Consider the following 72,089-nt stretch of genomic DNA (forward strand, 5'->3'; position numbering starts at 1 on the left):
AGTTCTGGACCTCCATTGTTTTCTGGATTCATCATGTAATATGCCTCAGAATCTTTTGACCCCCTAATCCTCTCAAAGCTTGCTCTCATATACATCAACTCCCCTTCACCACCACCACCACCACCACCACCGTCCTCTGGCAACACTCCGGCGCCCATGGTAATCGGTCCAACAGAATTGAACACTTTCCATTCATCCGGCCCACAATCACGCCTCATTGCATAGCCACATTTCTTGCCATTACAGTATGTCCTCCATAGAGGCTCATCCAGCAGCTTGAAACCCTTCTTCCCAATCTTTTTATCGCATTCCAAGGCAATCCGAACCAACCCTGATGCCATTTCTCGAACCAAGAAGCTAGTAAGGGTGGCTAGCTCAACCAGAAAAGCCGGCGTCATGTTGGGTTCCTCTTGGAACCCAACATGGACATGGCCACTTTGGTACCCGAAAAGGGTACCCACTATTCTGGTTGTTTTGCCTAAACCAGGTTTAGAATTGTATCGGCTCTCCGACCGGAGCTTAGAAACAGACATGAATGTATGTTTCTTTCTCCTGGGTGCCGTTTGGGGCACCGGGAGGCTAAGATGGCGGTCAAGATTCATGTCGTCAGCTTCGGTAACAGCGCAACCGAGTGATGATGATCGGAAATGGCGGGTTTCATCTTCACCTTCACCTTCATCTTTGTTCTTCCATTTGAAGTATCTTCTTGAGAATGAAAAAGAAGATTCTTGAGGGTTTTTGGCAGACATGATTGACCTCATCTTCAGAAACAATGGTTAATCAAAGATGGAAATATTGTGAAAAGGTTGTCGTTGTTTTCTTCATTTTTAAAGGGCTTGTGGCTCTGACTGACAGACTCAAAAGTTGAAAGTAGTGACAAAAGATGGTGAGCAGTCCCACCTAACAATTGGGAATAGAGGTGCACAAATCGGTTTTTTTTAAAAAACCGGTTCGGTTATTAACCGGACCGGTTTTTTTCGTCCAGGAAAAAAACCGGTTCGGTTAATAACCGGACCGGTTAATAACCGGTTTTTGTGTATGAAAACCATAACCGGTCAAACCGGTTAGGACCGGTTTAGGAACCGGTTAGAACCGGTTAATAAACCGGTTTTTTTATTAACCGGTTTTTTAATAACCGGTCTAACCGGTTAACCGGTTTTTTTTTTTTTTTTTTAAATAACCATTATTTTTTCACAGTATAAACAAACCGGTAACTACAAGGCAAACCGGTAACTACAAGGCAAAACGGACTGACTCCATTCTTTGCTTTCGTTGTTAGGGTTCTTTGCTTGGAAGATTAAAAACACATAACTTTCATTTATAGCTTTTACATTAAAAATACAAACATTAAATCGTTATCGCATATTCGTAACTCAAAAATACAAACATTAAAGAATGCTTAGACACGATTACATTAACAACTTGCTGTTTCTTACTCATTATTTTCCTCGCTACCCGACCCCGAGCTATTCCTTAGGTAATCGTCGTACGCGGCTTCTTCATCGGTCCTTGGTTGAGTGTGTCCTTGATTGACCTCGTCTTCATACAAGCCCGCCTCATAGTCCATTTCCCCCTCGAGTGAGCGTTGATGTTGTGCCCTATCTAAAGAGTCCAAGTAATCCTTGTAGCAAATAGACATCTCTACAGCTGGTGGAGTGAGTTGAGTCCTCCTAATCGATATAACCCTGCCAGAAACAGAAAAAGCATACTCCGAAGCTACCGTGGAAGCTTGGACCGTTAGTAAATCTTTGGCCATGGCGGCGAGGATCGGAAACTCATCCTCCTTACCTCTCCACCAAGCCCGCAAATCAAGACTTCTAAATTCATCTGGAGTCATGTGTTTCACAAAGTTGGTACCACCATACCTTCCAAGTTCACTACTTGGGGTGTTTACCTTTTGACGTTTACCGGCGTCTTCCCAAATCATGTAGTACATCCCCATTTCAAGGTCGGTTTGGGATTGGGATTGGGCAACAGCTCTTAACGAGTCATGAATTTGGGAAGTCGACCCGTATTTTGTAAGGTAAACATCATACATGTTAGACAAGGTGGTGTTGAAAGCATTCTTTAAAGTTTGGTTATAATAGGGGTTTTGATCGTCGTTTAACTCTAGCTCATCACAAATTTTTTCTATTAAAGCGTCAACACCACCAACATTTATGCAAGGGTTTAACGCAGCAGCACATGTCAAAACAGCGGGTAGTTGTTGAAAATATTTTCTAAATTTTTCTTTCATTTTTACACCCATATCAAAATAAGGTGCACCCCTACAATGAAGTTCACTCAACTTTGTGCACATGACAGCAATTTTTGGTAAAGCAATGGGGCTTGTTGGATAGTAAACCCCGGATAAACTAGTTGTGCAAGATTTAAAAATTTGAAGGACCTCCGTAACGATCTCAATCAATAACCAGTTTCTAGGATCGTACGGTGCACATTTACCCCTACTTGACATTATTTGATGAAACGCAATTAGTGATTCTTTTTGTTGGATGGCTTTCTCAAACATATCACAAGTCGAGTTCCATCTTGTTGGACAATCCCAATTGGGCCCTAACCATTGACAATTAGCTTCATCACAAAATTTTTTGTATCTTGAAAACGTTTTATTGTTGCTAAAAACATCTCGTAACATTCTTTTAAAATTGTTTCTTTGCGTTTCGATCACGTTTAACCCATCTTGCACGGCCAAGTTGATAATATGTGCAATGCATCGGCTATGAAAAAACGCTCCATCACAAATAGGTTTATACTTTAATTTTAAATGGCCAACCGCGGCCGTATTGTTGGACGCGTTATCAAACGAAATTGAAAAGATTTTATGTTCAATCTTGTATTGTCGAATGACTTTATCCAAGAGTTTAAAAATATTTCTACCCGTGTGCGGGTAATCAAACAATTGAAACGCAACGGTTCGTTTCATCATTTGCCACGACTCGGGGTCAACCCAATGAGCCGTCACACAAATGTATGAGTCGGGCGAACCATTAGGTACCGACCACACATCCGTTGTTAAGTTTACATCAGTTTGTAAGTTTGAAAAGTATGAAATTAGTTCGGATTTAGCGTTTTTCCAAGCTTTAAGACAATCTCTTCTAAGGGTCGAACGACTTACGTGTTAGTAGCGTGGTTGAACATACTTTTGCATCATCTCCGTGAATTGAGGGTTGTCGAAGTGGTTGAAAGGAAGTGTATTTTGAATCACAAAGTTTGAAAACTGTTGACGTACCGCTTCAAGGTCGTACGTAAACACCGTTCCTTGATTCGTCATCTCCGGCTGCGAACTACTTCCCGATTCGTCCTTCAAGGCCTTGCAAAAGGGCCTTTGTACATGCGCTTTTAAAGAGGAGTTTGCATCTTTGCCATAAAACTTCAAACAATGTTTGCATCGAGCTTTTTGGCTACCGTTAGACATTTCGCATAGGTCGAAATGTTGCCAAACATCTTGGTTTCGTTTCGTGGGGATGACCCGAACGACCGTTTCTCCCGTGTTCGAGGCACCCATGTTGACGGATGAAGCAGCACTTTGGGAGGCCATGATAATCGACTACGAAATAAGAGCGTATGGAGTGGTAATGTGGTATAATTGAGCGTGAGATAACAAAATAATCGCGTATGTAATAAACGTTTAGAGCATTTGGAGTTGTATAATCGAGTGTGATCTAACCAATACCCAACCTAAGCTATATATAGATGTTTGTGGGGGGTAAAATGGGGAAAAAAAACGGTCAAAAAATAAAAAAAACGGCTATATGGCCGTTACTCAACGGGAAAAAAACCGGTTTTTAACCGGTTAACCGGTTTTTTTTATAACGGTCAAAAACCGGTTTATAAAAAAACCGGTTAACCGGTTTTTTTTAATAACCGGTTATTAAAAAAACCGGTTTTTTAATAACCGGTTATTAAAAAAAACCGGTTTTTTTTATAACCGGTTATAAAACCGGTTTTGGCTCCAAATTGTGTAACCGATATATAAACCGCCGGTTTGTAAACCGGTCAAACCGGTTTACAAAAAACCGGTTTTCTTAAAAACCGGTTTCCGGTTTAAACCGGCAAACCGGTTCGAGGACCGGTTTTTTTGACCACCTCTAATTGGGAAGACTTTTGTTGTTTGAAAATGGATTAAACATAAATTATTAGGGTTGTGTGATTATTATAGTAAAATAAGATATAAAATTAATGAAGTACGTCTGTAAAATTATGACTTCTGGAGATTATGTAAATCCAGATTAGTTTGTTCGGCGCACATGTAATACTATGAATGATTAGTTGAACAAAATCAGATTTATTGTATTTAAACACTTAAACTAATTGTCAATAACTTAAATATTATTAGTTTTAGAATACATGTAAAAACCTACTTATATTCAAATAGTTAATTCTATATAGACTTTTCAACAAATGGAGAATTGCACGCCTAGGTACTTCCTACGGAGTGACCTAATGGCAAAATGCCACCATCATATGGCCCAACCTAGTCGTACGGAGCCTTTAAGCGCCTCCAAGTTGTCTCCAGTTCGGAGGAAAACTCACCCACCTGAACATCACTTGTGGTAAAAAAACGGGCGCCCTCAAGATCGAACTGATCTCAGGATCGAGCTGATTTTTGTCTTCCTTCGTTGAGTCATCCATATTCCCTCTAAAATGTTGTTTGTGAGGATTTAACCTTAATCTTCATTAAAAAAACTCATTCTTCCTATACATCGCATTGAAAAAGATAGTCAAAGAGACTCCTAAGGTGACAAGGTTTTATGTAACGACCACGTTTGAGAATTATTAAATAAAATGAAATAAGTTATTATTTAATTAAATGTCGTGTGTTGTTATCTAATTCGATTAAATAATAATAGTATGAAAGGATAAGCATAGGGTGGTTATGGATCCAAGAAATGATTATGGGCTTAAAGCCTATGGGCCTAGATAATTTAAATAACTAAACCTTTCCTAAAACCCTAATTATCCTCATTTCATCACCTCCATCATCAGGCACACGTACACTTCACCCATCTGTGCACAAACAATTCTTCCATCTTAGATCTAGGGTTGACAAGTAGATTTCTATCCACCTAAGAAGAATTCATCTAGGAATTTCAAGTTGTTCAAGATCCATTCTAGACCAAATAATGTATGTTATATGTTTAAAGTTAATCTTTTTCATTCATCTTCATCCTATTCTTGTTTTTTATGAAACAATAATAAACCACTGGATCTTGTAAGTTAAAAACGAAACAAAGCAATATGCTCGACTTTAATAAACTTCGTCAAAACCAAGAAAGAGAGTTGGATTTTGGTTTAAATAAGTTGATTATATATATATATATTGTTAGGTCCCGTTTTGTATGTTTTAGTCTTTTGTATTGGTTCGGTTATGTATTTGGGGACAATTGGTCATTTTGTATGTATTGGGTCACGGTCCATTGTAAAGAAGCCCATTGGGCCATTGTGAATATAAATCATGCTTCTCATGCATGCCTCCCTATAAATAGGGAGCATGCCATGAGAGAAATAACCTTTTGCCAAAAACTCATTACACACTTTCTTTCCTTCTCTCGGCTCTCTCTCTCTTTCTACTCTCAACCGAAAATAATCTCTAGATCCGAGACCTCTTGGTTGCTTAGTGTGATTTCCGCTAGCACTAAGTTAGGTTGATCCAAAGACGTTGTTAGATCCACCCGCTAGGGATCTACAGTTGGTATTAGAGCTTCGGCTCACTAGTTGAGGGTTTTTGGATCACAACCATGGGTTATGATCTTGAGAAGAAGAAAACAAGTGTTCTTGCAAGAAAAGTTCACAAACACCACAAAAACAAGAAAAATACAAAAATAATCGGCAAAATCTTCATAAAAGTTTTAGAAAGTGTTCTTGGTGAAGATAGCAAGTGTTCAAGTTCTAGATCTAAAAGGTTTTAGGCTTAAAAGTGATAAGCTTTGGTGTTACAAGTTGTTTGAAAAGTATTAAAATTATCAAGTTAAAATTTTCGCTTCTCGTGGCATCAAAATCAGTGTATCAACCTTTGACCCAGTACTGACAGGTTAGGTGGAACAGATCCCAAGGAAGATTGCTTCTAGAAGCTTAAGAGTTTTTCGCTTCTCATAGGAGCAATTTCGCTTCGCTTGAAACAATTTCGCTTCGCTTGAAACTTTTCGCTTCGCTTGGAAACTTTTTCGCTTCGCATAGACTTTTTCGCTTCGCTTCACTTTTCACATTTCGCTTCACATAGAAATTTTTCGCTTCGCATTACTGTTCATCAGAAATCTTTTTCGTTTCGCTTAGCTGAACTTTTTCGCTTCGCTTGGTTTCACTTTTTCGCTTCGCTTGAAAAGGTGTTTCGCGCGAAAAACTTATCTGTGTTGAATTTTTAGGCTGTTTAAAGTTTGCTAAGTGTTTGAGACTTCTAAAATCATGACAAGCACGGATTCTGAACTATTGAAGGGGTACTTGTTGTTGGAAAACCAAGTGGGAACACCTACAAAGCCACCAAAATATATGACCTTGGATGATAACTTTGCAGATTTCAAATGGAGATTTATGAATTATATCTCATTGACTGAGACTGATTTGATGAGATGCTTTGAACAAGGTCCTCATGTTCCCGTGAATCGCACTGATGCTGGAGAACAACTTAAGGCTCCAGAAAACTATGATCAAGCAGACAGGGACCTGTTGGCACAAGATAAGAAAGCCTATCTCATATTGACTGTTTGCCTTTCAAATGAAATCACTGAAACTCTTCGTGAACACACAAGTGCCAAGGGTCTGTGGAAAGCACTTGTTGAAAAATTTGAGGGCAATGCCGAAATTAGGGAAAACAAGAAGGCCCTTTTAAAGGAAGAGTTCAATATGTTTAATCATCGTCAAGGTGAAGCTATTTTGGAGTTGGTAAAGAGATTTGAGAAGTTGATGGTAAGAATTAGGGCTGCAAGTGTCAAGATTGCAAATGCTTAGGTCAACCACAAGTTGATGAATTCATTGCTATACAGCTGGAGTACCAATACTCACAATCAAGAGAACTACCAATCTAAATATGATGTCAAACACTGACTTGATATCCACTATCAAGTCATTTGAAATGGATGAGCCGATGAGAATGAAAAATCATCTAAGTTCTCTGAATCAAGCTGGAGTGAGTTCTGCTTCCTCGATGCCAACTGCTTTCATAAGCAAAGCTCAACAAAATGTGTATCCCGTGACCACTCCCAAGTACTCCCCAAGTGTACCTTCACAACCAACAGCATTCATCTCAACAACTAATCAATCAGATTCTTCCAATACAAGTTCGTTTCAAAAGGCGGTCGACAGTGCAGTTGCCCAAGCCTTAAAAGCTCAAGGGATTTCCTCATCTTCAAAACCTCAACCAAGCAAACCTTCAAGTTTCTGTGAAGCACTACCCATGTTGAATGACTCCAACATCGCAATAGTCACGCTTTTCTGTCAAGTCATGAAGAGTTGATGCAAGGAAATCTATTGCCACCATAGTTTGAAGCTGGAAATTTAAGAGATATCAATCAAAAGGATCTTTAAAAGATGGATATCAAGTACCAGATGGCAATGGCGGTGCAAAGAGCTACTAACTTCATGAAGACGTACGGGAAGGATAGCTTCAATGATTCATACAGGAAAAGGATCGGGTTCGATAAGTCAAAGCTGCGCTGCTACAATTGTGGTGAGATGGGTCATTTCTCCCAAGAATGCACGAATCCATCAAAACCTGTAAATGATATTCGTGTGACTGAGGTGACAGAGAAAGAGAACAGCAAGGTTGCAGGAAAAAGGCATGAGGTGCAGAAACCAAGCAGCTCATCACAAAGAATTGGAGGTCATCCACACAAGGGCAACTCAAGCTCAAACTTAAAGGCCCTTGTCTCCCAATCGGAGGTCCAAGTTGGTGTGTATTGGGATGATCAATTTCAAGAGCTGTAGAATCCTCTCAACATGGCTGGCATGGCTCTCACAAACAATGAAGCTTCTTCATCTACTGCTGCAAGTCCTGATGCGTCACCATCTGATGAGGTAAAAAGAAATCTTTGCTCTTAAGCTTGCATAAATAAAGTTACATATTATAGATATCTTCAGGATGAAGTTTTGAAAGAAAACGCAAAACTTCGTCAACTAAATGCTGAATATGTAAAGGCTGACAAGATATATGTTGAAAAGATTAAAACACATCACGATAATGTTGCAAATCTTAAACTTAAAATCTTTCAAGGAGAGCACAATGTCATCTATTATAAGGACATTGTAAATAAATTAAAAGATGAAATTGAAAAGTTGAAACTTGATCTTTCTGATAAACGAGAAAAAGAAAAACAAGTTGAAAAATTTGAAGCATCATCTGAATAATTAGATGATCTCATCAGAGCTTAGTGAAGTACTAAAGTTAAATCGGGACTAGGTTGCGATTATTTAGCGGTGCCTCCACCAATGAATGATAATTACACTTGCCTACCCCATTTTAGCTATAATACTTCTCCTAGTATTGGTAAACTACCAAAACCAGTGAAATTTGTTTCAGCTGCATCTCCATCAACAGCTCAAATTTCATCATCTGATAATTCTAACGTCAACATGTCTTGTGTAGCAGGTGATGTAAGTGGTGGGAAGGATAATCAGGGTTGTAAACCAAAAGGAGAGTTAGAACCACGTTTTGAATCCTGTGTGGGTCTAACAAAATCAATTAACAATCATGTTTGTAACAAAGTGTGTGAATCAATGATAGGAAGTTTAATGTCTAGATCAAAGGATGTATTTTGTGAATCATCAAGTGATGACAGTTGTATAAATGTTTGCAATAAAAGTGAATGTTCCTCTTCTGATTTAGAATATGAAACTGTATTTGATGAAACCGTCGAAGTCAAGGTTAATGAACAGACTAGTCAAAACTGCTCATCAACTGATAATAAAATTGAGAACTTAATAAAAGAGAAAATTAGCTTTGAAAATGAAAAACCAAGCACTTCATGTAAATATGTGCCACCCAAGAAAACTTCATTTTCTCAAAATACAAATTATAACAATAGTTCTCAATATTATGATAAATTTGATAGTGACTTTTACTACTCTCGACAGAAACCTAGGCAGTCAAATTATTTTGCAACTCATCATTCAAATGCTTACAATTATCAGTCAGATAGAGGTCACCAACATGTTAACCAAACAACATCACCTCATCCCACATATCTCAGTGAGCTAGATGTCTATAAATGCAACCAAAGAAAATGTTATTTCATTTGTGGAAATCCTTCTCATCTTGCAAGACATTGCAAAAACTGGCACAAACAACAAAGAGACTTCAACACCAGTGAGACGAATTTAAGGTCCAAAAGAACCGAAAAAACCAAGAAACCATTTTGGCTAACACAAAGAGAAAGAAAGCGGTTAGTTAAGGGCTCTGAAGCTGAAAAGCCCAAGAGCCCTTCAAAGGTTTTCTCAAAGGCTAATCAAGAAGATTTTGTGGTTAAGTCTAAACCAAAACGAAGGCAATCCAGAAAACTTTTCCAAAACCAAGGAAACCATAATTCAAGTTCCTCGAGGGATTGTTCTTCAGATTCTGACTCACCAAAGGATTATATTTTCAGAAATCATAAAATTAAACTTGGTGATTTTGTGTTTAACCTTCCCGAGACAAGAGTGTCTCGGGAAACCCTCCACTAACTGGTTCTTCGTGTGTGCAGGGACAGCCTGGACGGCCTGTCAACAGTATTTGGTACTTAGACTGTGGCTGCACCCGACACATGACAGGAGACGAGTCGCTGTTGTTCGATATCAAACCATTCAACGCTGGTCACGTTTCTTTTGCCGGTGACATTGGAGGAGAGATAACGAAACAAAGGAAGGTCTCGAATGGCACTTTGACATTCGATGAAGTCAATCTGGTGGAACAGCTCAACCACAACCTGCTCAGCGTCTCTCAAATCTGTGATAAGAAATTTTCAACCCTATTTACTGAAAATGAATGTCTCATTCTGAAACCAGGTTTTAAAGTCCCTGAAGAATGGATTATGATGCGTACTCTGAGGCACAACGATGCCTACATTCTGGACATGAGAAGCAATTATTCCATGCGGTCTGCTTCTTGCTTGATGTCCAAGGCCTCGGAGAACGATTCATCCTTATGGCATCGACGGTTGGGTCACGTCAACTTTAAGAACTTGAACAAGTTGGTTAAAGGTGACCATGTGAGGGCTTTGCCAGTAAAATCTTTTCACTGTGCTGAAAAATGTTTATCTTGCTCTAAATGCAAACAGCACAAACTCACTTATAGGCCCAAGCTTGTCAATTCCATAAATTCCACTCTTTAGTTTTTGCACATGGATCTTTTCAGTTCAATTCAACCAATGGCAATAGGTCGAAAAACCTATTGTCTGGTTATTACTGATGACTTTTCACGTTTCAGTTGGACATTTTCATTTAAGGCACAAGGACGAGATGTCACATTTTCTGCTCAGGTTTATCGTGTTGGTTGAGAATCAAACTAATAAGAAGGTGAAATGTATCAGAAGTGACAATGGCATAGAATTCTGCAACAAGGTGGTCAATGAATTCTGTCAAAACAAGGGAATTGTTCATCAACTCAGTGAACCTTACACTCCCGAACAAAATGGGGTGGCTGAGAGAAGAAACCATGCCTTGGTGGAAGCCGCTAGAACAATGCTCTCATATTCCAAACTACCATTGATTTTCTATGGTGAAGCTATTAACGCTGTTTGCTTTACCCAGAATCCTGTGCTTCTGAACAAAAGACTGAACAAGACTCCATATGAAGTCTTCTATGGAACGAAGCCAAGGGTAAATTTCTTTAGAACGTTTGGATGTCCCTGTACCATACTCCAAACAAATGTTGGAACAACCTCCAAGTTTGCTGAAAAGGCGGATGAGTGCTACTTTGTTGGTTATTCTGCTGATAAAAGTGCTTATCGTGTGTATAACAAGAAATCAAGAGTAATCTTGGAGTGCTTCAACATTGATTGGCAAGAGTTAAACCCTACTAATGCACACAATGGTCCAGACTGGATGTTTGATTATGAAAGATTGTTCAAGCAATTTCGTGGAATGTACATGACACTAGTTGTACCAAAGGTTTCCCGTGTTATTTCTCCACTTGTTCATCCAGATGATGATCAGTCTATCCTGATGCATGTTGTTTTGAAAGATCTTGGACATGTTGACATAGCTGCTGCTGCACCTATACTTAATGTACAACCAATGGCTAACCAACAATCTCGGTTGGTGATAAGCAGCCCTCTGCCGACACCACTGAAATGCCAGTTGTTGAAGACACGACTGATTCAGATTCTGATTCATATATGTAAGCCGACAACAATCAAAATGTTCAAGTTGATCAAGCAGAACCACCCCTTGCAGAACCAAGTGTGGTGGAATCGGTCCCCACACCTTCCTCAGAAGAAGACAATCAAGGTCCTGCAATGAAGAATGATGCATCAAGTGTACAGGTTGAACCAAGTCCGAATGAAACTTCTGATAACACCAACACAACGTCTATTCCAGCTGTTGCTGTTCCATTCTATGACAACCTATGGGAAGGTCCCATTGCTACAGAACATTTGGTTGAACCACAAGAAGATGGAACTAATCCTCAACCGAATGTTTTTGTCCCTGTGACCATTGTCTTCCATCCCATAGAGAGCCTGACCATCCAACTTGAGGCCACACCAGTCAAGCATGTCGACCAAATTCTACAGCTACCAATTCATCGTCGACATCTGACTGAGAACATCATCAGAGATCCGTCCGCTGGCATCCAAACACGCAGTACTTCCGGTAACATTAACAGATGTCTTTTTGCTTGTTTTATTTCACAGGTGGAACCCAAGTACTACAAATTCGCATTGAAAGACAACTCCTGGGTAGAGGCCATGTAAGAAGAGCTGTTACAGTTTAAGAAGCTGAATGTTTGGAGGCTAGTAAAGAAACCAGAAAATAAAAGGCCAATTGGAACGAAATGGGTGTTCCAAAACAAAAAGGATGACAAGGGGGTGATCATTAGAAATAAAGCCTGGCAACGTGAAGGTCTTGATTACGATGAAGTCTATGCACCGGTGGCCAGACTGGAAGTAATTCGTATCTTTCTGGCATACGCCTCGTACATGAACTTCAAAGTGTATCAAATGGACGTGAAGACTGCTTTCTTATACGGAAAAGTAAAAGAAGAGATCTATGTCAGTCAACCTCCAGGTTTTGAGGATCCAACTCATCCTAATTATGTTTACCGTCTTGACAAAGCACTATATGGTCTTCACCAAGCACCTCGTGCATGGTATGCCACACTGCAGATCATTTAGTGAAAAATGGTTACAAGAGAGGAATCATCGATCAAACACTCTTTGTCAAGAAGGTCAACAGTGATTTGATTCTGGTTCAAGTATATGTCGATGACATTATCTTCGGGTCCACGAATGAGGATCTGTGCAAGGAGTTCTCTGAGGTTATCCAACAGCGATTTAAGATGAGTTCCTTAGGGGAGATGACTTTCTTCCTGGGCTTACAAGTTGAGCAAAAGAAGGAAGGGACTTTGATTCACCAAGAAAAGTACGTTCAAGACATTGTTCAGAAATTTGGTTTCAAGGACTCATCATCATTCATTACACCAATCGCAACGCGACCTGTTCTAGCTCTTGATCCATCGGGAAAACCAGTCGATCAACACCTTTACAGGTCAATGATTGGTTCCCTGATGTATCTCACTGCAAGCAGACCAGACATCATGTTCCTTGTTTGTCAGTGTGCCAGATATCAGTCAGACCCGAGAGAATCCCACATGACAGCTGTCAAGCGTATTTTCAGATACTTGAAGGGTAGACCACGTTTGGGTCTTTGGTATCCAAAGGAATCTCCCTTGGAACTTCATGCTTACACTGACAGTGATTATGGGGGATGCAACTTGGACAAAAAGTCTACATCTGGTGGAATTTTAACTTCTGCTTTATTTCTTCATTTATTTTCGACTCAAGCCTTGGACTTTCTACATTTGTAGTCATACAAGATCTGATTATTAAGGCCCTGAGTCTTCTGCTTTGTTTTATTTTCTTTCTTTTGTTCAAGCCTTGGACTTTCTCTGCGCGATAATATGGTATTATCCGACCTGATTGTTATGGCCTGAACTTCTGCTTTATTTTAATCTTTCTAGATCGAGTCAAGTGTGCAAAGCACAAAGTGTCATGTGTACAGTGTACAATAAGTCAAGTTTGTAAATAAGAGTACTGTGATCAACTAAGAAAGGTTTAAGTCAAGTTGAGGTGATATGTTAACACAAAGTAAACCCGAGATATGATGGAATCAGTAATATGTCTAATTAAGTGGGAACCACATAAGCACCGTGCCTAAGTGTACTTTAAACATATCATTTTAGCATCAAAACACTTGTCAAGTTAAAAAGGAGGACAATATCTACTGTCAATGATGAACTTGTGTCATAATAATTTCAAAATGGAAACGCGATCTAGGGCTTTGCAAATCAATATGATTCCATGTCGTGATCGTTCTTTGTAAATTAACTAAAGAAAAGATCTATGTAAATTAATTCAATATTGTTGTTTTTTTTGTAACTTTATAATTGTTTTATATTTTCTTTATTTTATATTTATTTTTTTTTTGTTTTCTAAAATATTAAGTATCTACATAGTTTAATATTTTAAGTTTTATTCCTAATTTTATTTTATTTTATTCATTTATTTATTTTATTTTGTTTTATTTTTAATCTTAATTTCAATTTTATTTTTGCCTCTATTTTAAGTGTCTTCTTTTAGTGTGTTTTGTTTTGACAAAAGAGATCGATCGTGCAAACGTTATCGCTTACAGACCAACAAAAGAAAATTTTGCAAAACAACCAAGTGCTTGGATTCGATGGGTAAATGTTTTTCATGGATTGAAAATTGAAATTATTTTAAAAACCGAGGACTGAGAGTGTATTTTCGGTGAATACTCGCGATGTTTTGACCTTATCGCGAGATAGGCTGACCCTATATATAATGGAAAGCTAAAATATATTTCACTATTCACCAAACACTTTTATCTTTTACTCTCTCTTCTCTCTCATCTTCAAACATTCAAACCCTAAAATTTCTTCAATTCTTCAACAATCCGGCCGTCATTATCAAACATGCCGTTGAATCCAGATTATCCACCCTCGGTATAACATCAGAACACCATCAATCCTTTCATCTTTATGTTTCTGGGTTCACCAAGATTGAGGTGATGGTTCATATGAATCGTCGACTTGATCTAGAATAGATCTTCTTATATATGGTGTTGATATTTGGATCATGAACTGTTATTTGGACTAGATCTTGTTTATCATCATTGTTAATTAGTTATAGTTTTAATTTGTAAAGTTTATAGATTTAGGGGTAACTGTTGTGTTCAAAGATTCAATTGACCAGGAAAACCAAAGGGTTTTTGGTTCAAACTTTCCAGAAACCTAATTCAAGGCTGGGCGACTTCAATGGATGGAGAAGGAAACAAAAATTTGATAAGTGGGATTTTATCGCATAATAGGTTTTTCACTTCGCATGCCCATGCGAAGCGAAATGATTTCTGTTTCGCTTCTGTTTCGCTTCGCATGCCCATGCGAAGCGAAACTATTCTCCATGCGAAATTTTTCATGCGAAAAACTCACACTTGGTGAATTTTGGACAAATGTCAGTTACTGACCTGTTTTGAAAATTTGAACTGTTTGGATACTTAGACTGTTTTGAATTTAAAAATTGTGTATATTAGACTAGGTAACATATATAATATACATAATTAATTAAATTATGTAACATGTATATACTTAAGGATTTTATATATGTGTAAATCATATTTACTTTGTTTATTTTAATTTTTAATGATGATTCTCATGATCTTATGATATGATTTCAGGGTCACAATTTGTTTTGTGCTCTCGAGTTACCAAAGGCCAAGAAGGATAAAGTTTTCACCTCTATGGTCAAGGGGCTCAAGCAATCACCCCTTGCACACGCTTTATCTGCTGACCCAGCCATTTACTACAAGTGGGTCTTGGACTTCTGGGCGTTTGCCAAGGTTGCAGATGATTCTTTATCGTTTACAACAACAGTTGCAAGAAAGGAATTGACTATTACTGAAGATGACATTAGAAGGGTGTTAAAGATTGATGACCAGCCCGATTACAAGTTTGAGAGGGGTGATAGAAAGAAACTGATTGAATTTGTTGCTCAGATGGGATACGATACCGAGTGGAAAAGCCTTGAGAAGAAGCATCTCCCACCATACTGGAGATTTCTCTTCCACATAGTGATTCATTGCTTTGCTGATATACGTGGAGGGCTTGATAGCATGAGTGTAGACTGGGTCCGGATCATGTATGCTTTAACTGCTTAAGAAAAATTCAACTATTCTCGAAGAATATTCCTGTGCATGTTGGGGAATATTAGGAGTGGAGCCACATGGCTTTTGTATCCGAGATTCATACAGATGCTCCTGGATGATTTAATCCCAGATGTTCCAAGGCCAGGATCAAAGAAAGCAAAAGACAAGAAATCTCATCCTGAGCCATATCATGTAAATGAGATCAAGTTGTCGATCTTTGGTGTGCTTCTCAGCACCAAAGGAAGGGGGCATCAGTATCAAGGACCAAGGCCGGGTCCTAAATTTGGATTGCTTGAGGAAGTAGAGCCTGCTAGGAATGAGGCATCTGATGATAGTGAAGAGGAGGATGAGCCAGAGGTCGGGGCAGAACAAGATTCCAGTGATGAGCCGGCCGAAGATCGAACAAAGGCCAAGCACGACTTAAAGAGGAAAGTGGCTGAAAAGGGCAAAGTGATAGAACTTGAAGAGGAAGAAGAAGACCAGCTGCCCTTGAAGCGCTTGAGGAAACTTGGGGACTCCCAGAAGTCAACTATGTTTTTTGTCAAGTCTCCCTCACAAGACAAACCATCCGACCAACCAAAAATCACCAAAGAGGCCCTGGCCCTGGCCCAAGCCCTCAAGACACTAGATGTAACCAAGATACAAATCCCTGCCGACAAGACACCAAAAACCAGAAAGAAAACCAAAGCCAAGAAAACCAAGACCCTACTCCATGACTCACCAGAATCCTCACCTGAACCTTCACCAACAGACCAACCTATTTCAACATTCCTACCCCAACTACCATCCTTACCACACTCACCACCACAACAACAAACCCAACCCGAACCTTCTCAAGTATCAACACCACCTACCCAACCGACCTCATCCATATTCACCTCATCAGTTTTCAGCTCACCAATACAAACAACAAGCTTATGGAGCAAAACCGTCATTACCCCAACCCAAACCTTCACACCATCTATAACACAACCAACACCACCCACCACTACAACTTCACCAATCATTACCCAAGCCATCACCTTACCTTTGCCGACAACCTCACCACCCATCATGTCCACCACCCCACCATCAACCATTATCTCACCAAAACCCATTTCCCGAGGGATGTCTTCGACACCTCCAGTATACGCCGATCCTATCCTCTATAGGATCGTCGCACTGGAGGAATCCAACGCTAAGAGGGTAGAAAGAGAAATTGTGCTCCTCAAGTTCATTAAGGAGATGAAACAAAAGGCGTTGGAGGATGAGGAAGAAAAGGCGGCTCTGAGGGAAAGGATAAGGGTGTTGGAAGAGCATAAGGAGGCAAGTGATGCTCTTGCTGAAAATCAAAGATTGTTGACAAACACCTTCCATACACGAATCCAGAATCTACAAGCGTTAATGAATCGTGAGGCCTCTGAAAACGCTAATCTGAGAGCAGATCACACAAGACTTGGAGATAGGCTGACTACACTTGAAAGAGACTTACCAAGTGCTAGTGCTCTCAGATCTAGTGTAAGCAAGAAGATCGAAGATGCAAAGAGAAGGTGGGATGTTGAAAAGGAAGCTACAAACTCAAGAGTTGCAAATTTGGAAAATCAGCTTGCTTCCTCCGCCTCTCTCGATACGCTCAGAGCATAAATGGAGGCCATACAAGAAAAGATCAAGGAACAAGATCGTCTGAATGAGCTACAGCTCAAGACGAATGAAGACATGGTGAGTAAGTACCAGGCGGCCTTAGACCTCATGGGCATTCAAGAAGATGAATTTCATGGTCTAGAGGATAGGCTTGACGCAGTGTTTGGGACTTGGAGAAGGTCTGGTGAGACTTCTCAAGTCGGTGGTTCACAGCCTACCGCAGGTCCATCTGTGACCATGCGAGGAGTTCAGGCTATAGTATCTGAAGGAGAGGCAACTGTTGGTCGGTTAGTACAACAGGGCGGCCAGTCTAGCGGTGTTGGTGGTGGATATGATGGTGATGTTGATGGTGATGAGGAAGATGATGATGAGGAAGAAGATGATGACTATGATGAAGTTCATGATAGCTTTGATGAAGATGACGATAATGATGATGAAGGTGGAGGAGGTGGAGATGGAGGGACCGGGGCAGCAGGAGGTGGAGGTGGAGATAACACTCAATCACCTCCACCAGCTCAACATGACGTTCAAGACCCTGCTGCTCACGACTCGGCTGGCAAAGTCAGGGAACACGACACACAGATTACTGATATGTATAAAGATTTATTTCCTTATGACTTTGCAGGTGCTATGGATGACTTTATTGAAGTAGGAATGAACTTGGAGCAACTTATTGATCAGAATATAGAGGCGAGGGTTGAAGATAACTACATCAACTACTCACCCAACCCAGACACTCCTCCTGCTAAAGTTCAAGCTTCAGAAAATCCAGCTACTGATCCCGTCTTCAATCCATCATGACGAGACACAGGAACCACCAAAGAAGAAAAGAAAGACGCACATTGTGTCAAGTCGTGCGTGTGCCCGTGTGCTCAACTATCCTTATCATGACGATTCATTCATTGTCTACGCGAAGTATGATAAGCGAAACAACTATTGGGCCATTAGGAGATACAGCGGAGATCTGATCTTTCTCAACCACCATGAGCTAAAATCGCTACCAGAGCTAATTATCTCCGACAAGCTCTAGGCCATGGTGCATTTGGGAGTACGTTAGAAAGCTGGGTCCCAGACTATCTCCATCGTCAATCAAAGGTTGACTACAAAGATTTCGAGCCAAACAAGGGTCGAAAATACAAGAACCTAAAGGAGATAGACCCAACTACCGGAGAGCCACGCACTATGTGGAGATACAGGGCGCCGAAAGACTGTCACGAGATTTATCATGGCGAGCCCTGTCTTCCCAACACTCTCCGAGACTTCATAGATTGGGAGTTTGACAATAAAACCGGTGAGGCCGTCATACACTGCCGTGATATGCATGAGATTCGAGTGTTTGACGAGCATGAGCTTATGGGTCTACACATTGAGGATGTGAAGAAGCTCTACAACAAGCCACTGAGGACCGTCGAGGACTTGGGACGTCAAAACACCGACCTGATAGTTGAAGCCTTCAACAAGTTCGTACGCAGACTTATTGAACTTCCACTAACAGATGAAGAACTTCTCGTCTACGACACCGATGGGTTCCAATACTAAAGACTAGAGGGAGATTGTTAGGTCCCGTTTTGTATGTTTTAGGCCGGAATCAAAAGGAGCCGACTCAAAGTGAGTGACTGGACAGTGGGAGACTCTGCTTGATTCGATGGGAGGTAATGGCTCGACTCCAGCCAAGTCGACTGGAGATAAACGACCCGACTCAACGAGTCGACTAGTTATAGGGTGGGGTCGGCTCGATTATGAGGCAACGGGAAACATGGTGAGGCTCGACCCGAATGTACTTAAATGGAACTTGGAACCCGGTGCGAATGAGACCATAAACTCAACTCGAAACCCGACTCGTTAAGTAACCATAACTTATAGAATTTAGTTTCGTAACTTGTAAAGATCGGTCTCGCTAAACTTACAAGTTCAGGTTCGTTAAAGTCATAAGTTCGTTAAGGAATCGTTAACTTAAAATTCCAGGTTCGAAGCTCATAGAAAAATCTTAACTTGTAAGTACGGTTTCGTTAACCGATAAAGATCAGTTTCGTCAGATTATAAGTTCGATTTGTTAAGAGTCGTTAAACTAATAAAGTTCGGTTTCGTTGACTTAGGCACATAAAAGATATTTAAAAATAGAGAATAATACGTGTAATTATTAAACAATTAGCCGAGCTCAGTTGAAGAAGGGCATTACGATTAACTTGAAGAGGAACCGACTGCAGGTGAGTTCTAGCCCCTTTCTCTATAACGTTTTTCGGGTCTGTGTGCGTACTCCTATGTGTTAGTTAATACACTTACCTTAAGTGGTAAGTGTATGATACGTGAATGTTTACGAATTAAATGTTATTAGTAGAGTAAGAATATGTATGTTATCGTATGAATATATGTATTTATATATATATATGAAAGGTATATAAAGTATGCACGAATGTATGGTCGATTGACGAGACATGTATGGTTGTATGGTTATTCGAGACAGAGGGACTAGACTCTAATAATATTTGAGACAAAAGGGACCAGACCCTAATAATATCTGAGACAGAAGGGACCAGACCCTAATAATATCTGTGACAGAAGGAACCGGGCCCTAATAATATCTGAGATGGTAGAAATAGAATAGCATATGGTATACCATAGGAAATTATGAAAGAAAGTATGTAAGTATGCATGAAAGAAATATATATTAGTAAGAAAAGTATGAAATACGTATCTTCGGACACGTATAAGTGAGAATATAAATGTAATGTATGTTAACTGATTAACTAGAACTCACTCAGCGTAGCTGACTTTTAGTATGCATGCAGGTGAATAGAATGAGACAGGTTACTTGAGATGGGACACGTGGCAATAAAGTGAAGACTGTCATCGAAAGAAAGAAGATTCACGTGTTGTTTATGTTTATCATTAAGACGTATGTTATGTTGTTTAAAACGAGTACTTGATGGATTGTATGAATGTTTGACTTTTATATTCCACGAATGGTTTTAACTAACTCTGATTATAGAACTATGTGAATGAGTAAATCCAACACGTCAATTGTAGGGTCGCCGGGTTCAGGGCCTTACATTTTATGAGAAGGCAAAATCCACCACCAAACAATGCCTACCAAGCCATTTCTCAGTGCTCTTTTCTTATTTTCTAAATTCATGCTATGCTAATAATAGTATACATGTTCCTCCATTTAAGGCGTTCTTTGCTTAAAAGAATGCTCGGATTTTTGGATTTATATTTGTACATTTTACATTTACAAAAATTTTTCTTGAATATACATATTCTAATAAAATAATAATTGCTATGCAGGTTCATCCGGGTGGTCAGGAGTTCTTGACATAAGACTTACCTTCGGGTGCGTCTCAAGTTCAAATCCAATTATTATATGCCATTAGACTATGCATAGTGATCATGTTATGGAGGGGTAAAGTAACCCAAAACAAGGAGAATGCCACTACGCCGCCTAGTTGTGAAGTTAGTTTTGGATTGGCTAGACGCTTAGTTGTATATACAACAGTGGTGGAGGGAGGGTTGGCCCAATCATATATTTTTTTTTGTCTTTTATTTTATATTTTTATTATATCAAAAATATTAAAGGGTAATAATTATGTAATCACTGAAAGAAGCATTTTACCACTACGTCACTTTTTGCAAAATTAGTCATTGCTAACTGGGATGTCACGTGTCTAAAAACACCTAGTTATACTTAGTTACCGCTTACCACCATGCGTGGTCTTAAAAGGAGGAAAAACCTCTTTTCTAGGATATAACTTGGATAAGAAGATATTGGTAAGTGTTATTGACCTTCGAGAAAGTTACACTGCCACCAAGCTAATATCATTTATAAAATCTAATAAATAAAAGAATAAGTAAGAAACCAAATTAGCAACACTTTGGTAACATTGGCATCTAAAACAATTACATTTCCTTCCTTTCGTTCATCATAAACATCTCTCATTCACGCCTCGATCCTAGGGGTGTGCAGAATTAGGGTCTGTCCGAAAAAACCCGAAGAACCCGACCGATTTTACCCGATTTTGGACCGACCCTATATTTTAATATGTATGCTTCAGTCTCTAGTATCCCTGCAATTCGATCTCGGTCGGTTTCGGGTTTTAACCCTTGAAGACCGAGTCAAAACCGAAGGACCGATTTGTTTTAAGGAAATGATATTAGAAGTGGGCATCACTCCCTAGATACGGTTGTTTCCTATTTAATGTTTATCCAAAATTACAATTCCAACTCAACCTTTAATGTTTATCCCTATTTAATGATGTTTATATACACAATGTTTATCCCTATTTAATGATGTTTATATACACATATACATAGATGTAAGTCCCGTGACGGATCTTTCAATGTGATATCAATATACTCGATGATTAGGCGGAAACTAATCACCAAGCCGATTCTATGTAATACACAAGAACACACGTAAAACAAACAGAAAAGCTTCAAAACATACGTATATTTTACGTCGGGTGCTTAAGCCCTTAACAACTTACACGGGTGAATAATAATCCTTGAACGAAAAACCTTAATATCATTAACATATGTTCTATATATATCCTACCAACTGGGCCCAAAATAGACTAAAGCCCACCAAGATCAAATGATCTCGATTTATATACAAAAGCCCACCTAAGCCCAAAACTAAATCCAATACTACAAAGCATAAACCACAAAATATGACCCAACATTCTCCCCCTTGGTTTATTGCTTGATTTCAGCTATTATCAAAATGCCAGCCGTAGACGTCTAACATGCTTCTATACCTTCATTTCTTCCTTCCGGCATATATACGGTGGCTTCTAAATAGAAATTTGGAAGTTGAGTGTCTTATTTAGTGCCTTTATTCCAGTAGTAACCCCGGCTAGTAATCCAGCACAAGTCATGCTACTTGCCATTACAAGTAGATGATCATGAGATTGATTGATGAAAACAGTAGAGGATCTTAGGTTCAATCGACTTAGAAGCATTGAATATGATAGACCTTTGATCGAGCAAACAGAATCCCGATGAAGGTTTGATCGTGAGTCCCTTGAAACGTCGGTTGACCATGGAACTCTCTGATTGACCAGGAGATTTTGGTCAATCTCCACATGCATATGACCCTTCATCTTCACCATTCTACCAATTATCATTGATGACCAAGCCTGCATCTTTGTTTAACAACTCAAAAACAATTAGTAACTTCAACAAGAGACCGAAAAAAAACTATAATCATAGATCGATTAAGCCATTGTTACCTCAAAACCGAAATACTCAAGAGGCAAAGATAAACACTGGTTAACATTACTTACCTCTCTCAATGATTTAACATAGCTTAGATGAATACATAAGGTATGAAGATTAATGAATAGATGGTTATGATTTTGGAAGATCTTGGAAGATATTGGAAGTTGCAAATTTCAAGAATGATTAATAAGTAGCAATGAGTTCCTTTTAAGCTATAAGTCACATCAAACTGTGCCGAGAACATATACTGACCGAGAACACATATAGCCAAGAATAATTATTTTGAGCCGAGAACTCGCATGGGTTGAGTTCGCTGGGTCACTTTGATAAGGTCGAGAACAAAACATCCGTTGGGCCAAAGGACTGGCCCACTCGTTTTAAAAAATAATCCCGATTAAAAGTTGATTTCTTAAAGACATTTATTTCGCACGAGTAAATATGAGGTAAAAATAAAAATAAAAAATAAAGTTAAAATAAAAAACTAAACTAAAACAAAATTAATTTACCTATCCAGTCTTCAGAAAATTTAACATAAGTTGGGATCAAATTTTTGCTGTTTAAAAAATAGGCAACCCCCCTTTTTAAGAAAAGATTAGAACATGAAATCATATTGATTGAGATAGTTTCACAATGATCCATTTTTAGCATTATTATGACATAGTGAAAAAGGTTGATAGCAGGTATTTAGAGACTTAGTATGATTTTCATTGCGCCAGTGATATGATTAGATTCAATTAGGCATAAAGCTAATATGGACATCACTCATGGACCCATGATGCCCCTTATCTCTTCTCAAAGATTATTTGGCTTTCCCCAGATCACCCCAACTTGACTCCAGCCCCTTAGTGCTTGATCAAAGAATTATCTCTATAAAAATAATTTTTAGACTTTAAGGATGAACGTTGGACTTACATGTCATCCTGACTTACAAGCCTTACATTCAGGGTATTTAGGACTTAGTTGTATGCCCCACCCCTGGAGTTCCCTGGAGGTTTAACTTATTTTATAATTTCATAACTTTCATTTATGCCAAATAGTTCTTAAAAAAAACCCTTAAAATCAGTTATAACGGCTAAAATTTGTATTTATAAAAGTATAGGAACTATTTTTTACCCAAATCTTGAAACTTATGCCCCAACATAAGTTATATAATATTATAACATGTCCATTTTCTTACCTTAAATATTAAAAATGAATTTATTAATTGGTTCGATTTTGTTATTAATTGATTATTTTGGTTCCTAATTCGTTTTTAGCATGCAAATCACTTATTTTAGGCATAAATCGGGTGAATTAAGCTCCAAGAAAACTAATATAACGAAAATACATGTCCATATACATAACCCCTTGATCAAGAACGAAATTTGCAGCTTGTAACATTGATTTAATCATTAAAGGCCCATTCGGTACTTAAACAAGTAAGTTACCATATTTAAATCGATTTAGTGTATCCTATATAAACATACCATTATTTCTCTACCACAAATCATCCCTAAACCCTAAAACACTACTCTCATCCATCACCCTCCTCTGACCCTCCACAAACTCTTTGGTTTTTGCTTATTGGCTGAAGATACGTTCATAACCGGTTGACTTTGCATACGTATGGACCTTTGACTCATCGTTTCTGTTGATTCTTTCACTTTCCGGGTAAGTTGTAAACATTGAAATCATTCGTATATATTCCCTAGTCAATAACCTTCAATCAATTTCGGTGGTTGAAGGGTGTTGACTGGTCAAATCGTTTAAAACTCGTTAAAGGACAAAATAGTCAACTAGTTTGACTTAACGTTTTCTCATACTTCTGGTCGGATTCAACGTTCGGTCCAGAAGACTTTTATTCTCGTAACAAAATTTTAAGGCTGCTGACCAAAACCCAACTTCCGAATCGCTGTTCGGATTCCGGTCAGTACCAACTCGCTTAAATCTTAAATTTAACATAACTTGAGTTCTAAACGTCCGTTTGGATTGATTCCGGTGGCAATGAGTTCATTTTTATTTATATTATCATATCCTAAAAGCTTAGATTCTGAATCGTATATATCGTTTGACGTGTAGTGGACAACTTGCTTATTCGTTAAGCTCGCTTAATTGTATTTACATTCGATATCCATTAATCTAAGGTCATTTTATCATTCCCCTATTTTACCAGCTTTTCTAAACGTTTTGGGGACATATGCGTACATATCCATATTTCGTACTATATATATTCAAACAAATGCAAATGTGTTATTGTGAGTGATTTAATCAAACAAACGTGCTACTTGCTTACTTGTGTTACCATTCAATCAATCGTATATTGGGATTACTATTCAATCAATCATATAGTGGGTGTTCCCGCTGGTGACCAACGCCCGATTCGCTTGGCAACGGTCTACATACTTGTTTATGGTTTGATTATATTTATCGCATTTATTATGTTATGCTTAATTATATTGTTGTGTCAAAACTGGTGATATTCTCACTCAACTTATGTTGACAAAACTCCATTTTATACGCATATGCAGGTCGCTTGTATTGAAGATTGAAGTTTGGAAATGTAGACAAGACCTTAGGATATATTCAAGTTAATCTTTATTTGAGCTTATATTTGTATGTTTAAATTATTTATTGTATTTGGATATTATGTGTATAATTGAAATAAAATAATTAATTATATATTGTCACATTTATATCATGATAGTATCTTCAAGCTGTGAGCAATTGGATCACGCCCCGACATTTCCGCCTTAGGTTGGGGTGCGACACTAAAGTGAGGGAGTAAAAACAAAACACGGGGATTCTTAAGAAATTTTCCAAAATAAAAGGCAAACCACTAAAAATAAAAGGATTTAAAAATATTTTGAATGTGAGGCATAACCTCAGAATTTGTGTGTGTGTGCACAATGAATAATAACAAAATAAATAATTAACTTAAATAAGCTGTAAACAATTAATAGTCAGATAAACACGTATGGGGTCCTAAGCATATTTCTAGGACAATTTCTAACGACCTAACTTAAAACCTTCGGCTCTGATACCAACCTGTCACACCCCAACCTAAGGCGGAAATGCTGGGGCGTGAGCTGATTTGTTCACAGCTCAAAGGTACTATCATAAAATAAAATATGACAATATCTATTAGATTAATTATTTCAACTCACGTGCACAGACATTCAAACATAAACAAATAATCCAAAACAAAGAAATTATTCCAAACATAATAGAATTAATAATGGTCTTCATTGATTTTCCTAAGGTCCTTCAAAACATGCTTCACCTTAAACTTCAAGTCTAATGGTAACCCGCATATGCGTAGAAAATAAATAGAGTTTGTCAACACTAGGTTAAGTGAGATTATCATCAGTTTTGCATGATATAATAATAATATAAATAAATATTCCAAACGAAATAAATGCGGTAATAAACAATCAAACCATTAAAAAGAGTGTGTCAATTAATCATGCCTCACGAACATGGGCTATGACTATTATGACTGCATATAACTGTGATTGTCGGTTTACTATCACCAAGCGAATCGGGCTTTGGTTACTAAGACGGCGTATGATCATACTGACATGCTAGAATTCTGATGGACCTCTCCCAAAATGATAGAATATAAGCACAAAAGGAAATAACAAATAACATTTGATCGAAATACACACAATCATTCGTTTGTTAGTTTTGTATAGATATGGTGTATCAAAATATAAATTAGATATTAGTGCTAGTACGCATATGTCCCCAAAACTTATGAAAACAGTAAAATGGAGGGGAATGATAAAACTCACCTTGATGATTAAACGGGTGAACAAGAATAAGAATAAACGGTTAATAAAAAAATGAGTCGTCCTTTAATGCGTCGAACCAAGTAAATCAATCGAACCTGAAACTTTGAGATAAATAAATATGAGTAAAACCGAAATCATTGTCTTTGGAATCGTTCCAAACGGATGTCTAGAACTCCGTTTATGAGAATTTAAACGTTTAAGCGAGCCGGTACTGACCAGAATCCGAACGACGAGTCAGAAGTTGGGTTTTGGTCAGTAGCCTTAAAATCTTGTTATGAAAATAAAGTCTTCTGGACCGAAAGCCAGTTCCGACCAGAAGCATGAGAAATTGATTAGTCAAACTTGTTGACCAATATGCTCTTGAACGGGTTTTAATCGAATTGACCAGTCAACACCCTTTAATATCATAAATTAATTGAAGATTATTGACAAGTGAATGATAATGAAAAACTTTACAGAAGACAATTTACCCGGATAGTGCTTCAATTGATGAGAAACGAAAGTCAAAGATTGTAGTAACGGTAAAGTCAAAACACCGAAGCTTGTATCTTCAAGTAATATGGCCAAAACAAGCAATATTATGAAGAGCAGAGGTAGGTGACGGCTAGGAATAATGTATTTAGGGTTTAGGGAAATTATGGCAGAAGAAATAAGTTATGTTTATATAAAATAAGCAAAAACGAACTAATTTTAGTTAGTTTACTCGTTTAAGAAACCGAATCAAGTTTTAATGATCAAATCAACAATATATGCAGCCAAATTTCGTTCTTGAGGAAGGGGTAATGTATGTGGACAAGTACTTAGTCTATGTTAGTTTTCTTGGGCTTAAATCGCGCCATATGGTCCAAAAATAAGCGATTTTGTACCAAAAACGAACTATGAAAGCAAATATATCAAAGCATTCTGTGCAAGTGTGTCCAGGGTTGCGCGACAGCCATCCACTCCCGTGGTCGCGCAACGCTCTAGGTCAAGGGCGGAAAATTTTTGTCGTTTGGCAATTTAGGTCCTTGAACTTTCTAAATAGGCTAATTCTTGATTATTTTAGAGTTTAAACCATAAATGAACAACTTTGAAAACATAAAGGATATAAAATGAAAATACAATAAGGAATACTTATAAATATTTGATTTTATTAATAATAAGGATCCCAATAATGTTCCCGAATCGGGTTATATGTAAACGAATATGAGTACGAAAATTCGAGATGTTACAATCCATTCCCCCCCCCCACTCCCTCTTTGGGCAATACCATGTTCCGCAAAACCATTCGAACCAACCAAGCATAAATTTTCCATGGCTTAGTTTCGGTCAACACCCTACTCCACAAAACCAACAAACCACCTTCCCAAACACTGGAAACCAACCAAACCTAAACTATCCGTTTATTTTTCCCGACCTGAACTTAAACATGTACGCCAACTTCCTCAATCCCCAAAACCCTATGCCGGTGTTCGGGTCTAGCCAACCGAAGTCGAAGCCGATAACGGTGCCAGAGACTCAATAGGCACGGGCCTCCGGTTTAACCTAAAAGGCGGCCTGTAAACACAAAAAGAAGCAACCTGGGGAGCCAGCGGCACAACGTGAGTACTTAGCGTGGATGGATTTTGAGGAAGTAGCTCTCACAAAAGCTTGGATCATCATTTCGGAGGATCCCGATGTTGGTAAGTTATTAATATTAAGTATTTATTTAACTTTATTTTGTATTTATTTAAAATTAATATTAATTGTGAAAATAATTCTAATTGTAGCAAACTTTCAAGCCTCCGGAATATTTTGGAAGAAAATATTTGAAACTTGACTCGGGATAGCGGGCAAACCGGAAGAATACCGGGGTAAAGAAGCGGTTCAAGCCCATTAGAAGGTCATAAACCATGAATGCCAAAAATTTGCTAGGATATACAACCGATTGAGTGGACTCGGTTGCCGTAACGAGCAAACGACACCAACATCCAATCTCCAGTGTTGAGCGACTTTCGAACCCAAGGGCAACCGAAGGCAGGCAAGGGAAGGCCTTTAAGCATTTAACTTCTGTGAGAAACTTCGGCTATGCCCGAAAAAGAAAGGAGCATCCATCGTTCCGGTCGCTCAACGATCCGGTGCATCATCCCAGGCTACAAAAAAGTCAAAGACCTCATATTTGACAAATCTGAGCACAACCGCAACACCCAAAGAAGCTCGTAACTTCGACCTTTTTGACGAAGACGAGGATGACGCGGTTAATTTAGGGGACAAAGACGTACAATAGTAGGCTCGACCTCGCTGGAGAGGAAAAAAAGGATACGAAGAGTGTGGAGAGTTCGTCGTCGACGAGCCCATGTGGGGGCTACGATGAAATCACCGACTAAACGAGGTGTTCGGTCGTATCGAATCCCATATGGTGGAACGTACCGCTACCTTCCAACAAAGCAACGAAACCAACAAACGGATTGCCAATCTATTTGAATTGCAGAAAATGGGACGAGACTACGAGTTCCTCGTCTCAAATGTCGTATTATTGGAAGAACGACGAGTAAAAATGCGCGAAAATTATGGTTTTTAGTTTTATGATTTTTTTTTGTTATGTATTTTTTTTGTAATTCTTTTTTTGATTTTAATGTATTTTTTATTTGTTTAATTTAAATAAAAAGAAAATAAAAAATATGACATGGCGATGATGGGGCTACAACACTATTAGAGCGTTCTCATCCTATCCCCCAAAATTTTGTGAGGGTATTGTGTAAATTATATGGTGGGGTTTTGAGTAGTTATGAGTGTAAATTATAGGGTGGAGAGAGAAAAGACGGTGAATTTTTGTAAATTTAGGGAAAATGTAATGATTTTTTTGTATATTACAAGGTGGAGAGAGAAACTGTAATAATAAAAGTATAAAAAAATATTATTTAATTAAACAGGAAAGAAAAATATAGTGTTTTTTTAGTGTAATTATAAATGTTTCTTACTTATCGTCACATGTCCTTTACACCAATTTATAGTCCTCCAATCTTACTTCACCAATAAAAGAAAATGTTAAAGCTTACATGTCAAATCCACATTTCTCTTAATTCCTAATCTTTCTTCCCATTCATTCTAGCTATTCATGGGTCATGGGTCAAAACCATTTTGTCTAATAGGTTATCGCATAGTGTAGATTTTATTCATTATTAAGTTAAGTGTCATTTTCAAACATGAGGTTTGACCAACTACGCAACTTTAGTACATTTTTTAAATTTTGCAAATCAACACCTGACATTCCTAAAATCATTCTATTTTAATACTTTCGATAACCCCGATTGTTTTTTCATTAAATCTACATTAAATTAACTCATAAGTATTTTAAGAATACAACTGAAATAACGGACCTTATTTATCTTTATTATTTAACAAAACCCATATAATACACGGGTATAAAAGCTACTACACTACATGTTACATATGGCGTTATAGTTTTATTATTAGGGCAAATATAAAATAAAAACCCAAGCTAGCTTAGAAAACTCTTGGAAACTATATATGTGGTCTACAATCCACCACATCACCATATCCATCTCTAACCATATTTTACATAAGAGGGGCAAATTAGTCCAAAACAATTTTCGTGCGTGCATTCAACATTTTGATCCAAGATTACATCTAGCTTATTTGACCTTAAACATAAGAGGCGCCCTTTTATCTCAATGTTAATTTAAACATAAACAACCTAACCTTATCTCATTAATCCTCATCCTTTTATCCCACCCCCTCCCAAACCCAAATAGCCCCTGGGAACATTGAATGAGTATTCATTATCTTAGAGCATTGAATGAGTTTTCATTTAATTAGTAATCATGGAACCCTCGTATGTTTTGTCAGCATCAAACGATCCGCCGCTAGACATTCGATGAACAATTTCCAGGATATTTTTTTCTTTTATTATTTCATTTTTGTACATACCAAATTTCAATCTTCGGTTTTTTATTTTTTTTTCAGGTGAAGATCATGTGGTTGTTTCGTCTCCTTCGTCTCCTTTATATGTGAATCCAGTTTTTCAAGTTAATTGCAACTCTCCTGTTCTTTCTCGGTCACATGAATCCGGAGGTTCGTTTTTTTATGTTTGTTGTTCTGTATTTTTTATCTTAGTTGTTTGATGTCGCACTAATAATTTGTTGTAATTAGTTTTATGTAATTTTTTTTGGGTATTTTTAACCCCTTAGTGACAATTTTACATTTTTGTTAGTGTTTTTTTACTTTTCAGTAACAGTTTATAATTTATACCTTTTAGTGACAGTTTATAATTTTTACCTTTTGATTTTTACATTTTAGTGAGAGTTTATAATTTTTTACCTTTTAGTGACAGTTTTTAAGTTTTCCATTTTAGTGATAGTTTCTAATTTTTACCTTTTGTTTTTTACATTTTTTATTATTATTTTTTTGGTATTTTTGTCATTTTGTACACAACTTATGGAAATGGATTTAGCATAATCACTGTGTATAGCTAATTTTGTCCCTTTTTAACCCTTTTTTCAAGATACCCATGAGTCCGAGGGAGACAATTTCTTTCATACTCTAAACGGAACCACATTTTGGTGTCCTGATGTTAGTGCCCACCTAAAACCGGCGATTGGTGCTACTTTCAATAGTTGGGAAGAAGTTGTTCAGTTTTACAAAAATTATACCTTTAAGGCCGGTTTCTCAATTCGAAAAGGACAGACCAAGAGATAAAAGGATGTTGTTACACATAAGTATTTGAGGTGTAATAAGGCTGGCAAACCACAGGGTAAACGTAAATTTGACACGTTATGCGAGAGCTCCTTGAAAATGAGGCAGTGTACATTTTCCATTACCTATTGTCCAGCAAGCATTACGTTATAAGTATGTGAAGAAACGTCCGTGTACAATGTCATAAAGTTCTGTGAAAATCACAATCATCCTTTTGTTGAAGAGTACAACAGAGATTTAACCAAGATATCTCGAAAGCTCACGTTCTCAACCCAACAGTTTATTCACCAAATGAGTTTAAACAAAATTGGTCCTACTATAGCCCTTCGTTTGCAAGTTTCAATGAAAGGCGGTCACCATAATGTTAACGGAACTGCTACAGATTTCAAGAACTGGTACAACTCTATGAGGATACACATTGGTGATCGAGACTTGCAATTAGTTCTAGACCGCTTGAAGGATCGTTCTGAAAGTTTACCAAATTTTCATTTTGACTTCGTTGTTGAAAAAGTGAAATTGAAATCGGTGTTTTGGGTCGATGAAATATTGAAGATAAGTTATCAAGCTTTTGGGGATGTAATTGCTTTTGATGCTACTTATAAAACCAACAAGTAAGTAATTTGTTAATTGTTTTCATTTTGTTTAGTTAACATTTTATTAACTGTTTACAATTTGTGTAACTGTTTCATTTTTTGCGCAACTGTTACAATTACTTGTTTGCATTTCCAGGTACAAAATGATTTTTGTACCCTTTACCAGTGTTGACAACAACAAGAGATGTGTCACATTCGGTGCCGAGTTGTTAAGTAATGAAACCATAGAATCATATAAATGGGTGCTTGAAGCTTTTATTAAAGTTCATGGGAAACAACCGCAGCTTGTATTAAGTGATCAATATCCAGATATGAAGCAAGCAATTTCCCAAGTTATGACTCAATCGCGCCATAGGCTTTGCATGTGGCACATTATGAAGAAATTACCTTCCAAGGTAACACAAAGTGAATTAGTTTTAGGTTAGCCATAGGGTTTTATCATGCCTCAATCGCGCTCCTCCGCAATGTTATAATGTTTTTATTGCCTTTTCTTTTAAATGTGAATCAGATTTCTGGCGATCTTTTAGATAATACAAACATCCGGGCTAGGATTCCTCAGTTGGTTTGGAATGTGTTTATCAAGCCTTCTACGTTTGAATCTAGATGGGAAGAGCTGATGGAAGATTTTGGTTTGCAAGAGCATGGCTGGCTAAAAGAGATGTATGCAATTAGGGATCAATGGGTGCCGACTTATTTTAGAGACATTCCCATGTGTTGTTTAATGAAGACCATATCAAGGTGCGGAAGCTCTAATGCCTCCTTCAAAGTTAACTCCTCCAGCGCGAACACACTTGTTCAGTTCATGTTGTGTTTGGAAACAAGAATGGATAGTCAACTCTACATGCAAAGATTGTTCGGATACAAGACATTCGAAGTATCTTTTAAAGATGAAACTGGGTTGCCCATAGAGAAACATGCCTTTGATTTATACTCACACAACATATTCTAGGAAGTTCGTAAGGAAATATTCAAAGGTAAGTTTTTTTGTTACGTATCCGGCATGGAGGAAGTCAATGGCATACATGTCTATTCTGTTACCCATCTTGACAAAACCCGGGATGTCACAAACATTTTCACGGTAAACTCATAACAAATATCTAATACATGTTAAAAATTTTTTGGGGTTCATGTAACCTATAATTAATTATATTTTTTAATTTAAAACCACATATGTTTTTAAATGTTATATTTTTTTTATGTGACTAAAACCATTGGTGATATATATTAACAATGTTATTGTTTTTTTGTAACTTTATAATAAACGTTTTTTCAATGGCTATCATGTACTTTAACATTTTTTGGGTTTATGTAACCTATAATTAAATATACATTAATGTAGTTTATCTTTAATATATGTTATATTTTTTACATGTTTTGTTTTTGTATGTGAAAAAACACATGGCCCAAAAAACCATTGCTGATATATATTAAAACTACCCGCAATGCAAGCTCCTGCGTTTACTACATGCATCCTAGTCATCCCTGCCACATCAGCTTTTTACCCATCCTTCCCACATGCACTCTCTCTCCTGTTTTTAACTCCAATCCATTCTTCCCACATGCATCCTCTCTCTTCCATATTACCATTTCTTTTATTTTTTAATGGGCCCACCATTTAGATGCACTTGGGTGCACTTCACCAAGTGCATCTCCCTCAAATGCTCCCCACTCAAATGCATCCCTCCGAAGTGCACTTCAAATGCATCCTCTCCTCCAGAAGCATTGGAGATAGTCTAACAGCTTTTTGGTGTTTGTGTAACATTATAATAACATTCTATGTCTACATATGTATGTTATTTGTATACGTTATAATAAACATTACATGTCTATAATTCAAAAAAAAATTATAATAAACATTCCATGTCTATAATTCAATGCCAACCAAATACTTATCCATGTTGTCTTTTTGTACCCCCACAGGTTGAATACGATAGTAAAGATCATTCGTTTTCCTGTTCATGTAAGCGCTTCACCCGAATTGGATACCCATGCCGACACATTTTTTGTGTCTACCGAGTTAAAAAAGTAGACAACATCCCTTTCCAATACATTAGTAAAAGGTGGACTAGGGATGTTCTCCCCAAACGTGTATGGGAATCTCGGTACCAGAATCGGGTTGACAACACCGGGTGTTCCGGTCTTCGGCATGTGATTTTTGAAATAATATCCGACTATGTTGATGCATTAAGGAGTGACCCTATTGGTTTGGCTTCACTGGCACGTGAGATCAGAGCTGTAGGTTCCCTGGACGGATCGCACGAGATATCTCGGTCTACTCAGGTGCGAAATCCCTGCGTAGATCGTTACAAGTATAGAACACGAATCACACGAACACACGAAACGAACACACGTTATATATTATAACTCAAACACGTGATGTAATATCACTGTTACAGACTCTCGTCCTCACGTTACAATGAACTTGAACAACTGACACGAACTTAAAACAACGATTACAAACCAAGCCGTAACCTAGGACTATTTATACACGACAACTTCGCCTGGCATGTTCAGGCGAAGTTGTCCATAACTTCGCTTGACTAACAAGTTCGCCTGTTAAGCGAACTTGTCAGTAACTTCGCTTAAACATACAAAACATAATTAAACATTACAGACTCGATTACAGACACTAGACTATAAACTACTGACATTATGCACCAACAGACTCCCCCTTGGCAGTAGCTTCATATCTTGATCTTTAAGCACTTGTCTTGTAATCTTCAATCTTGAATCTTCACGCATGCACTCCTTCTCTAACACAAACTGACACAACTCTTTGATACTTCCTCGCTTCGTCCTTCCAAGCAGGAATATAAAAGATTTTCTTCTCATTGAGCACCTTCAGATCAGCTTGCGATAAGTTTACCAAATGCATCGGATCGTAAACTCTTAGGAGCTCTTGTTCATCCTCGTCTTCCATCACTGCCTCTGCTGTCTCACAATCCACATACCACCACTTTAGGTCTTTAAGCACATCCTTGGGCATAAGCTTCATAGGTACTTCTTTCAAACACCGGATCGGTTTATACTTCATGACCATCCAAGGTTTTCCATCAGCTCTCAAACCTCTATCCTTGTCTTCAACAAGTTTTCCCTTCTGCGGTTTCAACAGCTCAAACTTCTTCTCTTTTATACTCTCTCTCCATACAATTTTCTCAATGACTCTAGCCATATTATCATCATTTCGATTGATTAACCCCAATCTGGCTAAGTCTTTCACTTCACATTCCGGCAGTGTATTCAACGACCTTAACATTCTTTTAAAATACTGAACGCATACCATTTAATCACAAAGAGCTTCAACTGCTCATCATAGATCCAGCAAATAATCCCTTTCTTCGCTTTAGCATAGCCTTTAATATTGTAACTCTTCTTAAACATTGTAGGGACCGCTGGTTTCTTCGTTTTGACGAACCACTGAGCATAGCCTTCCTTCCACCTAGGCTGCTCTTCCCATTCAGTCTCATCGATTACTGTCTCATTACCCATATCTGCTTTCTCCACACCTGGAATGTCATGCTCTACATTCTCTTCTACTATTTCACCTTCTTCAATATCTTCTTCAATCACAATCTGAGCTCCAATCTTCTCAATCTCCTCAATTGGCAGCACATCATCATCAAACAACACATCATCACTAAACATATCATCATCTAATTCTTTCAAAGCATCAATCACATCATCTCCCATTCCTTCATCATCAACCATCACCACCTCATCACCACCAGAACTGCCAGCCGCACCTGCAGACTCCCCCTGAGTTGTGGAAGTCCCAAGAGCTTGAGTAGTTCTTGGCAACTCACCACCTGCACCTTTCGATGCATTGGGATCATCGTCTCTATCATTTCTCTTCTTTGTCCTTAACTCGTCGTCTTTACATCTTGTCTCCCCCTGAGATGCCAAGAACTCCTTCATAGCATCTATAATTCTCCCATGTTCAACCAGGAGGGACGACTGTAGTTGATTTTCTGTTACTAGGCGCTGAATAGCCTGGGTCTGGATAAAGTTTATCCTCGATTGCTCTGCCACGACCCGCTCAAGTGCAGCTATTCTCTCCGAGTCTGAGAGGGTTGCATCGAAATCAAACCTCATGTGAGATGTGTCTTGAGAATACTGAGGTGGGATTTCACATGTAACCGGGACATCAGAAGTAGTTGTGGACGTAACCGCAGGTGGTATTGTGACCGACAACCCTGCAGTTGCAACGACTGTCGACTCAACAAATTGTGCAACAACCTCCGACGGAGTAAGCGTTGGAGGTGGTAATGACACAATCTCCGGAGTCGTCAGCTGGATAGTAGTGATTGGGATGCCAAAAGCTGATGATGTAGCCACCACGGGAACATCCGCGGCGCGTAAACCTGTGACCTGTAGTGATGTAGGAACAATCGACATACCTGACAGTGTGGGCGGAGCGAAACGTACAACTCTTGAAGTCTCTCCAGCTCCCATACCTGCACCTGTCCTTTCCCGTCTTGAACGTCTAATCAACTTGTGAATAACTTCGCCTAGGCAAAGTTAACCGTAACTTCGCTTGTATAATCTCTGACCCTATATAAGGATTTTCAAAGGTCAAACGATTCATTATTCACAGATCTAAGCGAACTTATTCCGGCGAACTTAACCAGTTTTCAGCGAACTTGTTTTTCCAATTCCTTGTTCTTTTTTCCAGATCTCATTTCAGAAACGCACAGAAACGTGCCAGAAACACCAAAACGCATATCTCGAACCATAGCATAAGAGCCTAAGGCTCTGATACCACATGTAGGTCCCCCCGGGGCGTCGCCATTCGATACGAGATCCGCACGAGGTCTAGGAGTGTGGAATCCTCCTAGACTCGTTTATGGTGTAGAAGATGAAGAACACAAACACGTACACGAACAAATACAAGAACGGGATAATCAAATCTGCAGATTCTTTATAATAATAATTAAACAAACACGTTACATACCGTAACATAAACAGAAACACGTCCGACCCGAGGTGAGCTCTACCTCGGGTCGTCCCTAACGACACTCTCTCTCTGTTTGTTCTCTCTCGACACTCAAACTGTAACACACAACTCTCTGAATTACTGGATTCTTAACCCTAAACACGACACACATATATATATATAAACTTCACGGGCTTGGGCCTGTAGGCGAAGTTGTTACAACTTCGCCTATGGCGAAGTTGATATAACTTCGCCTATGGCAGAAGTTGTGCTAACTTCGCCTATGGCGAAGTTGTTATAACTTCGCCTATGGCGAAGTTGTTCTAACTTCGCCTGTGGCGTTCCGCTGGTCAGAATTGCATAGCGACGGTCACAAAATGCACCAACAGTCTCCCCTTTGACCGTTGCTCTCAATTCTAACAAACACGAAAGATCATCTGTTACAAAACATGCACCAACAAGAGCTTTGAAGGACCGCACATTTCTAGGTCAAGCAGACATGACAAATGCTTCTCAAAATAAGGCGGCGGTGATTGAAGAGTTGATTGGGCAACCGTTAGCTATTGATTTGGAGATGGCAGTCGGCAATCCGGATGTAATTAGAAACAAAAGTACCGGTCACGTTCGTTGTATTGTGGGAGAGGCTAAAAAACAAGTTGAAAGGTCTCAAAAACTTCTAAGGTTATGCAATAATTGTAAGCAATATGTGAATGATCATGACTCAAGAAATTGCGAGAAAATCAAGTTGAAGAAACTTGCGGCTGAAAAAAAACGACAAGAGGCGGAAAAAATAAGGATGGAGGTGGAGAATATGTGTCAAGGAAATGGTAGCAGCTAAAAACCATTTTGCTAAGTGATTTTACTTTTTGATATCATGTAAGCTTTGATTCAGAAAAGTTGATCCCTTTTTGTAATACTATGTAACTAAAAACGGGATCAACTAAATGCATCAATGTGTTTTAAGCCGTTGTTTTTTTTTTTTTGTAATATTTTATGTAACTGTAGTTGACCCCCACACTTTTTTGTAACATTTTATGTGACCACAAAGGATCAACTAAATGCATCAATGTTTTTAAGCCCTTTTTTTCTAATATTATGTAGGGTTATGTAACTCTAGTTTATATGAATCAAACTTATTTTCTGTTTATAATTTTATTATCTGTTAATAAGCATTTTTTCACTTGCTAATTCATGTTTGACGTACATTTAAAAAGTAACTTTTTTTAAAAAAAAATTATGTAAATTTTTAAAAAACAGATATGTAACAGTGTTACATTGAAAACAAAAGACCAGATTGTAACTCTAACATCTTATCATTACAACATTTCCACAAAATTTAAAGACATTAGACGTTACAATAAAGCTAAAACAACAAACCTACAAACCTAAATTACCAAAGGAAACATAAGAAGACATCCATGAAGCATGATAATAATAAGAAGCACGCTTACCCATCGGTAAAGCGCGCAACATTAACATGAAAAACGACTACCCATCAGACGGAGTGTCGGGTGCCGCCCAAGTAACATTACTAGAATCACAGGCCACAGATGTTTTTAGGAACAAACAATCTGCAATTTCAGGCCACCAATGTTCCCGCGGTTGTATCTTACCACAATCAGCGCAAAACCTACGGCCAGCAGGTGGATGTTTGTCGGGTGTAACATGCTTGCTCCAATCATAGTTCAGAACCCACTCATCATCAAACGTATCATCTTCACCCTTCAACGGCTCGTGCACCTCATTTTTAACCATCTCGGAAAATGCCACATCACGCACGAGATTACCGACCTCACCCGGTTCCGTCTTGGGAACTATTACATCACCAGATTTTGCTTGTGCAACAACGATCTCGGTATTCTTTTGGCCCACAGATTCACTTTTAACGTTAGCAGCGGCAGCTTCAGCTAAACAATGAGTCGTGGTTTCGTAAAGCCTTCTTGTCGCTTCGTTTGGGAACTCTGAGATTTTTTTTTTGCCCCCCCCCCCCCCCCCGGCTAGACGAGCACGGCCCTTTTGCTTTGTATTTTGTGATCCATGACTTGCGTTTGCCCCTAAACATTTTTTTACGACAACTAATGTGAAAGAACCCTTTTTTTTGGCAGATTGAACCCTTTTGCTTTGTATTTTGTGATCCATTCTTCGTTTTGACGAACCACTGAGCATAGTCTTCCTTCCACCTAGGCTGCTCTTCCCATTCAGTCTCATCGATTACTGTCTCATTACCCATATCTGCTTTCTCCACACCTGGAATGTCATGCTCTACATTCTCTTCTACTATTTCACCTTCTTCAATATCTTCTTCAATCACAATCTGAGCTCCAATCTTCTCAATCTCCTCAATTGGCAGCACATCATCATCAAACAACACATCATCACTAAACATATCATCATCTAATTCTTTCAAAGCATCAATCACATCATCTCCCATTCCTTCATCATCAACCATCACCACCTCATCACCACCAGAACTGCCAGCCGCACCTGCAGACTCCCCCTGAGTTGTGGAAGTCCCAAGAGCTTGAGTAGTTCTTGGCAACTCACCACCTGCACCTTTCGATGCATTGGGATCATCGTCTCTATCATTTCTCTTCTTTGTCCTTAACTCGTCGTCTTTACATCTTGTCTCCCCCTGAGATGCCAAGAACTCCTTCATAGCATCTATAATTCTCCCATGTTCAACCAGGAGGGACGACTGTAGTTGATTTTCTGTTACTAGGCGCTGAATAGCCTGGGTCTGGATAAAGTTTATCCTCGATTGCTCTGCCACGACCCGCTCAAGTGCAGCTATTATCTCCGAGTCTGAGAGGGTTGCATCGAAATCAAACCTCATGTGAGATGTGTCTTGAGAATACTGAGGTGGGATTTCACATGTAACCGGGACATCAGAAGTAGTTGTGGACGTAACCGCAGGTGGTATTGTGACCGACAACCCTGCAGTTGCAACGACTGTCGACTCAACAAATTGTGCAACAACCTCCGACGGAGTAAGCGTTGGAGGTGGTAATGACACAATCTCCGGAGTCGTCAGCTGGATAGTAGTGATTGGGATGCCAAAAGCTGATGATGTAGCCACCACGGGAACATCCGCGGCGCGTAAACCTGTGACCTGTAGTGATGTAGGAACAATCGACATACCTGACAGTGTGGGCGGAGCGAAACGTACAACTCTTGAAGTCTCTCCAGCTCCCATACCTGCACCTGTCCTTTCCCGTCTTGAACGTCTAATCAACTTGTGAATAACTTCGCCTAGGCGAAGTTAACCGTAACTTCGCTTGTATAATCTCTGACCCTATATAAGGATTTTCAAAGGTCAAACGATTCATTATTCACAGATCTAAGCGAACTTATTCCGGCGAACTTAACCAGTTTTCAGCGAACTTGTTTTTCCAATTCCTTGTTCTTTTTTCCAGATCTCGTTTCAGAAACGCACAGAAACGTGCCAGAAACACCAAAACGCATATCTCGAACCATAGCATAAGAGCCTAAGGCTCTGATACCACATGTAGGTCCCCCCGGGGCGTCGCCATTCGATACGAGATCCGCACGAGGTCTAGGAGTGTGGAATCCTCCTAGACTCGTTTATGGTGTAGAAGATGAAGAACACAAACACGTACACGAACAAATACAAGAACGGGATAATCAAATCTGCAGATTCTTTATAATAATAATTAAACAAACACGTTACATACCGTAACATAAACAGAAACACGTCCGACCCGAGGTGAGCTCTACCTCGGGTCGTCCCTAACGACACTCTCTCTCTGTTTGTTCTCTCTCGACACTCAAACTGTAACACACAACTCTCTGAATTACTGGATTCTTAACCCTAAACACGACACACATATATATATATAAACTTCACGGGCTTGGGCCTGTAGGCGAAGTTGTTACAACTTCGCCTATGGCGAAGTTGATATAACTTCGCCTATGGCAGAAGTTGTGCTAACTTCGCCTATGGCGAAGTTGTTATAACTTCGCCTATGGCGAAGTTGTTCTAACTTCGCCTGTGGCGTTCCGCTGGTCAGAATTGCATAGCGACGGTCACAAAATGCACCAACAGTCTCCCCTTTGACCGTTGCTCTCAATTCTAACAAACACGAAAGATCATCTGTTACAAAACATGCACCAACAAGAGCTTTGAAGGACCGCACATTTCTAGGTCAAGCAGACATGACAAATGCTTCTCAAAATAAGGCGGCGGTGATTGAAGAGTTGATTGGGCAACCGTTAGCTATTGATTTGGAGATGGCAGTCGGCAATCCGGATGTAATTAGAAACAAAAGTACCGGTCACGTTCGTTGTATTGTGGGAGAGGCTAAAAAACAAGTTGAAAGGTCTCAAAAACTTCTAAGGTTATGCAATAATTGTAAGCAATATGTGAATGATCATGACTCAAGAAATTGCGAGAAAATCAAGTTGAAGAAACTTGCGGCTGAAAAAAAACGACAAGAGGCGGAAAAAATAAGGATGGAGGTGGAGAATATGTGTCAAGGAAATGGTAGCAGCTAAAAACCATTTTGCTAAGTGATTTTACTTTTTGATATCATGTAAGCTTTGATTCAGAAAAGTTGATCCCTTTTTGTAATACTATGTAACTAAAAACGGGATCAACTAAATGCATCAATGTGTTTTAAGCCGTTGTTTTTTTTTTTTTTGTAATATTTTATGTAACTGTAGTTGACCCCCACACTTTTTTGTAACATTTTATGTGACCACAAAGGATCAACTAAATGCATCAATGTTTTTAAGCCCTTTTTTTCTAATATTATGTAGGGTTATGTAACTCTAGTTTATATGAATCAAACTTATTTTCTGTTTATAATTTTATTATCTGTTAATAAGCATTTTTTCACTTGCTAATTCATGTTTGACGTACATTTAAAAAGTAACTTTTTTTAAAAAAAAATTATGTACATTTTTAATAAACAGATATGTAACAGTGTTACATTGAAAACAAAAGACCAGATTGTAACTCTAACATCTTATCATTACAACATTTCCACAAAATTTAAAGACATTAGACGTTACAATAAAGCTAAAACAACAAACCTACAAACCTAAATTACCAAAGGAAACATAAGAAGACATCCATGAAGCATGATAATAATAAGAAGCACGCTTACCCATCGGTAAAGCGCGCAACATTAACATGAAAAACGACTACCCATCAGACGGAGTGTCGGGTGCCGCCCAAGTAACATTACTAGAATCACAGGCCACAGATGTTTTTAGGAACAAACAATCTGCAATTTCAGGCCACCAATGTTCCAGCGGTTGTATCTTACCACAATCAGCGCAAAACCTACGGCCAGCAGGTGGATGTTTGTCGGGTGTAACATGCTTGCTCCAATCATAGTTCAGAACCCACTCATCATCAAACGGATCATCTTCACCCTTCAACGGCTCGTGCACCTCATTTTTAACCATCTCGGAAAATGCCACATCACGCACGAGATTACCGACCTCACCCGGTTCCGTCTTGGGAACTATTACATCACCAGATTTTGCTTGTGCAACAACGATCTCGGTATTCTTTTGGCCCACAGATTCACTTTTAACGTTAGCAGCGGCAGCTTCAGCTAAACAATGAGTCGTGGTTTCGTAAAGCCTTCTTGTCGCTTCGTTTGGGAACTCTGAGATTTTTTTTTTGCCCCCCCCCCCCCCCGGCTAGACGAGCACGGCCCTTTTGCTTTGTATTTTGTGATCCATGACTTGCGTTTGCCCCTAAACATTTTTTTACGACAACTAATGTGAAAGAACCCTTTTTTTTGGCAGATTGAACCCTTTTGCTTTGTATTTTGTGATCCATTCTTCGTTTTGACGAACCACTGAGCATAGCCTTCCTTCCACCTAGGCTGCTCTTCCCATTCAGTCTCATCGATTACTGTCTCATTACCCATATCTGCTTTCTCCACACCTGGAATGTCATGCTCTACATTCTCTTCTACTATTTCACCTTCTTCAATATCTTCTTCAATCACAATCTGAGCTCCAATCTTCTCAATCTCCTCAATTGGCAGCACATCATCATCAAACAACACATCATCACTAAACATATCATCATCTAATTCTTTCAAAGCATCAATCACATCATCTCCCATTCCTTCATCATCAACCATCACCACCTCATCACCACCAGAACTGCCAGCCGCACCTGCAGACTCCCCCTGAGTTGTGGAAGTCCCAAGAGCTTGAGTAGTTCTTGGCAACTCACCACCTGCACCTTTCGATGCATTGGGATCATCGTCTCTGTCATTTCTCTTCTTTGTCCTTAACTCGTCGTCTTTACATCTTGTCTCCCCCTGAGATGCCAAGAACTCCTTCATAGCATCTATAATTCTCCCATGTTCAACCAGGAGGGACGACTGTAGTTGATTTTCTGTTACTAGGCGCTGAATAGCCTGGGTCTGGATAAAGTTTATCCTCGATTGCTCTGCCACGACCCGCTCAAGTGCAGCTATTCTCTCCGAGTCTGAGAGGGTTGCATCGAAATCAAACCTCATGTGAGATGTGTCTTGAGAATACTGAGGTGGGATTTCACATGTAACCGGGACATCAGAAGTAGTTGTGGACGTAACCGCAGGTGGTATTGTGACCGACAACCCTGCAGTTGCAACGACTGTCGACTCAACAAATTGTGCAACAACCTCCGACGGAGTAAGCGTTGGAGGTGGTAATGACACAATCTCCGGAGTCGTCAGCTGGATAGTAGTGATTGGGATGCCAAAAGCTGATGATGTAGCCACCACGGGAACATCCGCGGCGCGTAAACCTGTGACCTGTAGTGATGTAGGAACAATCGACATACCTGACAGTGTGGGCGGAGCGAAACGTACAACTCTTGAAGTCTCTCCAGCTCCCATACCTGCACCTGTCCTTTCCCGTCTTGAACGTCTAATCAACTTGTGAATAACTTCGCCTAGGCGAAGTTAACCGTAACTTCGCTTGTATAATCTCTGACCCTATATAAGGATTTTCAAAGGTCAAACGATTCATTATTCACAGATCTAAGCGAACTTATTCCGGCGAACTTAACCAGTTTTCAGCGAACTTGTTTTTCCAATTCCTTGTTCTTTTTTCCAGATCTCGTTTCAGAAACGCACAGAAACGTGCCAGAAACACCAAAACGCATATCTCGAACCATAGCATAAGAGCCTAAGGCTCTGATACCACATGTAGGTCCCCCCGGGGCGTCGCCATTCGATACGAGATCCGCACGAGGTCTAGGAGTGTGGAATCCTCCTAGACTCGTTTATGGTGTAGAAGATGAAGAACACAAACACGTACACGAACAAATACAAGAACGGGATAATCAAATCTGCAGATTCTTTATAATAATAATTAAACAAACACGTTACATACCGTAACATAAACAGAAACACGTCCGACCCGAGGTGAGCTCTACCTCGGGTCGTCCCTAACGACACTCTCTCTCTGTTTGTTCTCTCTCGACACTCAAACTGTAACACACAACTCTCTGAATTACTGGATTCTTAACCCTAAACACGACACACATATATATATATAAACTTCACGGGCTTGGGCCTGTAGGCGAAGTTGTTACAACTTCGCCTATGGCGAAGTTGATATAACTTCGCCTATGGCAGAAGTTGTGCTAACTTCGCCTATGGCGAAGTTGTTATAACTTCGCCTATGGCGAAGTTGTTCTAACTTCGCCTGTGGCGTTCCGCTGGTCAGAATTGCATAGCGACGGTCACAAAATGCACCAACAGTCTCCCCTTTGACCGTTGCTCTCAATTCTAACAAACACGAAAGATCATCTGTTACAAAACATGCACCAACAAGAGCTTTGAAGGACCGCACATTTCTAGGTCAAGCAGACATGACAAATTCTTCTCAAAATAAGGCGGCGGTGATTGAAGAGTTGATTGGGCAACCGTTAGCTATTGATTTGGAGATGGCAGTCGGCAATCCGGATGTAATTAGAAACAAAAGTACCGGTCACGTTCGTTGTATTGTGGGAGAGGCTAAAAAACAAGTTGAAAGGTCTCAAAAACTTCTAAGGTTATGCAATAATTGTAAGCAATATGTGAATGATCATGACTCAAGAAATTGCGAGAAAATCAAGTTGAAGAAACTTGCGGCTGAAAAAAAACGACAAGAGGCGGAAAAAATAAGGATGGAGGTGGAGAATATGTGTCAAGGAAATGGTAGCAGCTAAAAACCATTTTGCTAAGTGATTTTACTTTTTGATATCATGTAAGCTTTGATTCAGAAAAGTTGATCCCTTTTTGTAATACTATGTAACTAAAAACGGGATCAACTAAATGCATCAATGTGTTTTAAGCCGTTGTTTTTTTTTTTGTAATATTTTATGTAACTGTAGTTGACCCCCACACTTTTTTGTAACATTTTATGTGACCACAAAGGATCAACTAAATGCATCAATGTTTTTAAGCCCTTTTTTTCTAATATTATGTAGGGTTATGTAACTCTAGTTTATATGAATCAAACTTATTTTCTGTTTATAATTTTATTATCTGTTAATAAGCATTTTTTCACTTGCTAATTCATGTTTGACGTACATTTAAAAAGTAACTTTTTTTAAAAAAAAATTATGTACATTTTTAATAAACAGATATGTAACAGTGTTACATTGAAAACAAAAGACCAGATTGTAACTCTAACATCTTATCATTACAACATTTCCACAAAATTTAAAGACATTAGACGTTACAATAAAGCTAAAACAACAAACCTACAAACCTAAATTACCAAAGGAAACATAAGAAGACATCCATGAAGCATGATAATAATAAGAAGCACGCTTACCCATCGGTAAAGCGCGCAACATTAACATGAAAAACGACTACCCATCAGACGGAGTGTCGGGTGCCGCCCAAGTAACATTACTAGAATCACAGGCCACAGATGTTTTTAGGAACAAACAATCTGCAATTTCAGGCCACCAATGTTCCAGCGGTTGTATCTTACCACAATCAGCGCAAAACCTACGGCCAGCAGGTGGATGTTTGTCGGGTGTAACATGCTTGCTCCAATCATAGTTCAGAACCCACTCATCATCAAACGGATCATCTTCACCCTTCAACGGCTCGTGCACCTCATTTTTAACCATCTCGGAAAATGCCACATCACGCACGAGATTACCGACCTCACCCGGTTCCGTCTTGGGAACTATTACATCACCAGATTTTGCTTGTGCAACAACGATCTCGGTATTCTTTTGGCCCACAGATTCACTTTTAACGTTAGCAGCGGCAGCTTCAGCTAAACAATGAGTCGTGGTTTCGTAAAGCCTTCTTGTCGCTTCGTTTGGGAACTCTGAGATTTTTTTTTTGCCCCCCCCCCCCCCCCGGCTAGACGAGCACGGCCCTTTTGCTTTGTATTTTGTGATCCATGACTTGCGTTTGCCCCTAAACATTTTTTTACGACAACTAATGTGAAAGAACCCTTTTTTTTGGCAGATTGAATTTTTTTAGTTGCAAGGCACCTATTTTATATCAACAAATGTCTCTCTCCAAAATTTAATTTTAGTAGGTGAGACTAAAGCATTTGGTAAGTGGGTTGGTGTAAACATGGTACTTTCTCATAAGAACAACTAGAAAATCTGGTAGGTGACAATAAAGCATTTTGTTAGTAACTACACTGCCACAATAAAAAACACATAAAAGTACAAAATCCATTTTCATAGAAAGCTAAGTGTTTTAATTGCACCAAACTAGTTCTAGTTACATTTAAAAATTAATTTTTGTCACACCAGGTTAATCATGTGTAAACAAAATCATGTAAACAAATTATGTTTGTTTTAAAAAAACACACAGTTACACGTGGTAACATGTTTTCTGTTTTTTAGAAATACAGTTTGTAAAAAGATTTTTTAAATTTGAGAAAACAAACATAAAGAAATCATGTCTTCAAAAAAACATGTTATCAATAACACATTTTAAAATGGTAGACTCTACTAGAAATACACCATTTTATCTATCTAATGGCAACCTGGGGTACCTTTGTCAAAAACTGATAAGGCTTAATTAACGATGATAAAGCTGAAGTAGGCCAACAAAAGTAATTACAAAACTTTTATGCCTTAATTTTTTTTTTGTGACCAACATGGCTTTACGTAGCTGTAGTTTAATTGTTAAAAGTATACTTAGCAAAGTTGAGGTCACATGGCTTTTCACCAGCCACACATCACATCTTTTGCATTTTTAGCATGCTTTTAAAAATGTTACTTGTTTTTTAGTAAAATTCAAAAAATGTTAAAAAGATGTTTTTTAACCTTCTACTTTTAATCTACACCTTACAACCTAACAACCCATCAACCCCTACATCACATATATAAGATAATAGGTTTCTCAACCTACTATATTCTTATAACACTCATATTTCTCACCAAAACGAGCATCTATTTTTTACCCAAAAATCATGGTGTTGTGCAAATGTGGCAGGGTTGCTGTCGCCCGCACTTCGTGGACTGATCGAAACCCCAGCCTTAGATTCTACTCCTGCCCCATAACGGTAAAGCACTATTTCTGTAACCTTTTTAACTGACTCCTTTCTGTGGTAATGGAAGTTTTAAATCCAAAATGTTTGTTTTTTTTTTTGTGTAGAACTCCTCATGCGCGTTTATCGGATGGATCGATCAACCTATGTGTTCGCGGTCCATGGAGATAATCCCGGGTTTGTTGAGGTCAAAAAACCAATTGGAGAGTGATAACAAGAGGTTGAGGGCCGAAATCAAGAAGAATAACATCTTATTTTCACCCTTTTGCTAGCTATGTTTGTGTTTCTACGAGCTATGTTTCTATTATTTACTTATTAGGCATTATTTGAAGACAAAAACACTATGTAATGGTAACTCACGGGGAATGGTAACTTTAAGTTTTAACCCTACTCTACTCTACCTCTTTTTTTAACCTTAATTAATGATGATAAAGATGAAATATGAAATTCAAAGCTTTTCATATTCAACTTTTTTGAATTTAATTGTTAAAAAGTACACATTGAGCAACTACAGGGGGGTGTCACATCTGGCCATTTTTCCACCAGCCACACATCACATCTTAATTGCTTTGTTCCTAAGGACAGACCACCTTTTTCGTCAGGTAACATGGATTTTGATTCCTGACACAAAACCTCCCATCATCCCATTATCTAACTTAATTATTAAATAACAAGTAAGATAAACTAGATTTAGCAACGAACTTACATTAGATTCCCCTAATGGTACAAACTACATCACAAGTACACAAACACTTTACATTAAAACAACAAAAAAAAAACTAAAATTCAATTTTTTTTAAACTTAAAAACTTACATTAAACTAGAAAGCTTACATTAAAACACTTATTCTCCATAAGTTGAAAAACTACATCACAAGTACACAAACACTTACATTAAAAAACCACAAACAATAACCATTGTTTTAACACACAAAACACATGTCCATTGGATCGTATAATCAACCAACAACAAAGTCAATCACCAACCACACCAACTTAAGCAAGCGCTTCCGCTTTCACTCCCCCTCTTAGCATGTTTGCTTCTGACAACAACAACTTTGTTGCGATCTTCTTTCTCAGTTTACCTAGCTGCCCTTTTTTCTTCATTCCATTCTTGTCAAAACCACACTCAAACGGCTCATACATACCCATGAACACTTCCTGGTGTCTCATAGCAAATACCGCTGAGTCCACCAAATTCCTTGTTGTTGCCCAAGAGATGGGAATTCTTAGAATGTTCAAATCTTTAATTTCTTTCGCCTTCCCATGACCACAGCTATACAAGTATTCAACAAACAAATGTTTCTGTAACAAAAACAAATCAAAACTCAATTTAATGTACATAACAGTTTTCTATACAAAATATTCTGTTACCTGCTCAGTTTGCTAAGTACATAACAGTTTGATATAACTAATGATCATTTTTAAAAGCTTACCAGCTTTTACGGTGCGTCTTTGCCCACATACGTGGTATGATCCCTCATCAGCGGCCACATGTCTGCAACGTGGTGAATGATATTTATGGTCGGAGTCTTCAACTCAAAAACCACCACGAAGTACATTTCTTGTTCGAACAGCGTGAAGAAAACCATATCAAAATCGTTGATCCCCCCCCCCTCGAACCTGAACTCTCTTTGATTGTGCGGTTCATGTTTTTTTCAAATTCCCCCTGCCTCTCTCCCGCAGATGAAATTGACCTATTTACTAACCAATCGGGCTGGGGTAAAAATAACATATATTAGCTCACTTATTATCCAATTATAATTACACGAACTACCCCCATTATGTAAAACAATACTTACCATCACACAAGTGTCACAAAAAAGCCGGCGGGGTTGACGGTTGTCATCCAAACTATTCTCAAAGTTTAGAACATCAATCCAGGCTTCCATTACCAGCCTATCCACTACCGTATCTATCCTCAAGCTATTTATCACTAAAAACGGGAGCTCCACCCCATGTTTGCTTCTAAAGATAACCTCGCTAAACAAACAATGCAACTCCATTTTTTCAAAAAATTTCTCTTTTTAAATTTCTAACAACATATAACAGAATAAAACTACCAACAAAACACATTTAACAAAACTTATTACGTTTTTAAGCTAAAATAAACATGTAACAACTAATTTAAAAAATCTCGTATACATCGGTAAATACAACTATCTAAAACGCTAAAACTAAGTAACATGATAAAACATATGCAAAACCTATTTTTAAAAGTCACAAATGAAATGTAACACATATAAAGAATAAAAAAACATACGTAACACCTAAAAATCACACGCTAAATATTTGTTAAGTTACTAACACTAATCAAGACAACAAAAAACACATGTAACAACACTTCTTTCTTAAACATGTAACAACTAATTAAAAGATTTAACAACAAATACAAGCTACAACAAACATGCAACAACTAAATAAAAAAAGGTGGTCTACATCTGCAACAACTAAGCATGTAACAACTAACTAAAAAATGTAACAACATAATTATAACTGTCAAGAAATGCTACAACTATTAAGTACCATAAAAGAAAAATGTAACACCCACATAATAAAAACATGTAACAACTAATTAAACATGTAACAACCTACAAAAGCTACAATAAGCATGTAACAACTAACTAAACAATGTTGTATGTACCTGCAATAAATTTTTTTCATATCTAACAAAAGATGTTACCAAACTAAAAACATCATTTTAAACTATCTTACAAAATGCTAATTTAAAGCTACAACAAACATGTAACCAAAACCTTATAAAATGCGGCACACATCTGAATTTAAAAAACAAAGCTACAAAAACGTTGCACCTAAAATACATTTCTTTTTTAGCAAATAAACTGAAGTACATTTTTTAAATGTAACCTTACCTTGAGAACGCACCCTCGAATGACCGTTGGTTTTAAGAGGTTTTCCTCCTCCCACCGGATTCCACGTACTTCCATATACGCATCTCTTCTCGTGTTAACAACCCCTTAACATCAATGCCCATTATTGTGCGTCCCTTATCGATTTTCACGTGTGAACAACCTGTTCCACTTTTTCGCTCTTCCTCTAACTGCGTAAGACGAAGGCTAAACGAGGGCATTTCGTCTGTCCCAAAAACCCAGTGTCCAACACCATCGAAATCATTATTTTCACCCCCAGTCGCCACGCCCACTGTCAGCTATGACAATCCAAGACTAAAACTCGGACATTCGTCAGCCCTCAACGCAATTCCTCTTACAACCCCTTCAACCTCCGCCACATTATCTGTTTCTAATATATGAAAGGAAAAAAAAGGGTTTCTTTAACTTCTGCTAAACTTTTACGTTTCAAACAACAAATTGAATACTTTTTTTTGCACAATACCTTTGCAGGGAACATCTTTCATTAGATTAGCATGTTCAACCGGTTCTTCCACACTTATCTCTTCAACCTCCTCCACCATAACTGTTTCTTTTCCACACACAAAAGGCAATAATGTTTTAAGACTTTTTGTAACCAGTGCCAAAAAAACACAAAATAACTAAAAAGAAATAAACTATATCACGTAATATACCTTTGCATTTCTCTATAAGTGGAACCTCATTGATTACGTCACATTTTTTTCCTTTGTTATCAGCACTAACATCTACAACACAAAATGTTTGGTAACATAAATAAAATTATATGTTAACATAAATAAAAATTTTTACATAAATAAACTTTTGTGTTCATATATGTTAACATGTTTGACCTTTGTTACCTTCGGTCGCCCCAATGGTGCTTTCCTCTTCGATTACATTCCCCTCTCCCCCAACCACTGTTATCGCACCACAACTTCAGTACATAACTAACAATTACGTTATTTTACGAAATCACATGTTTACAATTGTACCTTCGGCGCCCCCCCCCCCCCCCATTGTGTTTTCTTCTTCAACTAAATTAGAATTTCCATTATCCTCCCTTATGTCCTCCGAGGCGACGACATGTGCAGCACCCAACGGACTATCCTCCCTTGCCTGACCCCCACATCCTGTTACATAAATAACAATTTTTATATGACCCACACATCTTCACATTAAAACTTGTTTATATGACCCATTTTTTTTTACACAAATAACAATTTATTCTTATGTATGTTTGTAAATAACAATTTATTCTTATGTATATTTTACACAAATAACAACTTATTCTTATGTATGTTTATATGTTTATATGACCCATTTTTTTACACAAATAACAATTTATTATAGGTTAACATGTTAACATAAATATTATAAGTTAACATGCTAACATAGATATTGTTTATATGTTCTCACATATAAACAGCTTTCACATAAATAGAATGTAGGGTAACATCAATACAAATAATATTTATGCTAACATAAAATAAAATGTAGGGATAACATAAAATACAAATAATATTTTACATTGTTTAATTTATGTTTATAAAATTAAAATGTTAACACAAATTGAAATGTAGGGGGGGTAACATAAATAAAATTATATGTCACCCTTAAATATATGGTAACATGTACTATACCTTTGCATTTTCATTGGTTATCAACAAGCGAGGCGTCCACCTTTGCCGCGACCAATGGACTATCATCTATTTTTAAATTGTTTACTTGTTTACATAAATAATACTGGGGGGTTTACAATTTGTTATGAGAATCATGTATACAGTCACATAAATAAAACTATGTTCATATTATTTACATATTCTTTGCATAAAATAAAGTATATGAACAATATTGTTTACATAAATAACATTATGTTTACCTACATTTATATTTTGTTTTACATATTAACATGTTTACGTAAACAATACTGTTTTTTGGATTACACAAAATAAAGTATTTTGTTCATATTGTTTACCTGCACTACATTATTTATGTAAACATGTTAACATATTTGCCTACATAACATTATCTTTTAATATGTTTTTGACACATTAAAATAATAGTGTAAAAAAACACAAAATGTTTTGGTAACATAAATAAAATTATATGTTAACATATATTTTTAGCATATGTTTGGTAACACAAAATGTTTGTGTTTATATATGTTAACATGTTTGGTAATGCAAAATGTTTATATAAACTTTTTTGTGCTCATATATGTTAACATGTTTGAGAACGGTTACCTTCGTTCGCCCCAATGGTGTTTTCCTCTTCGATTGCATTTCACTATCTCCCATCTACTGTCATCGCACAACATCATTACTGTTTACAATCGATTATATAACCAACAATTACGTTATTTACAAAGTCACATGTTTACAATTGTACCATGGCTGCGCCCCATTGTGTTTTCTTCTTCATTCAAATTAGAATTTCCATTCTCCTCCCCCTACATCCTCCGAGGCAACAACATGTGCACCACCCAACGGACTATCCTCCCTTGCCCCAACCCCACATCTTGTTATCATTAAAACCAGCCACACAAAACCCCACTAACTATTAAAACTGTTTTATATGTCCAATTTTTTTTTTACACAAATAACAATTTATTCTTATGTATGTTTAAATGTTTTTATATTGCTACATATTATAGGTTAACATGTGAACATAAATTTAATTTACGTTAACATAAAATTTATGTTAACATAAAATATTTAAACACATGTGTCACATAAAATAAAAAGTAGGGTAACATAAATAAACATAATATTTTATGTTAACATAAATAGCAATGTAGGGTAACATAAATAAAATAAAAATGTTAACACAAATTGAAATGCAGTAGGGTAACATAAATAAAATTATATGTTAACCTTAAATATATGGTAACATAAAAATAACATTTTTGTTTCACAATAATTACCTAGATTATCTTCGTCCATGTAGTTTTCCTCTACATCATACTTCTCAGCCACGTCCTTCCCCAAGCTACTCATCACATTTTTTATCAACTCATCCGCCTGCGCTTGATCGCTTTTTTTCTGTCTCTGCCATTTCGGTTTTTTTTCAACATCCTTTCAAACATGCTCATTAAATCCAACAACTTATCATTCTCTGGTATCCTCCTACGTAACTTCCTTAACTTTTTCTCGACAACTCTCTTATCGCTAATCAGAATATTTAGTTTCTTTTCAACCTCTTCCAATTTAACCTGTTACAATTTTATTAACAAGGGTTTACACACAACTTTTTAATATATTTAAGCGTAAACGGGGTTAGATAAACATATTAACAAAATTACATATTAAAGTATAGTAAACATATTATTATCTCAAATTCCTCACTATCCATCTGCTCTTCATTGCCTCCATGCTTTCTTGTTAGCGGTTTCAATTTCACCCTACCAAACCCCCCGTTACGAATTTCTTCATCCTCTCTTTTTTTCAGTTTCTCCTTTATCCAGTAACTAATTGGACTCAAATTCTCATCAACCCGTACACCCTTGCATTTCGTGCGGTCCACGTACAACAGTTATCAACAGTTTTTAACACATCAGATATAATTATTAATCAGCTTTTTTGTCAAAACATAATAACTACTGCTAACTTTTTAAAATTGACAAAACATACCACCAAAAGTGTCAACGGCCCGCAGAATGGTTGTTTAGGATTATCAGAACTCCAACCAGTTTTGGATCGCCTCCATGCTTCAATAATATATTCACACCAATCGATTTTACCGAAATCTGTTGCTCCGTTAAAGTAGTGTAAAACAGTATCTCGGAAGCGGCCGTGACTCATGCACTCCACCTTTATTGATTGGAACAGCATCAGGAAGTCCAACATAAAATCGAAACAATCTATATCCTCCGCGCTTTCAATCCTTGAAACCAGTTCCGTTGGCGAAACAAACTGCTTTGGGTTCCTCCTTTTCCATCTCTTTATCCTCTCAGTCAGTTCATCATATTTACACATTCTTTCTAACTTCAAACCACCTAGGGGATACCGAACATATGATTAATAGCTGTCGCGTCCACCTTTATCGTCCCCTTCGGAATCTCAATCACCATGTTAACTGGATTAAAATTTTCAACAACGTAATGCGCCATTGACAAAGGAATACCGTCCACTCTAAACCTTAGTAGACCACCGAATCCCATAGCTCTGACAGCTTTTTTTTTTATTTTTCCTCCGTGTCTTTACACATCTTGCGAGCTGTAGCGGGCACGACCTTGTGTATAACGGCACCCCCTTATTGGCTTTTCGGACCATTTTAGACTTATTTGAAAGATTCTCCTGCTCCCTCTTCCTTTTCTTAGAAGCGTCGTCACTCTTACCTGCTATCTAAAAGACATTACATTAATAACAGCCTTTCATTTTAAGTTTGGGTTTTAGAATGCATACCTATATGTTTATTACTTGACAACTCAACGCGAATAACGCTTTCTTGCCCCATCTCACATGATGTCCCTTCTCCCCTCTTCCGTTTTCTGGAAGTATAGCAGTCACCAATTTCTTACATTCACAAATAATTTTTAAAACACATTACATTAAAATACAGAACCAACTTTTTTACATTAAAATTTTATAAATTTAAACAAATGACTACCTTTTGGTTTTTTACACGATGAATCATCAATTTGGATCACCTTCTGACCCCTTGTGCGTCCTGCCACGTACGTAACAGTTTTGGGTTACCTTAATAAATGCTATTCAAAACACTTCAAACTTGAATACACAAAAAACATACCTCTCGACGTCAAGGGGGTTTCCATGTTTTCGACATCAATGGGGTCGTCGGACGTGTTCCTAAATGACCCCAAGGCCAACCGCGCAATCCTGCGCTCTTCCTCCCTACATAAAAACGGCGTTCAAACAAATTAAATACCATTGACTTTGATAAACCTAAAAAACACAGAAAATGTCCACATAGTACATACCAGTTGTCATTTTCAAAGTCTTCACACAAACCTCCACGCTCTGCAAATTGCAAAATAGACCATAAAACCAAATACACTATAAAACAAACCTTTCCAAAAAACCAACACCAAGAAAACACTATTATAGACTATTAAACCAACATCATCACTGTTAAACAAAACAACCGCAAATCTATAACACAAAAACATTATTAAACCAACATCAGCAAAACAATATAAAACAAAACACTATTAAATCAACCTCAACATCAACATCAAACCAACATCAACAAAACACTACTTCACTTTCAATCGGTGTTTATCGCCTTCACTAATTTTGTTTACAAAACCCCAAATCTATTAAACAAAACCACGAACAACAAAAAACTATTATCGCCTACAAAACTAACAAAACATACCTTCAATCGGTGTTTAACGCTTTCAATCGGTGTTTAAAGCCTTCAAATCGGTGAGTCGCCTACAATCTCAGACACTATTTTGTTCAAAAGTTTATGGTGGAAAATGTGAAGAAGAAGACGACGGGTCACTTTTTGTATAATGTGATTGCACGGCGAGAGGGGGTTTCCAAGTGTACTGGTGAGAAAAAGCATATATTTAAGCAATCTACCAAAACTGTCCCCCAATGTACTTATAAACATTTTAATAATACTTATAAGACTGGACGTAGTGGCAGCGTCAACATGGTGATGTGGCTGCCAAACTTTCGTCAAAACCATTACGGAATATTATAATTGTAATTTCATATACTTCTTTTGCCAAGCCACTAACGCCGCCACTGGGTGAGAAATTTACTCACTTCCTTATTTTATGTTATATTAGAAAACAAAAACATCAAAATAGTTGAAGTCATGGATGAGAATCTAACTCATTTTTTAAATATCAATCTCTTGTTTGGTGTTTTGACAACCTCAAAATAGTTAAAGTTGCATATTTATTTTGATTAGAAAAATATATTATTTTTATTTATATATTGTATAATGTTTAAATTAAATTATAATTACACATGCAAATATTTAAGCAAACATTTATGGAACAATCGGAGAATTGGTGACGATGACAAAGGAAATGATGAGAAGAATGACGATAAATCGGATAATTGACGACGACGCTGACAAAGAAAATTACGAGAAGAATGACGACAATAAGGAGAACGACGATTATTACGATTATATAACTGTATTATTTAATAAATATATTTTATTAGTTAACTAAAATGATTTTTATATATATATATATATATGACCGGGGGTTCATTTCAGAAGTGTTTTTAGTGTGAGAAGTGCGAGAAGAGATTCCGGCCAATCATAAGTTTTCTTTTTTTAGATTATTTAATTGTATAAGTATATTAGTAAAAAGTTTAGGAGTTTCTTTTGGTAATTAATACTAATTAATGTTAAGTTACAAATGATTATATATTTATTTTTATTTTTAATTTGATTTAATCTTTAGATAATTCATAAAACAAAACCCTCATACTCATACTATAAAATAAATAAATATATTAACCATCATAAAAACAAATACCTACACAATTTATAATATTAACCTACACATACAAAAACTAGTTCATGTTATCACCTACATAGATCACAATATTTATACATGCACATAACTAATATCAGAATATTAACCTACACAAATAAACCTTGTTCATGATATCATATACAATTAATAGTATTAACCTAAACTTATAAAATATTCACAGTGTAGGAACACATCATATTTTTTTATAATTTTAATTATGTTATAATCTATCTTTTATGTGCAGGCAACTACGAGTTATGTATAGATGAATATTATTTATATGTAGGTGAAAATAAAATAAACTAGCAAGCTGTGTAAGTGAATACGATATATGTGTAGGTAAATATTAGTTATGTGTTGGTGAAAACTAAAAGAAACAAAATTAGTATAGGAGAAAATAAGTTTTGTTGGTAAATACGAGTTATATTTTGATAAAAATAAAAATAACTAACAATTCATATAATTGAATATGAGCTATGTGTAGATTATTATGTTACTTGTGTAGGTGATCAATTTAATACAATACACCTACATATACATTTTTTTATATGTAGGTAATAAATAATTCAAATTTGTAACTTTCTACAAGAATTAATGTGGAGTAATTAGAGGGATTAATGCATTGAACAAATCAAAGATAATCAATGGTTGAGATCGACTTCTCACACTTTTCGCTATAATATCATTTCTCGCATAATCCATCCCCTATATATATATATATGACCGGGGAAGTATAGAATGAAAACCCATGAAAACCCTATGTAACATCGTTTTTTTTTTTTGACATACGTAATATATGTTGTAACATTTAATACAAAACATTGAAACATCAAAAAAAATTGTTTTGCTATTTTTTAACATTTTTTTATTAATTTTTTTATATGTTTTCAGGAGAGAGAAAAAGTTATATTTATGCTTATATTTTTTATTAACTTTAATTGTGGATCATATGATTTAAACTTTAATTACAAATATGTGGTTAAGGATGAGTTTCTTGAGTTTTCACAACTCAATTGAGTTTTTATTTTAACCTAACCCAATAAATGACCCCTTGGTTGATAAGTTATTATTATTTTTTAAATACAATTTTCGTTTTTCTTATTTCAAGTATCGCTTTTTTTATTTATATGTTTGTAACTTTTATTTTATTATAATGTTATTTTATTGTTTGGTTTTACTATTTAAATTATTATTATATTTATTGAATAATAAAATATTAAATAAATAAAAAATGATTTGAGAGTAATGAATGTAATTAGTTAAAAGTTAAAACCACTATACTTGATTTAAAGGAGTCTTTAATGAATTAATTTTTGCTTACATGACGTCTAGTTGGCACTTTAGCTAAACATTTATTGAAAACCAACCGATGGTACCCACCAGATTAAATCTGTGCCATCCATTCAAATAATCAACGGCAAGAATAGGATTTCTAGGATTTTCTCTATGTTGGGTTTTCAAACTAACCAAGCCTTTATTATTATTACAAATGTTTCTTAAAGTTTGTGCCAAGCCACGCACTACTAGCCCATCCCTCACGTTACCATTTACACCTGTCCTCATCCAAACCATATGGACCCCACCTTGTAGCTTCCACGTCATCCTGATCAAAATCAAATACATATGCATATATAAAAGAAAAAGAAGGCGCAACTGAAAACGTAAACAATTGAACAATGAAGTCCTCTTTGTCGGCTGATCGGAGGTTGAGTATCCTTTCCAGGCACCTCGCCGGAACGATCCATAAAGAAGAAGGCGGCACCACCATCTCTTCTTCCCCTACTTCCGCCGCCGATTCTGTCTTCGCTAACGTTGTCCGTGCTCCAGAAGATCCGATTCTCGGGGTACTCTGTTTTTAACCTTAACAAATTTTATATACTTATTTATTGTGATGATACAATACATACTTTGAAGTTTGAAATGGTTGATTTGGACTGGAGTGATGACTTGTTTGATTCAAAATTTCTTTTTCTATTAGATATTCACAAGTGAAGGAAGGAGTATATAATAATTATAATAATAGTCAGTCAGTCATAATTCTTCTTGTAATTTTGCATAACTGGATGATGATGATAATGAATTCGATCAAATATTATTGAAAATGTGATATTGATTTCAATCTTGATAATTGCCTGGATGATTTTGAGTCTGTTTCGTGGGTTGTAGGCGATTGATTTATCGGATAAGACATAGATTTCTCGAATTGGATTTGATGTTGTTGTCAATACCATGAAGAACATAACAGAACAGAACGTCGTTTTGTTCTCTCTTTGGTCGATTGATAATTAATATTGATGTCATGGGTTTTAAGTTTTTAACCCAATTAATTAGTTGCCCACTACATAATATATTAAGGCCCAAGTTATTATTTTAATAACAAAATCCAAATAACATCTAGAATTAAATCGAGCCGGCACTCCGCATCATCCAACGTGTTAATCTTACATTATTTACTCGATTGACAAGTTAATCCAATATACTCTAAAATACACATTGATAACACTAAAATTACCAACAATTCTTATGTTAGATGCTTAAATGCATTAATAATATTAACTTTGTAGCTCATTGGACAGTAAGAACACAAGAGTGGTTCTGAAATTCTATTATAAATGCAAATAGTTGAAGTAAACTCTTGGTACTTGCTCCTGAAATTGGATGATTTTTGCATATACATCATCATCATCGTACTCAGTATATCCCACCAATAGCAAAGCTATGGTAGGGTCTGAGGAGGGTAAGATGTAGACAGCCTTACCTCTACCCCACGGGGATAGAGAGGCTGCTTCCGGTGAGACCCCCGGCTCGATAGTAGTTTTGCATCAAGCCTTGGACATATTACATAAGGCACATAGCACTCAATCATCGGGACGCCGGCTGATTGGTGCATGTACCCTTGTCTTTCGGCTATCAACGCCACCACATGATGCCTGATTAACCTTCCATCACTTTTAACGTTATTTTCACAAAATTAGTAAAATAACGTCAAAATTAGTGCAATTTTACTTTTGCCCACCCGAGGGTTCACACATATATACATTATATGCGCGCACCGCAAGCAGGGCACTTGCATATACCTTATCATTAATTCTTAATGCATGATGATGTCATGCAGGTTACAGTTGCATATAACAAAGACCCAAGCCCTATCAAGCTCAATTTGGGTGTTGGTGCTTATCGCACGGAGGTTCGTTCATGGTCATTTGTTAGGTTTTTAGTTTTATGTTTGGCTGATCACTGATCCTAACAATTAGTTCATTAACTTATATGACAGGAAGGAAAACCTCTAGTGTTAAATGTTGTCAGACAAGCAGAGAAGCTACTGGTTAATGACAGGTAATCTTTATTTATCATTTATGTATGAAATTAATTAAATCAGTTGAATGTAATGTAACACACAAACAAGGTTCAACGTCGGTCACTTGCAGGTCACGTGTCAAGGAATATCTCCCTATTGTTGGATTGGCAGATTTTAACAAATTAAGCGCAAAACTTATACTTGGAGCTAACAGGTGTTTTTGTGAATTTGCAATAATATTGTTTGTTTGAAGAAACTTTAGTGAAATAGCTATAATATAATATAACTTGTGAAATGTGTCTTTGTTTGAGCAGTCCTGCTATACTGGGAAACCTGGTTACAACCGTTCAGTGTTTGTCTGGTACCGGGTCATTGCGTGTTGGAGCTGAGTTTCTAGCCAAACACTATTATCAAGTACAATGTTGCTTATACACTGGCCATTATATATAGTGTTCTTCATTTCATATTATTTTTGTTATTTTAATGATAATAATTACTACTACTTTAATTTGTGAAGCGTACTATATACATACCCAATCCTACATGGGGAAACCATGGGAAAATATTCACTCTTGCTGGTCTTACTGTGAAAACATACCGCTACTATGATCCTGTGACCCGTGGACTAAACATCCAAGGTTTGCAACAATCTTTCATCTGCGTTCTACTGCTACATATACATATGCTTATACTTTACATATGTGTGTATGTATAATTATAAATTAGGAGAGGTTCATTACAAAAGACTAAATTATAATGTGAACAAACAGAACAGACCTAAAACATTTAATTTTTTGTATCAATGGTTCATAATTTTAGAAACACGCGCAGGCTATGTGTAGGTTTTATAGATAAACAAAATATTTTAATATATTTTTCAGAATATTAGAAGCGATGTATAAACATTGCATTTCAACCATTTTCTTGTGTTTTAAAATTGAAAAAACAAGATTTCTTTTGTTTTTTCTGTTCTCACGAAAAACTATCTTCTGCATAGAACCCTCCCTATATATGTATATGTAAATATATAGTTGTGTACGTATATGTATGTATGCATGTGTATATGTTCCATGCCGTATCATATTTTCTTGATTAATTGTTTTTTTCTTTTTCATTTAAATATTCTGGTTCATTGTCTTACTATAACTCTTTTTTCTTTTCAATTCTATCCTAAAATATTACACTTGGTTTTTTGTGCTGAACAGGCTTACTGGAAGACCTTGGATCGGCTCCATCTGGAGCAATTATCCTTCTACATGCTTGTGCTCATAATCCCACCGGTGTTGACCCGACACGTGAGCAATGGGAGCAAATAAGAAGACTGATTAGATCCAAAAGTTTGTTACCATTTTTCGATAGTGCATATCAGGTGCGGTTTTGCCATTTTCAAGTTTATGTCTCTGAACTTGAATGATGATGATAACAACACTATTACTGGCATATCTAGGGTTTTGCAAGCGGAAGTCTAGATGAGGATGCTCAATCTGTTAGAATGTTTGTTGCTGATGGTGGTGAATGTTTTATAGCTCAAAGTTATGCAAAGAATATGGGCCTTTATGGTGAAAGAGTTGGTGCATTGAGCATTGTAAGTCCAGCTTTTAACTTACATTCTCATATATATATATATATATATATATCTATATTTGACACGTGAATTATATATTATTGCCAATAGGTTTGCAAGAGTGCTGATGTGGCAACACGGGTTGAGAGCCAACTGAAACTTGTAATAAGGCCCATGTACTCAAATCCACCAATTCATGGCGCTTCAATTGTGTCTACCATCTTCAAAGACAGGTAATTAACTGATTACATAAATAATTTAGAGTTTTATGAAATTCCTCGTATTTGAGTGTGAAAAATCATGTGTAGGAAACTGTATCAAGAGTGGACTGTTGAGTTAGAAGCAATGGCTGACCGTATTATCACCATGCGCAAGCAGCTTTTTGATGCTTTACGGGCTAGAGGTATCTTACTTAACAAAAGTTCACTAAATAGAATGATTAATGATATCGTGTGTTTTTCTTTTTTGTTGTTGGCAGACACCCCGGGTGATTGGAGCCATATTATAAAGCAAATCGGGATGTTTACTTTCACAGGGCTTAATACAAAGCAAGTGACCTTCATGACTAGAGAATATCATATTTATATGACATCTGACGGGTAAAATATTCCAACCACATCATATATCACATATTCATATGTTATATACATATCTTTTGTTGTTGTGTTCATTGACTAAGCTACACATTTTTGCAGGCGTATTAGCATGGCGGGTTTAAGCTCGAGGACAGTCCCTCACCTTGCAGATGCGATACACGCTGCAGTAACTAAAGTTGCTTAAGCAGTTTAAGTTTAGTGCTTATTACTTATCTATATTCTTTCTATTTATATGGGTAATACTTAGTTGGGTTGTAATAATGGATTGATGATAATCTTCTCTATTCTTTTAGAGAGAGTATGTCAAATTTGTTTCTATATGTTTTTATTTTGTATTTCATAACATATCCCAGGAGGTTTCTAACTTTAACCTGGTGATGATAAACCAATTTGTTATTTCTATTATAATACCAACAATATGTTTACAATTAATATATGTACATGCATATTAACATTTAAACACATAATTTTGGTATGGATTTTTCAAATTTCTAGCGGATCGGCTATCATACATATTTTTTTTTGTCTTTCTGCTTGTCTTGTGCATGAGATACAAAAGAAGAAACACACACCATCTTACATGACACGACGAAGAATGGAAATAGGTGAAATGGTTGTGGACCATCATTTGCTTATATTCCCGTTTGGCTTTCTTGTTTAACCTAACATTTCATGTATCATAAAGTGCGGTGACAATAATTTAGGAGAGAGGTCTTGCCGAAAAAAAGCCCAACGTTAGGATGATAAAAAAAAACTTTCGATAAAAAAAACTTTCTACACATCCCATTCTTCATACCTTTTCAAGTTTACAAAATATGCACACATGTATAATATTAACTTGTATATGAAAAGAACGCATATATACAAATGATATGCATGCTAACTATACATAAATAGAATGCGTATATACAAATGATGTGTGAGAAACAAATTGAAAGTCAAGCAATGGTATCACATATAAGCAAATCACCAAAAGATAATATAGAAGTATTACAGTATTGATGACTAAAAGTTACATATTTACACATGAACTATAAAATTGATAATCTCACATGTACTCTTGTCGTACAAAAGTATAAAAAAGTAATGTGAAAAGTATATCAGCATTGTTACTTGTCAATACCTATAACTGACGCATTTTATAAAGCATTTTTATATTCTTGATTAAACAATACGTGATCATATTATTTACATGGATACTGATCCAATAGCCCTATAGCCCAAGAGTACAACCTTAGTATATGCCTAGGTCACCTACGCCCACCTATAGGACTTATAGATGCCCACGACGGGGTTCCTTTCGAGCTATGTCTCACCGTCCTATCTGTAACATAATACTAACAAATCTGTTTCATGCATGCCCATATATATGCCTAGGTCACCTACGCCCACCTATAGGACTTATAGATGCCCATGACGGGGTTCCTTTCGAGTTATGTTTCACCGTCCTATCTGTAACATAATACTAACAAATCTGTTTTGTGCACGCCCATATGGCCTGAATTCTGTCACATTAAGCATATCCTCCTATGCATTAAGTGTTTTACCATACAAAAGTATTTAAAATACTTATGTTTTGAAAGAGTTATAAATCCCGACCTATAGTCAAGCCATAGGTTCGTATTAATCATTTAGATCTCATGGGATCCAGTATAGGTTCAAGCCTCGTTTAAAATATTTCATTTAAAGAGTTTAAAACCTTTTGTTCTTTTGACCAAATCATCCTTTTAGATGGGTTGTTAGAATAGTTAGGCAATATATCCAAATGTCAGATAAGACATGTCTTTTAGATGAGAAACATTCTTAATCATTAAGAAACACCTTTAATATGTCAGAGTCTTAAATCATTTTAAATGATTATAACGAGGGCTAACTTATCTTATCTAAGATCAAAGCTTAGATTAAAGAAATTATACAAACTCATAATTCTTATCTAAAACGAACTTAGTAACTATATATGATGGCTTCTAACACGTCAATGGATGAATAACCACACTTGGCTTCCTGGCACAAGGTCAGAGTGCCAAGGTCAGAGTTCTCTTGGCGACAAGTAACGCTCGTACTAGGGGATCAGGAATGATTAACAGAGAATTCAGTATTGTGAATGAAAGAAATTAGCAATTTATGGCTACTATTTATAGCTTGATTTGAGGACCCATATATAATGGACCACTAAGGGATCGGTAGCGGACCGCTAACGTCCTCTAGATCACGAGTCATGAGACATGCGTCACTCTCCCGATGATTTGTTGGTTTTTTAGTGTAACATCACGAAAAATTTGGTCCAATTTTGACAAATAATAAAGACGAGGGATCAAAAATATTCCTGGTATAAATAATGAGTGAAATAAGATAAAGAAATTGAAGTAGCTTATCTTAGAGAATGAAGTAAGGAGACTCCATCCCACATGGAAAGTGGTAAAGAAAATAAAGCGCTTTATAAGGAGAGGACTTTCCATGATAACATTCTTAAGTGGCTAACCACTCTCCCTAGTCCTAGCGGAGGGTGCGGAGCACCCAACGCACTGGACGCTTTGATGGCGCACTTTGCACTTCGCATGCTCGCATTGCTTTTGTATTTTTGGATGATGAGACAAAATCAAAATATGGCAAGTTACCAAAAGACCAGGGGACTAAAAATGACCAGATTTGAAGTTTTGCATCATTGCGCATCGCGAATAATCCAAGTTGCATCTTCGCGATACGCGAAGTTGCAGGACACGTCATGGGACACGTGTCACCACGCGGTGACAAGTGGTAGGCCGTAGCGACACTTGGCAAGCCTACGCGGGCGACTCATCGAAGCTAGTGCATCTTCGTGATACACGAAGCAGCTTCGCGTTCGCGAAGCTGCAGAAATTTCGCTATAAATAGGGTAGCCATGGGGGGGGACCTCTCATCCATCTTCACACCCCAAAACACACACATAACCTCGATAATCGTGCCACCATCCCAATATGCCAATATCCCGACAAGTTTTGTCTCGAAATGCGTGCCGTAACTCTATCTAAATACTCTCTCGACTTTCTTCCAAGTAGAAGTGTGGTTCAGTAGAGCATAGGCGTTTCGTATAATAAGTCATCCAAGGTAGGGGTTCTGCCTAGTTGTTATATTATAAATTGCTTAGACCATATTCAGGGATATAGCCCACACCTTGAATCTATATTACATTATTACATTATAAAGCAGATAAGCGATCCATCAGTTTCTCACTTTCTCTCTCCTTCAGACGCTCCTATATTAACTACACGTCACCGGCCGGCGCCGCTTTTATTCGTTCAAAACCATATTCCTCCGGCGACGTTCCCTTTAATACTTCAGTTACAAACCTTCCCTTCAATTCAATCTTTTGGTTACTCCTTCAATTATTAATTGCTCCAATTGATACCCAAATGAAGATGTCAGTTTCAATTGAAGGTTTGTGTAACGTCGTCAGATTTAATTGAAGGTTTGTATATAAAAGACGATATTCCCTAGCCTTCAACTCGGCTGCGGTTTGCTCCCTAATTGTTGTAATTGCTCACTTTTCTTCTATATGTTGATTTCTTCTGCATTTGATGAATGATGATACGATAATCTGATGATTGATGATATTTGTTGTTTGTCAATTTTGTTTCTTCTTCTCTAATCAATCTGCTATTTCCCTCCCTTTGTAATAATTAAAACAAAAAGTATCATCTCATCAACATCGCTATCTTACATACATGCACAACACTTGTTTGTTTAAAGTTCCAAGTGAATTTTGATTAACTGTTTAGACCACTCATATTATGCTACCTTTGGGTAATTTCTCTATATTTGTTTGCCTTGTTACACCTTGTGCTTTCTCTATTAACCTTTTTCATTATTTTTAACTGAATTTGATTAATTTTTTTGATGCCTTAGGTACCATGTCACAAACTATTTTGCACCTAGCATTCCAGACGATCTTAAATCTATGATAGATAAAACTCATGAGTTGGGATTGGTTGTTCTCGTATATAAAATGTCCAGTTAATCTTAAATCAAGGTTTGTCGTCATGAAACTTTGCTTTTTATTTTAAAGTTACTGCTTGAAAATGGCATGAGATAAGATGTTAGGTATACAATGGAAACTGGTATTCAAATCAATAATTTATAATTTTACATTGATGACCCGGGGTTTGCAGGGATGTTTCAGGATACAAGAATTGATTCCAAAACTTGATTAAAAATGTACTTGAAATGGGAGACAGAGTAACCTTTTAACTTCTTTTTAGCAAAGATGTAAAATAAGATGTCTAGAATATTTTAAAAAATGTGATCTTAATTTTTCATTTGCATAGGTGATCTTTGTAATAGTTCATGAAGGGATGCCTCAATAATTTCACGAACCCAAATGTACAAGTTTGTGGAGGTTGGTTTCTTTTAAATTTGTTGTATATATTGTGTTGTCATCCTTTATTAAAACTTTATATCTGCCTATAATAATAAACTTTAAATTGCTTACAATTTTATGTCAATATTGACCGTATCACCCTCAAGCATCTGACTCTTTGACCAAAAGAGTCAACAACAGTCAATTTTGACCCAGACTAAGTTAAAGCTGGCTAAAAAGCGTAACCAACCCCAAATTTGTGTACTTCTTTTGTATTATTATGGTGGGAAGTTTTAGTCATAGTAAAGATTAAAATAACAAGGTCATGCGTTAGGTGGAGCTGTTACTGCTCATGAACCTTGAAAGTAAATGTGAACAGTGTTGGACCTATAACATTATAAATTTAGAATTGTAATGTGTCTAAAAAATTTAAATGAATAATATTAAAGTATGCAAATGAACGAATTTAAAGAAACGTAAAGTAATTAGCATAAATGAACGCAATTGAGATGAACATAAACGAATTCAAAAGAACAATTGTTCATGAACATAAATGAATGAATGAGACATGTGTTCATGTTCATTTGATTTAAGTAAATTAACAAATATTTTTTCATGTTCGTTCATTTATTAAATAAACGAATATAAACGAACTTATTTTCAAGTGTTTCAATAACCATTAGGTTCATTCACAGGCCTATTCATGTTTTACACAAGTATTCATGACCAGGAAACACTCTGGAACAGATTGTGGGGTAAAAGGCTGGGTATATATAAAGTAGCAATAAAAATATAATATTATGTAATGTCCGTTAATTTTCGATAAAAGGTTTAACCTTATAGTGTTGTGTGCACCTTCCGGGCTTGACCTGGCATTCCCCCGAGAGCTCCTTGCCACCCTCGTAAACGTATCTTACTTTGCTTTTCGTGCAAGTTCAACCCTTAGTAAAGTGGAGGGGCCAGAATGTTATTTTGTTATTATATTTTATATAAAAAAAAATTAAACCCTAACCCTAACCATATGTTCCGATCGGCGCCCCCCTTGACCCCCCCTTCTCGATTTTCGTGCAAGCCAGCCCATCTCCGGCCATCCAAAGTTCAAATTCCAGGTCGGGTACTAAAGTTCTACAACTCTTTTTCACCTTAATTCATCCATATGACGCGTTTATTCGTCGAAATTCGGTTGGTTTTAGGCTTGTCAGGGGGCTGTCCAATTGAGTAGTTCCGGGGCTGTTTTGGCTAAGGTTTTTGCACCAACATCTTCCTAGGTATGTCTTGTATAACATACTTTAAAATCATGTCCATTGGTGTTAGTTTGATTGATCAACCAGTTGTAGGTTGAAAGTGGATATTTGGTTGTCTAAAATAGCGAATTGTTGCGTTTAACGCGAGTATTGGAGTAATTAACGACCAATTCAGTTCGGGTGACCTTGGTTTGGGTTACAGGCTGTTGAAAAATCATTTATATAAGTTTTGGGGCTGAATTGGTTGTCGGTTACTCAAACGGGTCGGTACAACGCGCAATTGCGTTTATTGAATAGTTGGTGCATTGTATTTGCGAGTTACCGACCCATTTGACTCGTGTAGCATCGTGTGGACTTGTGGGCTGTGAAATTATCATAATGGGTCCACATGGGGCTGAGTTGGATGTTAATTGCCTAAACGACCCTTAAACACACGTGTTAGTGTCACCTAATGCTTCCGGGGGTAAATTGGGAATTTTTTTATTCCCGGAAGTATCTAAGGGTCGTTTTGGTAAATGTAAGGCCTCGGGGCTGTTGTGATTGAGTTTGATGAGGTCGAGGTTTTAGGTAACTCGAACCATGTTAGAACGTCTCGTAGGATAAACGAGTCATCTCGGTGTCAATAGTATTGATTGTACGTAAACCGACAGGCGTTTGAGTTGTGGGGCTACGTAGGGATCCTCTAGCTTGTGGTGAAATCATACCTAGTGTCAGGTGAGTCCATGATGCCCTTTTTAATCTTTTTACGTTTTGGGCTAGCATACACACCGAAATACAATTTTACACGATTTTACTCGTTACAACTATTTGAATGGTATTACATGGTCTTACTCGTGATTGTGCATTTTGAAAGCTATATTTGAACTATTTTCTATGCCTTAGGATATTTTAGACTCGTTTATGGTCTTATATCTCTTAAGGTTACATACATTAATTATGGTCCAGAGACTCGAGGATGTTTATAGGCTTGGTAGTAATTGAATACGAGTAGACCTATTTACTTAGTTCATATATTGGACTGATTATTATATATTACCTCATGGCCCATAGGCTTACTTGTAATATGGCATATTTTAGGATGATATATATATGTATGTATGTATGTATGTATGTATGTATGTATGTATGTGCACGTATTACCCTATGGCCTATGGTTAGTGATGTTAGTTAGCCATTCGTGACTAAGGATGGCTTACTTACGATACGGTATGTTTTGGGATTATATATATGTATGAGTATGTGTTACCTTATAGCCTACGGTTGTGTGATGACATTTAGTTCCTTGTGACTAAAAAATGATGTGAGTAGGCTTATTGATGTGTGTGTGCATGGTGATTACGGCCGGGTCAAATATATTACTCGGGTTTTCAAATCCCGTGGTGGAGAGGCCCGTGTGGCGTGATCATCATTTTGGCGGGTCAAATATATTACTCGGGCTTTAAAATCCCGTGGTGAAGAGGCCCGTTGTATGTTAAGCCGTGATCGGGTCAAATATATTACTCGGGTTGTACTCGTGGTGGAGAGGCCCGTATCACGTGCTTGGATGTGTAAGCTGTGACCGAGTCAAATATATTACTCGGGTTTGACTCGTGGTGGAGAGGCTCGTGTCACGTGCTTAGGTCTTACCGCGTCTGGGTCAAATATATTACTCGAGTCTTGACTCGTGGTGGAGAGGCCCGTGTACGTGTGTTCGACGATGAATGTATTATTTGGTGAACCATATTTATTTATTTTATTATTATCCTCGCTGTTGTTTAGGACTATAACTTGAAATAAAGTATGTATTATGGTTTATGAAAACTTGAACTCACTCAGCTCTAGCTGACTTTGTGTGTATGTTAGATTGACATTTAGGTTAAGGAGTGGATGTTACCGCTTGGACGTGCTAGATGCTACTCGGAGTTGAAGGCATTTCTAGACGAGGACTTTAAAATAAAACAAACACTTCACTTTATATTCAGTTTTGGGGATTTTAGGTACTTAACTTTTCCCACTGTTTATCATTGGGTATTTTTTTTGGTTTTGGGAATTTTTGATGCTTATGAATTTCCACTGTTAAATTACTCTGAACTGGTTTTGAATAAAATGATACGTTTGGTTTTAAATTTTTGGTGAAATTATGGATGTGATTACCAACTGTAGGATTCCCGGGATTCGGGGTCTTACATATTAACATTAATTGTTGCATTTTTCTTTTCAAAAATATAATACTAATAAGTAATATAAGTTAAGTATCTCAACAGTTAAGGTCACTTAATTCCTTAAGTATAGACTGTAATGGAAATGACCAAATTATCATTTTGCAGGCGTGCCTTTAAGTTGCGAACCAGTGGGATGCCAATTTATTTACTTTTTAGTTTAAATGGGCTCAATTGGATTGGGTTGGGTAGTCTAACTGATGAAACACTTTTTTCCTTTTATATTTAAAATTGGTTATTAGATACCATAAGAAACTATAATTATTGTAGTGACTGATTCTTTGTTTTAACTGAATAAACAAAAACTTCTCTTCATGTTCTTTTTATTAAATAAACAACCATAAGTGAATGCATACGGACAAACATGAACGAATTTAAATAGTTAGTTTCTAAGTTAAGGTTGTGTTAGGCAGCTTACTGTTTTATAGTTTATCTTAGTTTTTTTTTAAACAAGATATTATGAACGGTTTATTTGATTAGTGGTGACACATATCATAACCTTTTGGTGCTATTATTTCTTATATTTTATAAAGTTGATTATATATATTCGATATTGTTTGTGTGATAGGTTGTTGGTGCAAAATGACTTGGTTTGATGTTGGCTCTCTAGCAGACATTAATTGTGCGTTGCAACAGAATGAGACCGCCATTGGTTTTCTTGGTGTTAACAACCACATTATAGCTTATGGGTTTAGTGTGAGTATTTTATTATATTATATATTTATTTTTTAGAAATAGCGCATGAAACAAGCCGAGCTCAAGCCTGAAAAACTACTAATGGGCCGAGCTTCACCTTTAAGCTCGAGCTCTTGTAAGTCAAATGAGCCTAGACTGGTAAATGTTAAGCGAGCTGAGCCTATAGTTAAGTAGAAGTTAACGAATTAATGCCCATTACGTTAACTTTGTGGTAAAATTGGTAAGTTAACGAATTAGTTTTGTGTTGAAAATTTTTTGTAGTTAAACATGAGATGGTTTTGGTAATTCTAATCCTGCAATTCATTTTTTTTTAGCTAAATAGGTTATTGCTGTTGTTGCAGGGGGGCATGTACAGTTGCAAAAAACCATGTTAGTCGCAACTCACATATCACTTCATACTACGGTATACATTAACAAGATGATTGAATTTGAGGTGTTTTTCTATGCCATTGACTAGCATGATATCTCAAATCTAGATTGTGGTCAACTAACAAAAAGTCAATGCTTGTAAGGAAACTCTTAAAAGAGTCAGATATGTTTCCATCATTGGTTGATTTACTATTATAGTTCATTAACTTGCATTATAGGATGAACCTGACCATGGGGAACGAAACGAGAGAAACATTATTTTGCAAGTAACCCATGTCACGTGCACTCTCGTTGCATGTCTATTTAGGAGAGATCGTGCTATGAGTTATGTAAAAAACTATATCATTCTTTATAAAAAAAAATATATTCAGAAAGTTCTTCCTTTTTTGTGCTTGGATTGAAGATCATCTGCTAATGCTAAAAGTGTATTTACTATTGCTTTGTACAAGACTTAACTTTACATTATAAAAATTATAAATAATGTCATATGTTTTCTCACATAAAGAAGTTCAAAGATTAATTAAACTACACAACGATTATCAATAAGAATCCTTGACCCCTCACACAGCATGGATTTCAATGCTAGAAATATATACAAAATAAATCGCATAAAACCAAACATGGGTAACAAATATTTGTCAAATCCGCTCTGTTATAGTTGAATTTATAAAAGGTTTGTGGTTTGAAATTTGGTTAAAATGAGCCCCCCCCCCAACTCGCAACTAATGTTGGCATCGTAACGGATCAAAACAACATCAACCGAATTTATGCCCATGACCTTAGCGGGCTTTGATATAGTTCTAGGTATGGACTGGTTATCCGACAACCATGCCCGTATCATTTGCAATAAGAAAACCATAGAACTCCAAGCCCCTGACAAACGAACAATTCAAATCGCGGGCGACAAAGATGCTGGTCATGTTAGCATAATCTCCATGATGAAGGTTAACAAATGCTTAAATCAAGGATGCTTAGCATTTATGGCTTATGTAACGGAAGAATCAAAACCGAAGGAAATCAAAGATGTACCAATAATATCTGAATTTTCCGATGTCTTTCCAGATGAACTTCCAGGAATCCCACCCAATCGAGAAGTCGAATTCAAAATAGACTTAATGCCTGGAACAGCTCCAATAGCCAAATCCCCCTATCGTTTGGCTCCAACGGAAATGAAGGAATTGAAGAAACAACTGGATGAATTGTTAGAGAAAGGATTTATTCGTCCAAGCTCATCACCTTCGGGGGCGCCGATATTATTTGTCAAGAAGAAAGATGGTTCCATGAGAATGTGTATCGATTACAGAGCCTTGAACAAAGTAACTATTAAGAATCGATATCCGCTACCTAGAATTGACGACCAATTCGATCAATTGCAAGGAGCGAGTTTCTTTTCAAAAATAGATTTATGTTCTGGATACCATCAGTTGAAAGTTCAAGAAGAAGATATTCCAAAAACAGCTTTTCGGACAAGGTATGGACATTATGAGTTCACCGTAATGCCATTTGGACTCACTAATGCCACAGCCGCTTTTATGGACTTGATGAATAGAGTTTGTAAGCCTTATTTAGATAAATTTGTAATCGTATTCATCGACGATATACTTATTTACTCTAAATCGAAAGAAGATCACAAAGATCATCTTAGGATCTTACTTGAGATACTCCGAAACGAGAAGTTGTATGCTAAATTTTCCAAATGCGAGTTCTGGTTGCATGAAGTGCAATTTCTTGGCCATGTTATCAATGCAAATGGAATTCAAGTGGACCCCGTAAAGATTGAAGCAATAGCTAAATGGGAGATTCCTAGATCTCCAACCAA

At 37.1% G+C, this 72,089-nt stretch overlaps 1 protein-coding gene and 2 pseudogenes across 1 annotated transcript; 2 read left to right on the forward strand and 1 right to left on the reverse strand.

Moving 5' to 3' along the window:
- LOC143562751 (protein MIZU-KUSSEI 1 pseudogene) overlaps positions 1 to 761 on the reverse strand; it is a 786-nt pseudogene extending 25 nt beyond the window's left edge.
- Positions 762 to 27,546: 26,785 nt separating this feature from the next.
- On the forward strand, positions 27,547 to 36,987 carry LOC143562746 (protein FAR1-RELATED SEQUENCE 5-like; annotated as a pseudogene).
- A 20,658-nt stretch (positions 36,988 to 57,645) lies between these two features.
- LOC143562754 (aspartate aminotransferase, cytoplasmic-like) lies at positions 57,646 to 61,649 on the forward strand. The gene is made up of 12 exons (XM_077050475.1): positions 57,646 to 57,813; positions 59,085 to 59,156; positions 59,244 to 59,305; positions 59,398 to 59,481; positions 59,582 to 59,681; positions 59,785 to 59,905; positions 60,473 to 60,636; positions 60,715 to 60,852; positions 60,943 to 61,064; positions 61,140 to 61,234; positions 61,310 to 61,430; positions 61,527 to 61,649. Exons 1-12 carry the CDS (start codon positions 57,646 to 57,648, stop codon positions 61,609 to 61,611), a joined length of 1,332 nt encoding a protein of 443 aa, XP_076906590.1. The 3' UTR covers positions 61,612 to 61,649.
- Positions 61,650 to 72,089: the final 10,440 nt, after the last annotated feature.

Source organism: Bidens hawaiensis, unplaced genomic scaffold (assembly GCF_021521415.1).
Source record: "Bidens hawaiensis isolate Kalapana, Puna unplaced genomic scaffold, B.hawaiensis_p1.1 tig00021062_1, whole genome shotgun sequence".
NCBI classification, from domain to species: Eukaryota; Viridiplantae; Streptophyta; class Magnoliopsida; order Asterales; family Asteraceae; genus Bidens; species Bidens hawaiensis.

Bases quoted from the DNA above. Each gene is read 5' to 3' on its own strand.
- LOC143562754 (XM_077050475.1), top strand. From the start codon at position 57,646: ATGAAGTCCTCTTTGTCGGCTGATCGGAGGTTGAGTATCCTTTCCAGG. The intron at 57,814-59,084 runs GTACTCTGTTTT...GATGTCATGCAG, and splicing joins CAGAAGATCCGATTCTCGGG to GTTACAGTTGCATATAACAA. The intron at 61,235-61,309 runs GTATCTTACTTA...TGTTGTTGGCAG, and splicing joins TGATGCTTTACGGGCTAGAG to ACACCCCGGGTGATTGGAGC.